The 72089-nt window shown below is 36.8% G+C and overlaps 2 protein-coding genes and 1 non-coding gene across 3 annotated transcripts in view; all 3 read right to left on the bottom strand.

Annotated features, from left to right (window-relative positions):
- Nucleotides 1-316, bottom strand: part of LOC113701297 (uncharacterized) — a 1514-nt gene extending 1198 nt beyond the window's left edge. The window contains exon 1 of the mRNA XM_072060140.1: nucleotides 77-316. Within this exon, the coding sequence (XP_071916241.1) occupies nucleotides 77-316 (240 nt within the window). The remainder of the gene's footprint in view (nucleotides 1-76) is intronic.
- An 815-nt stretch (nucleotides 317-1131) lies between these two features.
- LOC113700821 (uncharacterized) lies at nucleotides 1132-4388 on the bottom strand. The gene is made up of 3 exons (XM_072060139.1): nucleotides 4103-4388; nucleotides 2374-3908; nucleotides 1132-1557 (listed from the first exon to the last, which is right to left on the bottom strand). The coding sequence occupies exons 1-3, from the start codon at nucleotides 4386-4388 to the stop codon at nucleotides 1132-1134; spliced, it is 2247 nt and encodes a 748-aa protein (XP_071916240.1).
- Nucleotides 4389-47751: 43363 nt separating this feature from the next.
- On the bottom strand, nucleotides 47752-47858 carry LOC140012364 (small nucleolar RNA R71). Its single transcript, XR_011819546.1, has one exon. It is a non-coding gene; the product is annotated as a small nucleolar RNA R71 (small nucleolar RNA).
- Between the last annotated feature and the right edge of the window lie 24231 nt (nucleotides 47859-72089).

Genomic DNA, 72089 nt, shown 5'->3' with positions numbered 1-72089 from the left:
TCTCCAAAAATATTCCATCCAAAATTCATATAGAAAAACAACGTGGCTTAATGATTGGATATAGAAAAGTTCGTACCTGTTGATACTGAGGGAGGGAGTACACGGTAGGGACTGTAGCGGGAGCAGGATAAACGTGGGGAACCGCAGGAGGAGGAGCAGGAAATTGCAGAATTGAAGCGGCAGCGGCAGCAGCCACATAGGTTTGCGGCTGTTGTAGGTGAAACGGAGTCAGAAAGTACGTGCCGGTAGTGTAGGTGAATTGAGACGACGCCGTTGAGGATGAAGAAGAAGCTGCAGCAGCCGATGTTGACGACATAGCGAAACCGCGAGATTTGAGAAGCGGGACCAAAAATTAGGGCTTTGTTGTTTTTGGAGAATTCGAACTCGTCCTTTTCAATGTCATGTTGTTCCATTTTCTGGTTTTGACGAACCTAAACCTGATGATGAGAGGGAAAGAGTAGGGGCGACGGGACGGCAGAGGTAGGGAGCAGAGGAGAGGAAAGTGGCCGAGAGAGGCAGAGGGCAAAAATTTAGGCAACCGAGAGAAATCAATTTAGGGCAAAAATTTATCATGGAATTACATCCCTTCAATGGGAAAGCAAGGGTAGTTTGATTGCGGAGAGATTCAACAGGAAAAACTTTGTGGGAAAGCAAAATTTTGGCCAAGAGTTTTGAGAGACAGTTTGCCGAGAGAGAGACTTTGTGCGAGAGATAAAGAAGAAGCAAAATTTCACTGGGAGGCAAAATGAAGTTTTGAGATTTCACTAAGTGTTTTGGCAAAGGAATCTTCCGCCAAAATCCAACAACGTCGTTTTGTGTTTTAATTTTTTTTGGTGTATCTCACATTTTCGTAAGTGTCATAATAGGGAGTCTAAAGGTACATTATTATTTTTATATCAAATAAAATAAAAAAAATTAGAGTATATATTATTGAGTTGATAACTAGTGTCATGATAGAAGTTTTATAATGGCATAAACCAGCAAGTGTCCTTATAGATATGTCAGGAAAGACCATTTTTGTTGTAGTGTCGGGGCAAAATTTCCTTAACGAAAGTGATCCCAAACGTATCAAAGCAAAGCAATCTTGAGTGCATTTTCCTAACAGTTTTGCAGCTCACGTATGATATTTATCTAGAAATTTGGGCAAATTGAACCAGTATTAATAGCTGGAGCTGCGTAACCAATTGATCCCCTTATGCCAATGGAACTGGAAGTATTGTTAGCTTTTTCTTGGAGAAGCCTTGCCAATCCAAAATCAGCGACACAACCGATTAAGTTTTCATCTAGAAGGACATTAGACGGCTTTAGATCACAGTGGACGATTGGAGTTTCAGCTTCATTATGAACATAATTTAGTGCAGAAGCCACATCAATTGCAACATTTAACCTTTGAAGCAAATTCAAAGTGTTATCTGATCTGTTATGCAACCACGTATCCAGATCCCCATTCGACATAAATTCATAGATCAGAGATTTAAATTCCCTTCCTTGATAATCCTGGCTTGAACAGCAAGTTACTACTCTGACCAATTTCGATGTCTCATGTTTCTTAATGCTCTGCACTCAGCCACAAAACTCTTAGAAGCTCCATTGTCAAAGACCTTAATTGCAAATGATCTTTGTTCTTGTGAGTTTAATATTCCTTTGTATACTGATCCAAAAGTCCTGAACCAATCAGGTTCTCATGGGAATACCCTTCTGTTGCGTTGTGGAGTTCACGGTAAGACATCATAATCATTGAGAAATTTTCTATCAGTATCATGGATGAATTCCTTGTCTTTCTTCTGTAATATACCATGTGAGGATGGTCAAATCGGCTCGGGTATCCCGAAGGCCCACACACCCCGCGGGTCAGATCCCTGATAGTTCCACCTCGGACATCTTTGTGACCGACGTGGACTTCGACTCTTGTTCTCACCTCGGTAGGAACTGTAGCTCACACCGCCGAGGTGATGCCTAAAGGTTGGACAATTGGGAAAGTATTGGATGTGACCTCTGACGCACGCTGACGTATGACTGGCAGCTACTCTGACACACTGCCCTTCGCAGGGTCCGGTAAAATCGTTGTGATACGCTATCCACATCAAATTTCTAGGGACCTACATCTGCAGTCTCTCTCTCTCTCTATTGTCTTGTATAAATAGCAGGAGCTTCCACTGAGAAGGGGGATGCAAATTCTCTGGTAAAAAAGGCTACTATTAATCTCCCCACATTATTCCTATATTTACTAACTTAAGCTTCGGAGCTACACCGGGGAATTCCCCCCCCCCCTTCTTGTAACTCGAACAGGTGATTCCATTGTGGTGACCTCTTCAGCCAAGTAGACTTTCTGACCTCCAGTCCACCTCGTCGAATCAAAAATCACCTCCTCACCATGCAAAAAGAGACCAAAGCTACAAAGATAATTCCAAGAGCAACAATTAAGGATATGAATCTGATCGGAAGAGGCTTTCTTCTTTTCCTTGATTCATCAGGGCATGATGGTAACTGCAGTTCAGGTATACCACCACAAAGTCCAGGAGGATTTCCAGCCAATGATATTAAGCTTGCATTCTCAAAGATTCCACCGATTGGTACCTTGCCTTCAAGGTTATTAAAGGACAAATTTACAAATTGCACATTCAATAGTGCCTCGAGATCTTTGGGTATTTGGCCAGTGAAGTTGTTTCTTGACATGTCCAGTATTTGGATATCTTTCAAAGAAGCCAATTTTGCAGGGACTGTCCCATGGAAAAAATTGTCTTGCATACTAATGTATTCCAGGTCTGAACTTTGTCCAATTGCATCTGGAACTTCTCCAGAGAATTTGTTGTGGGAAATATCGAACTTGTAGATATTGCTCATTTTAGATATTTCACCCGGAAGGGAACCAGAAAAAAGGTTGTTTGACAGATTCAGGTATAGCAAGGAGGACAGCAAACTGAATAGCTCTGTAAATATGATGCCATTGAGCTTATTGTTCGACATGTCTAGGTAACGTAAATGCTGAGAATTCCCAATAATTGGAGGTATACTGCCTTGCAATTCATTTGAAGACAAGTAGAGACCGTACAAAGTGCTGATATTAAACAAAGATGATGGTATCTGACCAGAAAAATGATTTTTGGCTAGATGCAACTCCTGCAACATTTGAAATTTACCCAAAAATTTTGGTATAGGACCTGAGAAAAAATTATTATCCATGGCCAGATAATATAAGTTATTTAGACCTCTGAGCCACAATGGAACTTCTCCCAAAATCTGATTCAATCCAAGATCAAGTTGGTCCAGCATGTTAGAGGAGTTCCATTTGAAAGCAGGCAACTTACCCCCAAAGTTGTTTCCTCTAAATAAAAGAGATTGTAGATTGCTGCAGTTCGATAAAGATGCAATAAAGTCCAAGTCTCCTGCAGAGTTGCATCCCAGAATATTGCCTCCAATACCTAGCCACTGAAGATTGTGAAGATTTCCAAAATTAGTTGGAACCTGTCCTTTCAACATGTTGTCACTAAGCTCAAGTTGTTCAAGCAAAAAAGCATTGGCAAGGGAAACTGGAATAGTTCCCTCGATTTGGTTGCCTCCCAAAAGAAAATCTTGAATATTAGGCAGTGTGAGGCCCATATTTGCTGGCAGATTCCCCTGACGTATATTGCTTGATGCAGAAATGCAAGCCAGAGTTGATATATTGTAGATAGAGGATGGAAGCGTACCTGATAAATAATTGGCATCAACACCAATGGAATATAAGCTTGTCAATTGGCCTAATTCTTGTGGTATAGGACCCTTCAAATTATTGTAGGACAAATAGATTTGTCTCAGAGATGTAAGATTCCCAAAGGACCGAGGAATCTCTCCTGTCAAATTGTTTTTACCAAAAGAAAGTCCTTCAAGATTCTTTAGTGAATCAAGCTCAAATGGGATTCCTCCGACTATAGTCGATTCAGTAATGCATCAATGACCTTCAGCTGTATGCAATGGCTAAGGTTTACTGGAATTCCTCCTCCAAATGAATTATTTGTGAGATTAAGATATCTTAACCGTGTTAATTGTCCAACTTCTTCGGGAATTTCACCATAAAATCTATTGTGCCTAAGGTTAATGAACTTCAGGAAGGTTAAGTTACCTATATGCGAAGATACATATCCAAACAAGTCCTGTCCGAGTAGATTCAAGCCTGAAACTCTTTGGTGTTTGCCATCACAAGTGACTCCTTGCCATTGACAATGGTGCTGGGAATTATTCCATGACCTCAGGACTCCATTTGGATCTTGTGAAATTTTATCCTTGAAGTCCAGAAGTGCAAGGAGATCAGTCTCGTTTCCTAAATGTCTTGCCGCTGAGGTGCCTTGTGACTGGTTGAACGCAAGTATCAGAATCATGAAACAGAGACTTGATGACCGAAATCCCATTGAACTTCTGCTTTGATCACTCGTCGTTAGTTTTTTCTTGAACTAGCTTGTTTGTACAGTTCAGAGAGGATTGGCCTATTCCTGAATAAACTGCTACTGCAGCATTATTTGTGCAGGTCCTACTATATTTTCAGGTATATCTTTGGTACACAATGGATTTCAATCAATGAATCACAGCTGAGATAGATTTGGGATTTTGTTCTTCATGTTCATGTTTGATCTACAGTAGGTAACTAGTGTTGTTAATGTGAAACTGCTTCAGTCGTAACCTGTATGACTAATTGATTTTTTTTTTTTTTTTTTTTTTTTTTTGGGTTTTGCCCAACACTTTTTTTCCAGTCAATGGTACGCAAGTTTGTTAAGAAGATTGATAATGTGCTTTAATACTTTTTTTAGCATTTACACTAATGGCGTATTAAAAAAATTGTTCTTAATTTTAAGCTACCGTTTACCTAATAAATAATTTTAAATAGTGAATCCAACTAAAAATGGCTCAGCTTTGGGTACTCATACCATGGGAGGCAGAGAAAGAGGAAGCAAAATCAAAAGAAATGACGGCCAAAAAGTCAACACAAGACTTCACATATTCTTTTTGGGTAAAATAGTCAATTTCATACCTAAACTTTGTTACTAGTGCCGATTTAATCCCTAATTTTAATTTCTAACCAATTTCATAGTTGAACTTATTTCACAGTTCCAATTAAGGACCTCCGTATTGAAATCACTATTTAAACTAATCTGGTTTCTAATTTAATAACTAAACAGGAATATTATGGGAATGTTATTCACAGAACTGTAATAAAAAGTAAATCGTGTAAAAAACAACCAGATAAAACTTTGAAATCGTATAAAAATCACTAGATAAAACTTTTTTAAAGTTTAATATTGTGATTTTTTACACAATTTACTTAATTTATTGCAGTCTCATGAGTGACATTTTCAAAATACTCCTATTTAATTAACCAATTAGGAGTTAGATCGATGTAAATGGTGGCGCCGCCATAGAATTCTTTAATTGGAATCGCAAAATAAGTTTTGCTATCAAATTGGTTTAGAATAAAAGTTAGGGGCTGAATTGGCACTAGTGAAAAAGTTTTGCTATGGAATCGGTGATTTTCCCACTCTTTTTGTCATTTCAAGACTACGTGAAGTAAAACTTGTAGCATTGCACATTTGCACGTCCTTTCAGCCGGCCGTCGAGGTCGAAAATGTGAGTTTGAAAGCCATTGCTGTTTTACGTGTAAACTTTGCCATCCACGCAATAATAGAGCGGCAGAGAATGATCAGGAGAATGTATTGACCAGAAAACAAACGCTAGTGTTATTTTCAAATATTTTCCTGTCCGAACCAATTAAGGGATGATCAAGAGAATGTCTTTGACCAAAATATAAGGTCAGTGTTATTGTCGAAGCTATTATTTTCTCGTCAGAGCAAATTTACTCTAAGGACCAAATTGCCCTTTATGGTGAAAATCCTTCCCTTGTGATTATATTGCATTGGCTCTCATCTTTCTTTCATATAGTGGTTTGAGTTTGTTGTGTTGCTGAAATAATGGTGGCTGTGATTTTTGGGTTTTAATGGCTTTGCTGGAGTTTTTGATTTGAGAACTGGTGCTGAAATTATGGTGGCTTCTGATTTCTGGATTTGAATAACTTCATTGGAGTTTTTGATTTGAGAGATGATTGATCTAAAACTTTTTCGTTTGGTTTGCACCAAAGCTACCAAATGTACAGATTCGTTGTGCAAGTGATTTGCTTGTTGACTGGATTTCCGCCTTGGAGATCTAACTTTACTTTTCAATCTAAAAGTAATGAATGTGCAAATTATAGCAGAGGATTTGGAAATATTGCATCATCATCGGATTTAGAAGGCGATAACCACCTCGTTGGAGAGGATGACTGCAATTGTTTAGTGCGACACTAAGTAAGTAAAAGGATGGAGAAAATGAACTGTCTTGTGGATCCAATAATTTATGTGACGTTGTGTTGTTTAACATTTAAAAACAAGATTAAAACCAAAAATTGGTCCAATTGAGTGGACGCTAAAGGAAAAGATTGCAAGTAAAACATACAGAATTCAAAACCTCCTATTTATAAAACAAAAAAAAGTAACATCATACAAAATTGAATTCCAACTTTCCAACTTTTTAATCTGTATCTTGTTTATCATGGAGTAGATTGCATATTAGATTAATAGAATTACTAAACCAGGCAAGTAAAGGTTGTGAGAAAAGATGTGACTTATCAAATAGAGGGTATAAAACTAAAAAAAAAAAAAAAAAAAAAAAGAGGCCATCCTAATGACCTAAACAATGACGACAGCATGACATGCACTCCGAATTTAGCAATAGTCTTAGTGGAACCAACGTCCTAGTTCTCTGCAGTTGGCCTATTCAAAGTTGGTTTAAGATTGATGTACTATAGGACGAAAAGTTACTTTTTCAAGTGTTAAAGTTGAAAATAAAGAAATGTTGTGTTAATATTTCTCAAGATGGACGTTCTAAAAATCACTGGAATTGGTGAAATGGTCAGAATAGAGATTTAAGAGTTTTCTCCGTTATTAAATCAAAAGTTTGAATTTTAAATTTGACAATTGAGGATCGGAAAAGTGTGAAAAGGAATAGAAGGGTTTAAAAAAAAAGATTACAAAAAAAGTGGACATCCTAAAAGTAAAAATATGATATTAATAATAGGATGAAGGGAAAAAAAATCTTATTTATCAAGTCTGGAATGCAAAGTAACAACATTGCTAAAACAAGACAACTAAAGATTGCAAAATCTCTTTATAACATACTAGAATTCTGAGATTCATTATTGTTATGAAAAAAAAAAATAAGAGAATAAGGACTGGAACCATTATCTTTTGTTGTCTATTGACACTTTAATAGAACTAGTAATGGAGCACATACTTTGCACGTCAACATGATACATTTAGATTTTTTTTTCTTTAAAATTTTCAGAAAATTAATTATTTTGAAGGAATAAATGTAATTGAGACAAACAAATGTGATATTTAATATTTATATTATTTTATATTTTTTCTGAACTTAGTTTGCCCTAACCGATACAAATGCACAAGTAATAAATCATTCTTTGTTCCAAGAGCACTTTTATTTTGTAATAGTATTAATATTTTTGTCTTTTGGCTAAATTTAGATGACCTAAATGTTCTTTTTTATGCCATTCGAGTTTAAATTTTTTATTTTTTGAATAATTTGTTGCTCCCCTTTAAGTCATTCTATGAATTATTTACTAGTTTTAGTGAGATTTTCTAATTATTATTATTATTTTTGTTGACGGTGGATTGTAAAATGATCTGTAGTGCTATTGCAATTATAATAGTATCTAAATATATTGATATTTCATTGTTTGAATTTAAATAGCTTAATTTTGAAGAGAAATGTTTGATTTGGTGAAACTTATTTGTATTTCTCACTGATGACATGCTTAATGATTATAGAGTTATATGATTAAAAATTGTAAAACGTTAAAATTATTCATTGTATAATAGTCAAGCTGACTTGCATATATTTTTATTCACCTTTGAAGTACTCCTTGAAATTGATACTCAAAGGGATGTTTCACCTTTGTAATTATTATTATGATTGGCATTGATGAATATAATATTCATTAGTTTAATATTGTTACTTATTACAAAAATATGATTGATAATGTTCATTAAATTTAATCTTTTTTGCAATTTAAATAAATAAATTCCCAACATAAAACTCTTTGCCTACCTGGGTACTCCATTTCCTATTATATTTTGTATTAAAGTTTTTTTTTACTCAATACTAACATATGCATATTAAAAAGGTGCCCTCAAGGTTTAATTTACTTGTGTCCAAAGCATAAAAAGACTCGTGGTATTTTTGAAGAGATTTATAGTACCAATTTATTATGTTTTGTTTCATGTTTGAAATACTCTCTAAACTTGGATTTTGTAAATAAAATTTATTTTTCTTTCTTTTGGTAAATTAAAAAAAAAGAATCTCTCATTTTTCTAAATGCTATCATGTTTGATATTATTTATTAATAATGAAATGCAATGCAATTTGCCCATTTATTAGAGAGGAGTATAATTTTGGCATCACTAAAACTAATATCATTTTTTGCTTCCACTATTAACCACTAAGATTCACCATATTTTTTATGATTTATAAATGAAATTTGTTCTTATTTTTTGATTTAATTCACTATAACTCAAGGAATGTTTTTCATTCTTGTAATTATTGGCATAATTGATATTAATTATTGATGAAGTGTAATGAATTGGTTGTTCTTTTTTGGTTTAATTCACTAGAATCACTACAATTCAAGGAATATTTCTTTGAAATTGTTAGCATAATTCTTATTAATTATTAAGGAAATGCAATGTAATCTGTCCATTAATGAGTGTCAACTGTCAAGGGCAATATTAATACCACAAAAATTAAGATTATTAATTTTCACTTACAGTCACACTAAAGACTCATTATGCTTTCTAAGACTAATTTATTCTTTAGACTTGCTAATGACACAAATGACGATGACAGCAAGGCAGGCATCTCATATTCAGCTCAGCTGTGTAAAAAAATCACCGTTTCATAGCAAGATTCCCAGTGGAAAAGGACACCCTAGTGCTTTACAGCTTGGTCAGCTGCTTCTTTCGTAATTAATTAATAGTTTTGTATGCTATCAACGACTATTTCAAAGTCTATGGTACATAAATTTGATGTCCAAGTTGAAGGTTTAAACCTTCTAGAAAACTTAAACTAGTGAATAATATATACTATAGATATAGATATAGATTGAATGAGGAGAAAAAACTCTCCCATGGGAGAGAGATCAGATTTTTCTGATCTTTTTCTATAGGAGGGGCCCTCTCTATAATTTCTTTTCATTTGTTTGAATAAAATCTCTCCTAGAATTTTTTAGTGAGAGCTTCTTCTCTACTTAGGATTGTCTAGTGAAAATTTTCTTCTCTCTTAAATTTTTTAGTGAGAGTTTATTCTCTCATAGGGATTTCTAGTAAGAGTTTTTGATAATTTTTTCATTTTTCATTTATTAGATTTGAGTTTTTTCAGATTTTGATTATTAGATATGGAATTTCTTGGATCTATTCAGTATATTTCACCATAATATCTGGATTTGAAATAACTAATCAGCAGATCTGACGATTAAAAGCATGTACAAATGTCCGTGGAGTTTTATCTGAAGTATCCTTTCTTCATATCTAATTTTTGATATTTGTGTATGCTTGATGATGTAATGTTTGCTATTAGTGCATATTTTACTGAAATTATGATATTTATAAAAAATAAAAAATAAAAGTTGAAGGTTTAACATCAATAAACGATAAGCTGCTGGCTAGCATAACTAAAATTTCCCATCAGAAAGGTCAATCTTAGAGGAAAAGACAAGTGATCAGGTTATTTGGTTAAATGGGACTTTTGTCACTAATGGTTTCCTTCTTGCTTCTGATACAAATGTTTGGCAGCAATGTTTAGAAGCATTCCATGACTTCAAGATTCCATTTGGATAATCAGAAATCTGATTCTTGAAATCCAAGAGCGCAAGCAAATCACTTTCATTGCCAGAAATACTTGCCGCAGCAATCATAAGATTATGGTTTGGAGTCAATTGCGATGGACAAGATCAGAGAATTATTGGCTTGAATCTATTTGGACAGAGCTTGGTCGGATCAATATCTCCTCATGTAGGAAACCTTACCTTCCTGAACTTCATTGACCTCAGAAACAACAGATTTTACGGTGAAATTCCCCAAGAAATAGGTCGCCTGTTTTGGCTAGCGTATGTCAATCTCACAAATAATTCGGTTGGAGGAGAAATACCTGTCATTCTCAGCAACTGCTTACAGCTGAAGATGATAGATATATTGAGGAACAGACATTGAACTTGGCTCTCTGAAGGAGCTTGAAAGAACAGACTAGTTGGTTTAAGATTGAGGTACTATACGAGGAAAAGTTACTTTTTCAAATGTCAAAGCTAAAAAATAAAGAAATACTGTGTTAATTTTTCTCAAGATGGACATCCCAAAAGTAAAAATATGATATCAATAATGGGACAAAGGGAATGAAAATCTTGTTTACCTAGCGTGGAATGTAGACTAACCGTATTGCGCAATATGGTAACTGAAGATTGCATAATCTCTTTATAACATACTAGAATTCTGAGATTCATTATTGTTATGAAAAAGATAAGAGAATAAATATTGGAAACATTATCTTGTGTTGCCTATTGACACTTTAATAGAATAATCATAGCCAAATAGTTCATCATTTTTTTCTAAAGCTAATTTGTCCTTCAGACTTGCTAATGACGCGAAGGACGAAGACAGCAAGACAGGAATCTCATATTCAGCTCAGCTGTGTAAAAAAATCACAATTGATAGCTAGACTCCCAGTGGAACAGAACATCCTAGTTCTTTTCAGTTTGGTCAGCTGCTTCTTTCGTAATTAATTAATAGTTTTGGATGTCATCATGGACTATTTCAAAGTCTATAAGATTCCACACTCACTTTGTATCAAGAGTGTTCACAAAAAAAACTAAAAAGAGAAAACTCTAAAATTTTATTCACCAAAGTCTAACTCTCTAACAATTACAACTAATAATAGTGCCTATTTCTAAGCCACAAGTCCTAAACTTATGCAATTCGAATTGTACCGGAATTATTTCACTAAACTAACCAAATTCGAATTGAAGTTGGATTTCATCTAAACTACTAAACTAATGGAACAATTAGCTGATATAGCTGGCCATTTATCGACTAAAATCAACTAAACAAATGGCTAAACAAAAACGAAGAAAAACTAAGCAAAATAGAACAAAATGGAAACGCTGGCTAGAGCGCATTTATGGGGGTCGCGTTCCTTTACTTCGTCTTTTGGAAGTTTTCTGACTTGAACAAGTGAAAGGATCACCTTTTGAATGGATTCCTTCATTCCCCTTTAACTTTGGACGCCCTTTGAAGCACGCTAGAAGATCCACATGAATAGATAAAAAGAACTTTGATCTCCATACTCATAGGAATGTGAAGATAGGCCACCGAAAAGGCCACCAAATTCGTATCATTCCCTTTCCTTTGAAAGCGATTTATTCTCAAATCAAGACATTGCTTACAACGAAGCAACTCAGGGAATGTCTTGATAAATGCAAGCCATGAAGCATGACATCTACTCAATTAAATCACGGATAAGTACCCAAGGACACCACGCTCCCTAGCATTATAACTTTCATTAGCATCATTTGCACTATTTGCACCATTCCCCCTCTCTTGAAAATGAGCACTCCACAAATCTATACCATGTGTGTTTGATTCAATAAACCATGGATCAACAATACCTATGTGTGGATTGATCTCAATAATTTCGTGGTCATATACAAATTTTAGCAGCTTAGGTGACTCCTCAACCTACAAAATATCAACAAACATGCTAGGCCAAATAACATAAGGATGGTTAGTCAAAAGTACAAGATGTTTTCCCTCACTGATTAAAACTAATTCATTCTCACTTATTTTAACACCCAACTCAATTGCTTTCACTTTCTCACTCAATTCTCTAGTGGAATTAATGTCTAATTCACTAAACTCTTGAATTTTCACCCTCTTTTTCTTGAACACTTCTCTCGAATGTTACCTAATGTTCATTCTCAAGTTTTATATCATTGAGCTCACTCTCACATGGCTTTGCAAATAGTTCCTCAACTAAGTCTTGATTTTTAACCAATGTAGGTTGAACTTTATAAGCATCAGCTCAATAGAATTCTGCATAAGAGATTCCTGAGTATTGCAATTGATTTGGTCCTTCATTTGCTTTTGTTGTAGAAGGCTTTGGTAGATATCCAGTGCTGTCTCCTCCTTAGATGGCTCAACTCCAGGCATAGACTTGAAAAAAAACTAATGGAATCTTCTTCCTCCTTCTAAGTTGATTTTCTTCCTTTTGTTCACCAAGTGCAGCTTAAGCTCCAAAACTTCGAGATGTCTTAAGCTTCAAAACTCGATTGAAGTCATGACATTTCCCAAGTGAAGCTCCTTTGATTGAGGATGAACTCTTCTTAGATGTTTGATGCGACCATCTATGGTTCTTCTCGAACTCCTCACAAGTGCTTTTATATCTTTGCTATACTCCTTTTGTACAAGCACAACCCATCCCTTTCTTGAGTGTACGAAACTCATGCTTTGGCTACTGATACACTCGTTTGACTGTGGAGCTCATGAGTTGGCTATTCAGTCTAGTCTTTTTTGGAGCAACTTAACTTCATTGTCCCAAGTTTGCCAACATTCATTCAACATGCTTCCGTCATAAGATTAAGGTCAAAAGGAACCGCTTGACATCTTAACCTACAAAAAATGGTCAGCAAAACAAAAGGAAAGATTTCCTCACCAAACATAAGTTCACATGCATCCACTGACTCTCATGTTTACACTCAAGTAGAAATACACTCTAATAATCTCACCATTCTTTCAAACTCCTTGACGAACTAGATTTTCTCACAATTGCTCACAATTGATCACTGAGACAAACTAAATTTGATCACAATTGCTCAAGAAGATCTAACAATCAATACGGTTTAGTTGGGTGGCAACAGCTGGAAATTGACGAACTAGAGGCAATTCAAGGCTGAAAATTATGGACATAGGATGGAAATTCAGGATTCAATCCTAGAGGCTTGATGAATTGGACACAATGACTCGACTCAAAGAAATTAACTCAAAAAAGGAAACTTGGACATGTTTGGACAAGAAAACGGAAATCCTAGACAAACTAGAAAAAGAAACACATAAACCAAACTTAAGACTTAGCGGCTGGAAAAAAATTTGGAAAAAAATAGAACAAGATTATTCGAATAATAACCCTTTTTTCCACTAGAATTAGGATTTGTTAACCCCTTTTTTAACAAAATCCAATCCTCGATAGGAAAAGATGTGAACACAAGGCTGACTTTGTGAGGAGCCAAAAATTATTTTATATTTTATATTTTATCTTATTTCTTTGAATACGTTTTCCTTTACTTTACTTTATTTGCCTTAATTTCTTAGATACTTTTATAAGTGAGTCAAGATTTTTATCGTTTTCCTTCTGTAAGTTGGTACATCTTAAGTTCGTAGTGCATTATGGAAGTGGGATCCACTAGTGAGGTAAGTGCGATAAATTTTGAAGATTAGGAGGAGTTTTGTGCAAAGGAATATTATTTTATAAGGTGTTAAGAGATAATTAGAGGTTGGCTAAATATTTTAGTGCTTGGAAGACAATTAGATGAGGACTAGCTCTTGGATTACCATTTATCAAAAAGCCATGGAACCTTGGCTTTGACCAAGACTATTCTTAGTCTTTATCTTGAAAAATATTGACAAAAAATCTCTCACTTTTCTTCCTTCTTGGCCGAACCATTGAAAGAGAAAGGAGAGGAGAAAAACTTCAATTTCCAACTTTATCTCTTGCTTAATTCCTTGAGAAATTCACCATAAAACCCTAATCCAATCCAAAGGAAGTTGTATCAAGAAAGGAGGGAAAGCTTGTGTGGAGTGATTTGGGGAAAAGAGAGCTCTTGGTTGCATTTCTCCTTAGGTTTTGAAGGTATTTATGTCAAGAAACTACCTTTTCTCTTTTATCTTGCACTTGAATGGATTTATGACTTGATTAGGGTAGTTTTCATGGAAAATTTCCTAGTTTTGTGTAGTAGTTCGAAATTTCCAGCTTTGATTGAGAAATTCCAGCTTTGAAATGCTAATTCTAGCTTTGCTATGCCCTTTTAGTCTTGCCATGAAGATTTTTCAGCTTTTGTATGCACTTTTGGCTTCAGTATAGGAATTTTTAGCTTTTGGTTGTAAATTTCAGCTTAAGGTTCAATTTTCCAACTTTGTTATGGTTGTATATGAGCTAAATATATGTCCAAATTGGTTAGTTTTGTGGCCTAGAACAAGTACTCCTTATGTCTTATAACTTGTGGTCTTGATTAAGGTTGATTTGCCATGAAGTTAAGTTTTGAATTTGGAGGAGAAACTTAGGGAAATTAAGGGAAATGCTGGCCGAATGGGAATCATCTTGGTTTCCTTTAATTTTGAGGTGATTTTGTGGTAAATTTGCCTAAGATACTTAGTAAACCCTTAAGCTTTACTTGTGTGCCGAATTTTAGTTGAAATAAAGAAGTGTCATTGGTGTTTCCCTCTAATTTTGTTGGCTGCGAGTTGCTTGTTGGCTGAACTGTTGGTGATGCATTTCACTTTGTTTTTCAACTTGTTCATGTTGAGTTTTGGCCAAATCTTGTTCCAAACACTTGTTAAGACTCTTGTGGGTTGAACTTGAGTGAAAACCATGAGTTTTGGAAGGTGAAAACTTCATATTCCACTTGTTTCTTTTTAAAAATTCTAGTAGCCTTGCTATTTTTAGCGTTAAAGTCCTTTCATTTGATGGTCTTTTGGATTCAATCTTGTTCATATCAGTTGCTAAAACCTTGAGTTACAATGGTCTGTTGAATTGGAGTGAATCTAATAGCTTAAAAAGGTGAACCACCTTGGTTTCTTCACTGTTTTGCTGCGGGAAATTTCCAGCAATAAATTCAAATGTGGAACTCTTTGGTTGCTCACGTTCTTGGATCCAAATGCTTTCCTTTCGCTCCAAAACCATACTTGAATCATTACCCTAATATGTACTTAGATTTTCCTTGATTTACACTTTCAAATTTGTCTTTGAACCTTAGTGATTTTGAGAGGCCAACTTGGATAGGTGTATGGCTCATTGTTGAGTCTCAAATGTGAATTTCATTCACCTAAGTTTTGGATGGTTGAACCATAATATTTTTATCTTGATTGCTCTTAGAGTTTGACGGTGAATACTAGAATAACCCGAAGATGAACATTTAATGTTGTTCTGCTTTGAATTGGTGAGTGTACCATTTTCATGACTTGTTGCTTAAGTGAGCTATTATGTGATTGAAATTTATGAATGTATGACTATGATTTTGGTTTACTCTGGGTTGGACGGGTGTGTACTTTATCACACTCGGTCCCACTTGATTGTTTGACTATTCTACTGTTTGCTTGAAATATGTTATTTGTGCTTGAATTGAAGGTCGTTTAGAACATACTATCCAACGACTACACTGTAAACTTGGGCCCAAACCCCATCGGTTAGTTAGTCGAATCAAGCCAACAAGGGCTTGGTCGAGATACATTGACAGGCCATGGGGAAACTATTATTTGAATTACTGAATACTGTTTATTCTGAAATTTTGGCATATTCGAGTATTACCTTCACTGTTTGGTGTTCGGACCCAGTAAGAGGAATGAATGATGGACAAGAATTGGTGTAAAGCGGTGATCTACGGACAATGTTTCTACTTCTCTAAACGTTGACGGAGTGTCAACGGGTTTGGATCAAACTGCTGCGATTGGGAATGTAGCTCCAGAGAGCTAATTGTATCCTTTTACCTGAATCACTCTGTGTTAGTTGTGGTGTTGTTCGTTTCTTGAATTGGTACTCATGTTTGATTACTTAATGACTGATCTATGTGATTTTGTTTTCTTGTTTTATTTCTGACTGCATGTGTATGTGGTACCTCATTGGGCGAAAGCTCATTCTAGTATCTTTGTTTTTCCTTACAGGGGGCGAAGACTTGGGCTGGTGATTTTGGGAAGAGTTGAGCTAGTTTTAAACCTTAGGTGTTTTGTTTAAACTCCTCTGTATTAGTAAACCTCATATATATTTGTATAAGATTGAATACTTTGACTTGTACTCTAAACTTGAATCACTAATGACTCCATTGTATATAGCATTGGGTTGTTGTGTTTTGAAGTTATGTTCTCCGTTTTTGTGCCTACTGGAAATTTTGGATTAATGAGTCCTGGCGAGAGTTGGGTAGGCAGTCCGCTAACCCTTGGGAAGGTGGGGTATGCCCTAAGGGAAGGTGGGGCTGTCACAGACTTACTCAAATTCCTTTTGGATTAGGAAACGAAAACAAGGTGTGGTTGGCAATTTTCCAAGAAATGGCTGCTTCCATTTTTTTTTGTTCCTGTTTTTGTTTTAAGAAGTGAGCTTGTTTCAAGAATCAAAGCTGCTTGTTCTTTTCATTTCTTTTCACTTCAATTCAAGATCAGCCAAGAAACACAAGATCAGTTACAAGAATTTTCAAGAAACAAATTAGGGTTTGTTCAAGATTTTCAAGAACTTCAAGATTCCCAAGAAACCCTAGAATGGATTCAAGAAATTCACAAATATCAAGAAACTTCAAGATAGTTCAGGAAATAGGTTTGGACAACAAAGAACAGCTTCAAAATAGCTACAAATCAAGGACAAAACAATGACCAGAATTTTTTTTTTGGATGAATAGCAACTATGGATGAACAGTAATGATGAATAGTATGTGAATAGTAGTGACGAATATTGATGTGAATAGTAACGATGAACTGTGATTTGAACAAAACGATAAAATAGTAACCAATTTTTTTTGTTTAGACTCAACTAGGGCACAAAAAAACTATGACTTAAACTCACGGATAAGAGAATTGCAGCAACAACAACTCAACAAAAAGCAAGAATCGAACCACAAACAAACAACAAATATGTGAAGTTTCAAACCCTAGAGAAAGTGGACAGACTTTTTTCTTTCTTTTTTTTAAATAGGAAATGATTAGTGTTAGGTAGAAAAACAAGGGGGAAAACATGAAAAGAAAAGAAAAAGAGATATTAACTTGGATCAAGAGTCGAAACTCTGATATCAATTGATACGAACCCAAATCTCCAAACTCCCACTCTTGAAGAATTGATTCAATCAAACAGTAAAATGATCTATTTTGACTAGTTTATGGAATAGACTAGATGGGAAAAAAATCTCAACCTGATAATCCTCTGAAGTTGCAAATCTATTGATACTATCACAACTTAACACCTTCAAAAAAATGTGAACCTTGGTATTGGTAGAAAGGTACCACAACCAATTGTAGTTGTTGATTGATAAGCCAAAACCTAGAGACAAAAGAGACACTCACTTTGTATCAAAGGTGTTCACAAAAGAACAAGAAAGAGAAAACTCTCAAATTTTATTCACCAAAATCTAATTCTCTAACCATTACAATTGATAATAGTGCCTGTTTATCGGCCACAAGTCCTAAACTAACCAAAATTGAATTGGACCAGGATTATTTCACTAAATTAGCCGAATTAAGTTGGATTTTGATTAGCATTTATTTTACCTATTTTTAGTTAGGTTTTAAGGCAAATTTTTGATGTGTTATAAATTAAAATGAAAGAATTGAGTTCCTTTATAAGGTACTTTTCATACAAGTAGTGTTTATTAACCAAAACATGCAAAAGTGTGGGTTAATGTGCAAATTTGTGTTGTTTTTGTAGGTTTTGGCAGCTTATGAATTAATTCAAATCAAGAGGAGTTTGACAGCTTTGACACACTTTGGTGTTTTCGCTATATCTTGAGTTACAAGTATCATATTGAGATGATTCTTAAGCCATTTTGAACCTAAGACATATCTATGTAATTTTTGTGAAGAATCAAAATCCAGTTCATTGATCTTGTGACGACCCCACCTCCCCCTAAGGCGTACCAAAGGGTTCGGCGGACCGCCTGCCCAGCTCTCGCCAGGACTCACTCACTAGTATCACGTGCATACATCCATAGATAATAAATAACATTGCAATTCACACTTATAATTTACATCAATGCACAATCAATATACAAAGCCTCTATATACCCAAACAGGTTCAAAGTGTATACAATCCAAGTACAATCATCCTAATCGAGTAAAAGCGCGAGTACAAGTCAAAAGTCAAAACAACTAGGCTACGCTAGTCTTTACACATCTCACGCCTCGCTCGTACCCCTGTAAGGAAAACAAAACTAACGGAGTGAGCCAAAACTCAGTGAAGTTCCAAATATCAAATTGGACATCAAATAAAGTAATAACAGTGTGATAGTGAAATAGCGAGCAAACAAGTCGAATCAGAGAAATAGCACTTCAGATAATCAACAAATATCTGGTTCACATTCACATGTAAGGATACAGTAGCTCATCTCTCGGCTCCATCCCAGCTTGATCAATTGGTAGTTGACACTCCGTCAACTTTCAAGTAATGATCTAGTCCAGAAAAAGGTCTCCATTCCCCGATCAACCCCCTTACCGGGCCCGTACGCCACACAAAACACGGGTGGTAATACTCGAGTATACCACTCGAGCCGAGGAGATAACACTCCACTTGACATCACTAATTACCCAGGGTTTGTTATCTAATCGACTAGTCCCTTGCCGGCTCGACTCGATTAACTAGCCACAGGGTTTCTGGAATTCCATGCAAGATATAATTCACACGCATGTAGACCAAGACAATTGAAATCGATAAGCAAGAACAAGTCTTATTAGGGCAAGTGCGATAAAGTACACCATTACCTTATCAAATCACTTATATATCATGTAATCACATTGGTCAAAGATAAATCCCAAATATTAAGTTCAATCAGATATTTGGAAGCACTCACCAAAAGTAGTGCCTCTAGTGATCGCGTCTGGGTTGTACTCCGGGTTTGGAGTCCAAATCTGCGATAAAACTTGACTTAAGAACTTTGAAAATCGACTAAGGTTCGAAACTTAGACGTTTCGTTCAATAAGAATCAAGAAATTGAAATTCACTTGGAGAATAGTCGTGAAACACCTGCTCGCTTTTCAAACTAAAAAATTTTGTAACATGTATACTTGGAAATAACTTTTGAGTCGAAAGTGCAAGGAAAACAGGTTTATAGTGATTATTACTATTTTTCCTAAGGGTACAAGTTCGGCTAGGTTCTAACGTATAACCCTCGATAACAAAGTAGCAAATGTCCTAGATGGTTCAAGTGATATTCCTTTACCAACTTTACCCAAGTCACAAGTATATTTCCCTAGTCCTCAAGCGTAAATTTGGGCAGCATGCCCTTTGTATTTACCTAATTTTCCAGCCATTTACGGCTTCATTATTTTCCCTCAACCAATCCCAAGGTCATACACAATATAAATTCATCACAATAGCCGTTCAATAGGCTCAAGGTAATACGGGTACAAAAATCAAGCTAACGACATGTGCGGAAATGAAGTTTAACAAAAGACAGATTTGACGTGTTTTTACGTAATGGACACAACCGAGGCTACGCTTATTGGATTGAGGTACAACTTATACCGTTTCGAAGCTAAGGCAGAGAGCTACAACTTTAGTGAAGACCACCTAGTCTAATTTCTAGTGTAACCCAGTCAAATTCCCAATTCACAGAACCAAATTCCTACTAATAGACCAGTTAACCGCACTACCTTTAAATGCCCATATCTCAAGCTACCAAAGTCCTTTTAAGGTGTTCTTAGAGGCGTTGAAAAGCTAAGACAAAGTACTAAAACTTTCATGTTTTGGAAAATGGCTAAATCAGCATGGATCATGGTGAATAGACACGGTCAATTGGATGAACTGTCTAAAACTGATCACTGGATGCATCCTAGGGCAGTTAGGGTATTTTGGTCTTTTCACAGGATACGTTGCTCCGATTGGGCTGAAATTTTGTACGAAACTATAAAACATCATTCTATACAACTTTGATGTTTTATACCAAGCCTAATTCAGCCTCTAACATCACGAACTGGAACCGGACAGAACTGAGCTACAGTTTTCCAGAAATCTGAAATTTTACGGTTTCAGAGGAAACTTTCTTCATTTCTTACTTCAATCACTACCACAACCTCTTATATAAGCTTAGATACAACATATACTATCCATACAGCAAGTATAGGCAGAAAATCATTCAAACCCTAACTCATGTAACTCAAGAACATACACTATATCCATCCAAATCATTATAATAGCTATCATCCACCACAAATTTAAGGTGCTATGCCAAGTTAAGCAAGATTAAGAGTAAGAAATGGTAAATTAGCATTATTACCTTACTAAAGTTACTTCCAAGGGCAGCCCTAGCTTTTCCTTCCAAACTTTCACCAACATACCACTAGCTAAAGACTCAAAAAAGTTTTAATCGGATTAGTTTCTTGTTTCCTCACTTAAGTGACTCAAACTCAAGATGGATTGGTGTATCTCTCCCTTGGTTTTTCTCTCCTTCTCTTTCGGCCAAAGAAAGCAGAAAATGATGAAGAAAGGAAGCTAAATGGTGATAAGAAGGCAAGACAATTTGGTCTTGGTCAAGGCCCTAGATGGCCAACAAGTGGCATCACCAATTTCCACTCATTTTTTTTTTCTTTTCCTTGCAAATTTGGTCAACATTTTCGGCCAAAGCTAGCTGAGAATGAGGGGATATTTTGCACAAATATTAATGAGCTTATATGGTAAAAAAGTGGTGATCAAGTGGTGTGTTCAATCGATAGTGCACGGTACACGTCGGTTATCACCGTTTTTCCTTAAATCACACGTACTAGGGTTTTTATTTCCTATTCACTAACTTTTTATCATTGCTTCTAATCACATATTATTTCTCACCTAAAAGTCACTCTTAAGCACCAAATTTGATCCTTACTCCGTACCGGATAATTACACTACGGATACACGAAAAATCCTATTTCACTTCGAATTGAAAACGGAAAGGAAAACCCTAATTTCCTATGATCATTGGCACTTTTCTAGGGTGATTAAGTAGTAGGATAGTATAGAATAATAATTGCCAAATAATTTTCAAACAAAAGGAAATTTTCAAGAAATATATAAGGAATTTACAAGTCCTCACAGATCTTCAATGTCAAAAAACCAAAATATAGTCAGGAAAAATTTCAATCGAAAGTTAAAATAGAGCATTGACTAGTCAGGGGTATCTTTAGGCCTGTCAACGGGTCGAGTTCGGGCCAAAATTAATAAATCTGGACCTGGACCCGTTATACTAAATTAGTTTCGGACCCGACCCAAATACCCGACGAGTCTCCTAATATTTCTACCAGACCCGCACCCGACGGGTCCCAGATCCGGATCGGGCCTACCCAGAAAAAAGACCCGAGAAAACCTGTTTTTGCTGATATTCACATTGTTGTTTAACTTCTATTCCATACCGGTGGCCAAGAAATAGTTTCCATTTTGAGATAAATAGCTTCACTGGCAAATCAAATGTTGTTTTCCTCTATCTTTACTTAGTCATCAAGCTTATCCATGTTCTAAAGCATTTGGCAGTTGGTACCAAACCAAACAGAACAAATAAAGGAGTTTTGTCTCGTGGGGTCTCTCAATCCAATACCAGACAAAGAGCAAAATAGCTGCCTGAGAGGACTCATCATGTATGATAAAAACATGTGAATGTGAGTGCTATGTTGTGCTGTTGCTGTTGTCTGTACAACACATGGATTCTCATTTTGGTTACAAATTATGCAAAAGCTCCAATTTTTTCAGCTTGCCAACAGTGAAATTTTCCCTCAACAGCTGGAAGAGTTGGGCTTCTTTGGAGCTACAACCGTCAGGCGTCAGAGATGGAGAGAGCTCGCCGGCGTCAAAGATGAAGAGAGCAAAAGAGAAGAGAGTGAGATTGGACCGGGTTGGGCGTCTTTGGAGCTGGCCAGACTCAACGGAGATGGAGATGGAGAGATGGAGCTAGAGAATGGAGATGGAAGAGCGGACTGGTTAGTGGTCACTGGCAGAGGCGGAGGCGGGAGGCAGAGCAAAAGAGAAAAGAGAGTGAGGGGGAAAAGGGATGTGCGGCGGTGAGTAGGGTTCCTGAAAGTAGTATTGATAATTTGATATGAATAATTGATATAGATAGGTATATATTTTTTTAATTATTAATTAATAAAAACGGGTTCGGGTCGCATACGGGTCAGAATGGTATATTCCGTATCCGACCCGTAAATTTATTAGATAAAATAGGTCCGGGTCCGGGTCCAGACCCAGACCGTTGACAGCCCTAGGTATCTTGATCATTTCTCAGTTCACAGAGATCCAAATGAGATTATGCTTTGAAAAGTTAAATCAAAGAGCTATCATTTTATGTTTTGTACAAGAGCTAATTCGATTTTCATCATCAAGAAAATAGCAGTTGAATTTGGTGTAAAAATAGAGCAAAGTTGAATTTTGAATAAGTGCAAAACTATATCACATGAAGAACCGTGAGATAGATCCGCGAGGTATACCTGAGAAGCAACTGCAAGCTGATTCTACAACTTGCATTTGTTCACACTAATGTGGACTAATTTTCTGATAGAATCCGAATGGATCCAGCTAAACTTGAATTGAAAAAGTGAAAAACAACTTTGTGACCACATTATGAGCACATTTGCTCATCCAAAAATATTTATAAATACCCCTTATATCTCATTGATTTGAACTTCTTGTATCATACTGTAACATCTTCTAGAAAGAAGTATAGTAGAGGTAGAAGTGGTTTTAACTCTAATTTCATATTGTGAGTTTCAAAATTAGTTTAAGAATTTTGAGAGGAAGGTGAAAACACTCTTGTACCAAACTTATTTGAGAGATCAACTTGTGAAGGAACTCAAAAATTTAACCTTCAAGATATTGAATAAGAATTCTTGTTTCTAAAATTTGTCACTTATTCTTATTTGTCATGCTTTGTTTCATGTTTATATGATCTTAGTATGATGTCTAACTAAATATTTTTCACACCCTAGGATGAAGATTAACCTATTGGAGTTTAATTTAAAGTAGTTAGGGAATGATTATACTTTTTCATGATTTTTTAGTTTAAGAACTTGTGCTTATACTTTATAGTTGTTTGGCCATCAACTATGAATGATTTGATAATTGTTGGGCAATGAAAGTTGCCTTCAAATGGATCTAAACTCTTAAACATTAGCCTTATTCTCACAAAAGTAGTGAATAATGGTTAGTTAGATTCATATAATAATTTCATTGAACTTATTTAACTTGTTTCTTACCTTTTCTCTATGAACATAGGTGAAGGATGATTCAAGAAGTTAAAAAATTGGTGAAAACAATTTCTAGAGTAATTAGCCAAGGAGGTTTCTCTTAAAGAATGTCCATTGGCAAAAGTAAGGACATACATTTGGAAATTATTCCTTGATAATTCATGGAAGTATAAGTATAATCACCTTAACTAACTTCTAATCTTGACATAACAAAGGATTCTAATCCCTAGGATCCTCTCACTTAATCTTTAAACAATTCTAATCTAATTTGTCTTTACTTTTATTTACTTTCTTGCAACATACTGCCTATATGATTGGTTTTACCACCTAATTGTAAATTTTATGTTTATTGCTTATGTCTTATGGTCGATTGTACCACCTAAACTAACATTTTTCATGGCGGATTTTACGGCCTAATTAACTTTTTTTTTGTTTTTACTTTCTTAACTTTGATTGTCTATATAATAAATCAAGTAATTAAACTCAATTGATTCCTACATTCTAAATCCCTGTGGATGACACCGATTTTCTGGATATTTAATAAACAAATCGTGCACTTGCAGAAATAGGGTAATAAGGATTTAAAATTTATAGTGAGTGAAAAGACCCTATGTGAGGAGTCGAAAATTATTTTGTTTATCTCAGTCCGTAGCTTTTGATGATTACAAAACAAATGGATGTTACTAATGTTCTCTCAATAGACCCTTTTAGAAATGGAGCAAAACAGGTTCAAAGATTAAGCACAAAGGATGCTGAAGCTGCTGTCGGACGCATAAGAAGACTGGATCGGACGCCCGACAACCTTTGCGTAACTTCGGACGCATGAAGAACTTCACCCTCGGACGTCCGAAAATATTGAGTCATTCTCTCTAAACTCACTGACCTCGATCGGACGCACATCATCAGAGCACCGGACATCCGACAAGCATTGCGACACTTCGGACGCAAAGCCTTGGAGGCACCGGACGTCCGAAAAGAATTGAAAAAGAATTCTCAGTTTCATCTCCTACCTTCAGACGCATATATTGAAGGTACCGGATGTCCGAAATAATTCAAGAAAATTTCTTGAGCTCACTGCCTACGTTCGGACGCAAGAAGTTGGTCTACCAGACGTCTGACACTACCAACGGCTAGTTGACTCTTCAACTGCCTTCTATCCGTTGGAAGCATTAATTGAGAAATTTTTTGGCCCCATATAAATAGAACAAAGTCAACCACTTCAAAAAAACTTTGCACATTGAGATTACATGAGATCTAGAGTGATTTTAGTATGAAAATACTCTTCAAAAAAGATTTGTACTCTTAGTTGTGCAATTTTTTATAAGCCTTTCTAGTGTGATTCAATTATTTCAATAGTGTAGTTTTGTAAGGGTTATCCGAGTGATAGTGTGACAGCCCCACCTCACCCTAAGGCGAACCAAAGGGTTCGGCGGACCGCCTGCCCAGCTCTCGCCAGGTCTACGGAATCAAATCACTTAAAACCCTACAACCGCGCACAGAAACCCAAAGAAAACAAACAATTGGAGACCACCGAGCCAAAATAAAACTTACCAAACCATACGGATACCAGAAGTGTTCACCAAGCCAAGTAAAAGTACCATCTCAACAAGTACACTTAATTTACATGGCTAATCTCTTTAAGATATACAAATGCTGAAAGGTTTAAAAGTTTAACAAGCATTACAAGTCGGAATATTCACGAGGGATCAAAGTACAATTAGGGTTTCAATTACAGAGGTGCTATACAAAAGAATAACTAGAGCTCACTCTACTTCTTTCTTCAAAATCATGGTTCAAAAGTATTGTTCCCTGTAAGGAAAATAAAAGGTAATGGGAAGGGGGTGAGTTTACGCTCAATAAGGTACCAAAAGAATAGTAGTTTAAAACATGGTATTTCATATTCAATTAGTCACATATGCATATCAAATAAGGAAATGAACAAACATTTTAAATAGAAAGGATACGGGTGGCTCTCAGGAGGCAAATTTCCCCATTTGCAGTACTTGATCCCAACTCGTTGACTCTCCGTCAACGCTCGAAGAAACAAACATGACCGTAGACCCCGCTTACGCCAAATCCCGTTCACCAAGCATACCCCTTACCGGGCCCGAACGCCAAACAGGAAACAGAAATGGTAATACTCAAGTATACCAGAATCAAGAGTCTCAATACCCAAAGATTCCAAGAAACAGACTACCGTGGTTCGTTATCTAATCGACCTGGCCCTTGCCAGTTCGACTCGAGTAACTAGCCACAGGTGTTGAGCTCAGAGGTCGCAGACTTATACAGAGAACAGATACAGATAACAGATACAGAGAGCAAATACAGACTTATACAGTATGCAGGAAAGAAATAAAATAGACGAGAGAAATGAGAGTGATAAAGTACACCCTCATTTCATACAGAGTATACAGAAGTCACGGATAGCAAAATAAGCAACAAATTAGGGAAGTGGTACACTCACCAGTTCAAGTACAGATACTTCAAAAGTTTTCACCCAAAGTGACTTAATCGCCAAGAAACCCTAAAAAAAACCAAAGTAAAACAATTGAAGTTTCTACATCCAAAACGGAGTAAAACAGAATGCACAAGTGAGGCTCGACTACTAGTCGTATGCCCATGCAAATGAACCATTAATGCAAAGCAAAGAGATGGATTTGGAGTGAAAAGGTAACGGTTGGTTCTAAAGGCAGGAACAACCTCAAAACCCTACCTACAATGCTTTACTAACTCCAAATTTAAAGTAGAAAATGAAAGTAAGATCAAGGTTAAGATAACAGAATTTTCCAGTTTTACGCAACACTATAAGAAAAATCATATCTCAAGTTTCTTAAGTCCAAAATTGATAAAATTTATACCTTGGAAAATACATTCAAAGGGCTACAACTTCCCAGAAGACACCATTGTAAGATTCAGAACACAAGTCAGTCAAATTCGAACCTCAAATTGTTGTTTTATCCAGTAAAAGACAGAACGGTTACAATATTTCAGTCAACTTTGAAAAATCACCATAAATCGTACCGACAGAACCAGGATCTGAAATTTTTACGGTTTGTAGTTATATGAATCTAGTTTCAAACGCAATAAACGGAACTCAATTCCGACATTTCTACATCAAGTTATAACAGATTTTCCGAGACTACTCAGGAGTTCTTGCGGAAATTTTGACAGCACCTCCCTTTGTTTTTCTTTACTTTTCCATCCAAACATTAACACCAATCACTTCTCAATTTCAACCACAAGTATACCCACAAATCACAAGCTATCAAACACCCTTAATATACAACCAATTTGTAGATCCAAAAGTAACTCTAATCATGTCCAAATTAGAAACCCTAAACCTGAAATTTATGCATCAAAGCTGAAATTTCTTTAAGCAAAGTGAAATAACACATAAACACTAGATTTTGCACATGTCAAAGCTAGGAAATCCTATCTAACCTTCAAGCTTCATATTTGGACAGAAAATTCATGATAAAATTGAAAATTTCCATAATATCACTTCTAACCATGAAATTTTGCATAAAACTACCAAAGTTGCCTCCATAAGACACTAATTTGCAATTATCTGAAATAGAGAATGATTCTTAGTATAAATACCTTAAACCTTAGGCAAAGAGGCTATCCACACCTTTCTCTTCCCAAATCATTCCATAGGAACCCTCAAGCTTCCTTAGAGAACAATTTCTATGGAGTATTTTGCAAGACCATCGGTGAAATCTCAAAGTTTAGGCAAGAAATTGAAGTGGAAGATGAAGCTATCTTTCTCTCTTTTGCTCTCCAAATTTTCGGCCAAGAGAGGGCAAGAATGAAGAAGGTTTGGGTCAATTTTGATTTTGGTAAAGTTAAATAAGAGTTGGTCAAGTCCAACTTCCAATGGATTCGCGACACGTGGCACCTTAGATGTCTCAAGCTTATCTTCTTTCTCTCAAAGGTTAATATATCTAGCTAACCTCTAATAATCTCCTAACACCTTGTAAAATAATATCCCTTAACACAACTTCAACTAGGGGTCAAAATTTTATCGCACTAACCGCACTAGCGGGTCCCACGTCCAAGATACACTACTAATGTCACATAAACTAACTTACACTAGAAAAATTATTTTAAAACTATACTTACTTATAAAATCTCTGGAAAAAATTCATTTAATAGGTATAATGAAGAAAATGCATGTGAAAGAATAATATAAAATACGAAAAATTTACGGGTCCTCACAGATAGTAAAACTTTCTTACTTAACCAAGTGTGGCTTGGAGTAAGGAGGAAGTGATCCTTCCTTTATACATAAAAGATTAGTTGTAAGTTGATCAACTTGAAGAAACTTGCTCTATAAAATGATATTCAAACTCAAGAGGAGTTCGGTACTTAGTTTGATACTCTATCTCTTTTACTTACTGTCTTGATATATAAACTGCTCATCTCTTTTACTCAGAAGTACTTGTGCTTTCTCATCAATTGCTTCATTGTGTGGTCTTTTAGAAAAAGAGGGTAAGCACAAAAAAAGTGACTCACAACTTGGCCAGTTTTTAAACTACCTAATCCACCCCCCCTCTTAGGTTGTTTTCGATCATTACAATTGGTATCAGAGCTTGGTCTCCTAGAGTTAAGCTCAATCGGCTTTGGAGTAAAAATGACAACCAACAATGGCATTTTTTTGAAGGACAATCCATTACTACACCCCGAATGTTTAATGGATCAAATTATGTGAGTTCGAAGGAAATGATGATTATTTTCTTACAATCTATTGATATCGAGTTATAGTTTATTGTCGATGAAGGTCCATATGATACCTCTATTGTTGATGAAGTCGCTCATAGACCAAGACCAAAAACTAGAAATGAGTTGACTGGTGATGATAGAACCCACCTCACTTTGAATGCCAAGACTATAAATGTGTTATACAGTGCTCTAGATTCAAATGAGTCTATTAGAGTCAAAAGCTGTAGATCTGTAAAAGAGATTTGGATAAATTTAGAGAAATCTATGAAGGGAATGAGAATGTGAGAGACAAAAGAATTCTATTCTGATCACTAAGTATGAATTTTTTAAGATGAAAACTCATGAAAACATTGATAAGATGTATTGCAGATTCAATGATCTCATTAAGGACTTAGAAGTGCTGGAAAAGGAATATTCTCTATGCGAGAAAAATAGAAAAATTCTGAATGCTTTATCCAAGGATTGGGAGAGTAAAGTGACTGCCATTGAAGAAACTAGAGATCTAAATTTCATGCCTATTAAATCATTTATTAATTCTCTAACTTCTTATGAGCTGAAACTCAAGTCCAAGGTGCAGGAAGAAGAAGATGCAAAGATAAGGAAGAATATTGCTCTAAAAGCCTCGCAAGATGAAGATGACTCAGCTTCCTTGGATGGAGATGATGTGGAAGTTGATGACAGTGATATTGCACTCATCACAAGAAGGTTCAAGAGAATTCTCAACAAGAGAAGATTCAGAAAAGGAGGACCTAGCAATTCATTCCAAAATCAGTTCAACAACTCAAGAAACAAAGGGAAGCAAGAGTTCAATAAAAAGCAAACTGACAAATGCTTCGAGTGCGGCCAACCTGGACACTATGCGAGCAAGTGTCCAATGAAAAAAAGAAAGAAGGAAAAATTGAACGAAAACCAAAGCTTAATAACTTCCAGATCACTTAGAATGACTGCAACTCAGAAGGTGAAGTCGAAAAAGAAGAGAAATCTGGCCAAATGGCTTTCATGACCATTGGTGATGAGAGGTAACTGCTTGTAACTCTCAAACTAATAGTGATGATGAATCTGATGATGATGTTAATTTTTTTATGAAAAGAATGCATAATAGTTTGAAAGAATCCTATGTTAAAAACAAGGAACTAAAACAAAAGATCAATTTTCTGATTCAAGACAATGCAAACCTTTTTCGACAAAACAAGCATCTAAAAAATGAAAATGAAAATCTGAAAAGGATTGAAAATAATTTACATGCTGAACTCGATAGAAAAACAAACTTCTATGACATGCTCAAAAATGAACAAGGGAGTTTGAAAAGAAGAATGGATGATCTTAATCAGTTGCTTCAACATAAGAAACAAAACTGCTTTCAAAGGAATGATACAAAATCTCATTTTGACATTCATGAGAAAAGGTTGAATTCTAGTGCAAACGAATTTACCATTTATAAGAGAAGGCAAATCAGATTTGTTAAACCAGTCCATGTGAGTAACTCACTGACCATGTGCAGCTTTTGTTGTCAAATTGGTCACATGAAGAGTAATTGTTATGTGAGGAAGAATATGAGAAATGATATGAAATGCATGTAGATAGTTAGGCATAATGCTAATTCTCAAGGACCTAAAAAGTAAAATGTACCAAATATTATCTTGTGAATTTTTGTGTAAGTAAACTTGGTGAATATTATCAAGGAATCAAAATGGTTCATAGATAGTGAATGCTCAAGACATATGACTGGTAATCCATCACAATTCATCAAGTTCAAGCCAAAAGCAAGTGGAAAAGTAACTTTTGGAGACGATAACAAAGCCAAAACTATTGGAATTGGTGATGTTAGTAAGAATGGTCAAACCTTTGTTCACAATATTCTTTTAGTTGACAATCTGAGTTATAACTTGTTAAGTATTAGTCAACTATGTGATAGAAATCTGTTTGTGTTAATTAAAAAACATGAATGTCTTGTTCTTGACTCAAAGTTCAACACTATCTTCAAAGGAAAAAGAGTTAATGACATTTATGTAGTTATTCTGGAAAATGTCGATTCTTCTAGTCTTAAATGTATTAAAGCTACAAATGAAGACCCTTGGTTGTGGCATAGAAGGGTTTGTCATTTCAACATGGATTTGTTAAAAGAGATTTCCAAAAAGGAACTTGTTAGAGGGTTGCCAAAAATCAAATTTGAAAAGGATAAAATCTGTGATGCTTGTTAATTTGGAAAACAAGTCAAAGTTTCTTTTAAATCCAAGAAATGTGATTCTACCACAAAACCTTTGGAACTTTTACATCTTAATTTATTTGGTCCTACACAAACTACTAGTTTAGGTGGTAGAAGATATTGTCTTGTTGTTGTTGATGATTATTCTAGGTGATGTTTCTTGCACACAAAGATGATACTTTCAAAAACTTTGTTTCATTATTTGCAAAGGTTCAAAATCTGATTGGGCTGGAAATCATCAAAATCAGAAGTGGCAATGGCTCAGAATTTCATTTTTTTTGGCTTTTCAAAATTTGTGATAACAATGGAATTACACATAAATTTCAATTGCAAGAGTTTTCCAACAAAATGGGGTTGTTGAAAGAAAAAATAGAACATTTCAAGAGGCTGTTAGAACCATGTTAAGTGAGTGCAATTTGCCAAAATATTTTTGGGTTGAAACCATAAATACAGCTTGCTATACTATGAATAGAATTCTATTAAGACCAATCTTGAACAAAACCTCTTACGAGTTGATGTTTGATAAAATGCTTGTTGTTGAATACTTCAAAGTTTTTGGTTGTAAATGTTTTATTTTAAACATCAAGGAATATCTTGGTAAGTTTGATTAAAAATCCGATGAAGGAAATTTCTTGGAGTATTGTGAGAATAAGAGAGGTTTTAGAGTTTACAATCGAAGGACTCTGGTTATAGAGGAAACTATACATATTACTTTTGATGAATTTAATGGTGATATTTTCAAAAGTTGTGGTGAAAATGATGATGTAGGTGTTCAAGAAGAACTAAAAAAACTCACAATCAATAACCAAGATACTGCTTCACCAGAAAATGACTCAAAGGAAGATGATTCTCAAGACAGTCCAACACTAGAAGACAATGACATAGATATTAGTACACCTAACGATCTTCCAAGAGCTTGAAAATTTGTTCAAAACCATCCTAAGGAGCTCATCATTGGTGATCCATCCGAGAAGGTCCGAACTCGTTCCTCCTCTAAACAATTGATGGATAATTTTGCATTAGTCTCACATTTTGAACCCAAAAATGTTGTTGATGTCTTGAAAGATGAGAACTGGATTTTAGCTATGAAAAAGGAGCTAAATCAATTTGAAAGGAACAAGTTTGGACATTAGTTAAAAGACCACAAGATCATCCTATCTGTGACGCCCCGAAAAAAAATGAGTTTGAGAACCCGGAAATTTTCTAATTTTCTAGGGTTTATTTTTTTAAACGCCCGCATTTTCTACATTTTCTTGATTAGAAAAATTCCCCAGATAAAGTTATGAGCAAAGATAGTTTTAAAATGATTTTTCTAGTATCGGTTAGTTTTTGAGAAATTAAAAGCGTATTTTGGACGTGGGACCCGCAAGTGCGGTAAATGCATTATATTTTTGACAACTTGTTGGAATTTTGTATTAAGTGATATTATTTTACAATGTGTTAAGATATTTGTATTGGAGAGACAAAAAGATAAGATTAAAACCCTAAAGGACCATTTGTCACAAAACCATTGGACCTTGACTTTTGACCAAGACTTTTCTAACTTTACTAAAACCAATTTGGACCCAATTTCTCTCCATTTTAGCTTGTCTTGGACGAAATTTTGAGAGAAAAAGAGAGAGAAAATCCATCATCTTGCACTTCAATTTATTGTCCAAATCTTGAGTTCCAACCGATTAAATTGCAAATCACTCCATAAAACTTGCTAGCTAAGGAAGATTGAAGCTCTTGGTGGAGTTGTTTTGGAAGAAAAATCCCTAAGTCATCACCTTTCTTGATATTTGAAGGTATCATGTCTAGCCATCCTTTCTTTGTTCTTGATTATGCTAAATTAGAGACTTGTGATGGCTAAAGAGATGGTTTCATGGATTATATTTTGAGTTGTGGTTGGATGGATGAACTTTAATTATTTTTGGGGATTTTTCAGTTTTAATATGAGTATGATTATGTGGTTATGTATGATGATTGGAAATGATGTTTAATGATTCTAGAAGGTGGAAAAAGTGGAAGATTGCAAGTAAATTCTGTTTTAAAAGAAATCTGGAAAATTGGGGTTCTTGGTTCTTCATTCTGTCCGAAATTTTAGGTCCTAGATAGAGGCCGAATTGGCCTTTGATTAAAACATAAAAGTTGTAGGGAATGACATTTTAAAGGTGCCTACAAAATTTCAGGTCAATCAGAGTAGCGTAGAGTGAGAAATGTCGAAATTACTATTGCTGTTCTGGTTTACCCGAAATTGGGATTTGCGACTGTAATTGGTTGTTTTGGCTGGAATTTCTTCCGAATTGGTTGTTGAGGTCTTCTGATGAAATGTATCCCTGTTTCTTAGCTTTTATCTGGTTTTGGAATTTCTGGATTTGGACTTGGAGAGCCTGAGTTATGATGTTTCCGCTGGAATGCGTTCTGTGAATCTATTTTTGTGATTCTGGTATAGTTTCTTGCATTTTTGACCTGGTTACACTCGAAACTGGGTTGAGTGACCTTCTGCAATATTGTACCCCTATCTCTTAGCTTCGAAACGGTGGATCTTTCACCTTCATCCGACAATCGTAGTACCTTTGGTGCCATTACCGCAAAATGACGTCAAAACTATTTTTCTGGTTTTGAGCTAAACTTTCATTTCCGGACTTTTCCCTAGCTTGACTTGTACTAGTACTACTTGGAGCTTGCTGAATGGCTATTGGATGAACTTGTTGTTGTGTGTGTACCTTTGGGACTGGCTGAGGATATAATGAAGCCATGATGGCTGGAAAAGTAAGCAAATTCAGGGGAAGTGCTGTCCGAACTTTGAAAGGACTTGATTGCATTGAGTTTGTGATCTAAGACTTGGATTTGAGCAAGGCAATGTTATATGATGGATGATTTCTGAGCCATTGAGGTGAGTGACCCTCAAACTATTTTTGAAGTTATTTATGAACCGTTTCCTGCATTATTTACTTTTGAGCTGTTTCCAAAGTTACTTTTGTACTGTTTTCTTGCATTATTTACCTTTAAACTGTTTCCAAAGTTACTTTTGAACTGTTTTCTTGCATATCATGCGTGCTTGCATGTGAGTGTTCCTTATTTGCTATATTTTCTTGACTTCATGACTTGTATTATTGATTGATAACGTGTTAAGTGCTTTGAATGATTTCCAAAACGAGCTTTCTAGGCGAGTGTGTACTTTATCGCACTCGACCTAAATAACTTTGCAATTTTCAAGGATTTAATTATTGAAATGCTAGTTGCGCATGAATGTAAGCCGTTTGGCTGAATTGACCACTGCCCTTTGTTACCGATCGACTCGAGCCAGAAGCGGACTCGGTCGGGCGATATGGTGACCCTGGGTGAATTTGGTATACTCGAGTATTACCTTGTAGTCCGGCTACGTCCGGATGGGTGGAGTTCGGCCAACGTCCGGAAAAAAAAAAGATGAACGAATAAAAAGATGAATGAGGGATTATTTATAAAAAATGAACGTATCCTTTTCATGAATGTTACTATCGCTTTCCATTGTACATGTTTCTTGAATTATTGATACTCCATATTTAATGTTTTGTAAATGCTGTAATTGTTTCTGGACTTATCATGTGATTTATGACATCATTGAAAAGAAATATTGTTAAACCGATTGGATTACTGATTTTCTGGTTACTTGCTGAGCTTCTAGCTCACCCCAAAAATATTTTATTCCCCTCCACAGGGCTCAAGGCGAAGGCAGGACTTGTTGTGCTTGTTCACGTGAATGGATGGCCTTTATATTGTACAATTTGGATTTGGAATCATTTTATGTATAGTTGGGAATTGTTTCCGCTGCAATTGTGACATGTAATTATTGGAGACTTGGATGTATATTTGTGGACCATGTGCTGTATCTTTGAGGTTTATTCTTGTAATTCATTTGAGGACTTTAGTGAACGACTGAGTCCCGGCGAGAGCCGGGCAGGCGGCCCGCCGAACCCTCTGGTTCGCCTTAGGGGGAGGTGGGGTCGTCACACTATCATTGGCACAAAATGGGTTTTTAGAAACAAAATGAATGATAAAAGTAAAGTAGTAAGGAATAAGGCCAAACTTGTAGCTAAGGGACATGCTCAAGAAAAAGAAATAGATTTTGATGAAACATTTACACCCGTAGCCAGGTTAGAATCAATTAATATATTTTTGGCCTTTGCATGTTTGAAGAATTTTAAATTATTTCAAATGGATGTTAAAAGTGCTTTCTTAAATAGCTTTATTGATCAAAAAGTATATGTTGATCAACCTCCTGATTTTGAAAATGAGATTTATCCTAATCATGTGTTTAAACTCTCAAAAACTTTGTATAGATTAAAACAGGCTCCAAGGGCATGGTATGAACGCTTAAGTGATTTTTTGATTGAAAATGGTTTTAAAAGAGGCACTCTTTTCACTAAACAAAGTTCATGTGATCTTTTAATTGTGCAAATATATGTGAATGATATTATATTTGGTGCTACTAATAAGAGCCTGTTCAAGGATTTTTTCACAATTATACAAAAAGAGTTTGAGATGAGCATGATGGGAGAATTAAATTTCTTCCTTGGACTCCAAGTGATTCAAACCCGAGAAGGAACGTTCATTAATCAAGCAAAATACACCAAGGAGCGGCTTAAAAGGTTTGGAATGGAAGAGTCAAAGCAAGTTGGAACACCTATGTGCACATCTACCAAGTTTGACAAGGATGAAAAAGGTACAAAAGTTGATGAAAAGAAATATAGAGATATGATTGGTAGATTACTTTACTTAACTGCTAGTAGACCTGATATCATGTTTGTTATATGTTTGTGTGCTCGTTTTCAGTCTTGTCCAAAGGAATCTCACTTGAATGCGGTAAAAAAAATTCTTAGATACCTAAAAGAAATCTTGAATTTTGGCCTATGGTATCCTAAGTGTCATGAATTTCCTTTATGTGGATTCTCGGATGCTAATTTTGGTGGTTGTAGGATAGATAGCAAGAGTACAATAGGTATATGTAACTTTCTTGAAAATTGTCTAGTATCTTGGTTTAGCAAGAAACAAAAATGATATTTCGTTGTCTACAACCGAAGCGGAATATATTGCCGCCGGAGCTTGTTGTGCTCAATTATTGTGGACGAAAAACACATTGAATGATTTTGGATTAATGTATGATTGTGTGCCTATGTATTGTGATAACACTAGTGTCATAAATTTGACAAAGAATTCCATTCAACATTCTAGAACAAAGCACATAGACATAAAGCATCATTTCATTCGTGATCTCATCCATAAGGGTGAAATTTGTGTTCAATATGTCTGTTCAAAAGATCAAATTGCTGATATTCTCATAAAAGCCTTACCACTAGATCAATTTGTGTCCTTGAGAACAAAATTGGGCATTTCAGAAAAAAATATTCTAAAAATTCTCTAGTCACTCTTTATCGCTCGTCCGATGTGTTAAAACGGACGTCCGACAGTGTTCTTGATCTGTTTTCCACAAAGTTCTAGTTCGGACGGTCGTGTCGGACGCTTCATTTCGTTCGCCCATCCGACACTCAAACACTGTGTCTTATAAGACAGTTCCTTTCTTCTTTCTGTTCATAATTCTTATCGTTGTCTTGGACGCAACTCTTCGTCTTCTCCCATTTTCAAAATTCAAATTCGTCTCTCTTCTGAACAAGTTTCAAGAAATTGATTTGTCCAACACCATCATATTTTTATTGCCCCTTCATTACCCCTCGTAACTCCTTCCAACTGCCAACTACTCCATAAATCCTAATTCTCATTGTTGACCTTGGTTGATCAGTCCTTGGTTTTGATGATTAACAAACCAAAATGTAGATTTGGGCTAATGTTTTTATGTGAGCAATTTGTTAGAACAGATTCTTGTGGCACAAAAGAAGAAGCAAAAACAGGGCACTCATGTGGGACGTCCGAAAGGAAGCTATCGGACGTCCGAAAGGATGAAAAACCACGCATCGGACGCACATCGATCGCATCGGACGTCCGAGAAATTTCGCAAAGATTTGATGACTCTCTGACGACGTTCGGACGCATGGTTCGGATGTCCGACAGGTGGTTTGGACGCAGGGTTCGGACGTTCGACAGGTGGTTCGGACGTCCGACAGGCCAACGGCTAGTTTTGACAGCATTTAATATTTGACCGTTGGAGAGCCTTTTGGAGCCATTTCTCACCTTCTATAAACACCCCAAAGCACAAGAAGACACAAGACTTTTGCCAACACAAAATACAAGCTTACAAGTGAGATTTTTGAGTAGAAAGATTCTTTGTTGGTTGTATAAGGGGTTGGGGAAGTTGGGTTGTGAGGTTGCTCAAGTGAAGGTTTCTCTCTAGGAGAAGTAAAACCTTGGTGAAGGTGAACCTATCACTTGAAGTGGTAAAACCTTGGTGAAGGTTGCCTCATTTGTATAAAATAGTTCTTATTTGGGTGAGTGATCTTTCAAGTGTAGGTTGTTGAGGGTTAACTAGAATAGTTGTAAAACTCCTTGGCTCAACCAAAGTGTGTTTGGGGTGAGGAAGGAGTGAGCCTTCACTTGTACATCTTGGTTAGTATCGCCATCTATTGAAGAGGCTATTGGATTGATATTTGGTTTGCATTTCTTATCTTTTCTCTTTAATTAAGTTTTCTTTATTGTGCTTAAATTTGATATATCTTTGTGCATCATTGTGAAATTGTTTGTACTCATTGGGTTGCACCAGGCCTTACACTCATCCAAAATCCTAACCTCTCAAAATTCACTCTCTGTGGACGATTCAAGTATCCATTGTAGTTCATACTGCACATTTAATCAATTTGATACTTATTTGCATTACGCTCTACAACAACAATATCATCTTGCATTGCATCATGGTAAAAACTAGAGGAGGGTCTGTCAGTGCCGGACGCACCACAAGGTTCAGGTTAAGGGATGAAGACATTGAAATTATTGAACCATCCACCACTAAATCTCCAAAGAGAGGAACAAAGAAACATGGTGGAAAAGGGAAAGGTTCGGCCCAAAAGAAACATTCAGAGGAGCGACAAACTACTAAGCAAACCGAGGAACAGCCCACTGCATTGCCTCCAGTCAATGATAGTGAAGAGGAACTGGAGCAGCCCATTAATGCTGATGCATCCATCACGAAATCGCCCAGAAAAGTGACGGAATCTCTTAGTAAAAAGGAAAAAATGTCCGCCAAAAGGAAAGGGACTGCTCAAACTAAGGAAAAGGAAACTGCTGATTCTTCTACTGAGCAAAATGCTGAAAAATCAGCAAGCCCCTGAGTCTTCCACCAGAAAGTCACCAAAAACAAGATCTGGTGGACAGATTGATGAACCTATTGCTCAACGTAGTGCAAAGACGAAACGAGTTGCCAGGGAGCAACCTGAGGCTCAAACTACAGAGGAACCTATCCCCTTACCCAAGTTCATTGATGATGATGCCAGGGAGAGATTCGAATGGATCTCGCAGAAAGGTTTCATCACTCAGAGGACTATCATCTCATACGAATTTGATAAGTTTGACGTTGAACCAGTTCTTAAGTTTTTTGAATTCAAAAAATGGATTCATCTTCTGACTATTCCAAACACATACTATCCTGACATGCTTCATCAATTCTTTGCCAACTTTGGGAAGGGTAGATCACACATTGATCTAGTTTCACGTGTCAATTCTGTTAACATAGAGTTGAATCCTGACATTGTCAACACTGTTCTGAAAATCAAAATTAAAGATGATTTTAAAGGAAAAATTACAAACTTCTTTTCATATGAAGAATTTCTTTCTGCATATCATCATTTTCATGTTGTTAAATTGATGACTTATTTTCAAATTCATTTTAATACTCCTGCTGAGGCAAGATTGGAGGATCTCAGTCCTCAAAACTTGATCATCTTTTCCATAATTTCGAATCTGTTGGTCCCTACTGATGGTCATAGGACTGATGCCAACAAAATGAAGTTTTACCTGTTCTATTACTTTCTTGAAAAAATCAGAATTGATTTTGGCTTTGTTATGTGCAAATTCTTGCTCAAAATCAGCACTGATAGCCGTAGGAAACTTTCCTATGAAAAATTTCTGACTCCTATCTTTGCTCATCATGAAATTTCCTTTGCTGGAAAATCACCAAAAGAAAGTGCATCAACAGTTTTCTCCAAGACTTATTTTGAAAGAAAAAATCTGAAATTTTTTTAGAGTCATTGGTGTTACAAGGAAACTGTTTCGGAGTCTAGGAGAAAGAATTTTTATAAAACTCCTGTTACCCCTAGGACTCCTCGAGATCAGTCCATGTTTGTCTCACCCTTTACTGTCCATTCTAGAAAGTCAGCCATTAAGTTCTCTTCATCCAACTCTGAGGTCATTTCTTTGTTTGAGAATTTCAAACAACACATCCTACTCCTTGAAGATGGTCTGATAATGACCATGTCATTCGAACAACAAGCCACCTTCATTGACAAAAGGAATCTACTTGTGTCTCCCATTACTCAAGATAATGAGAATGCACACCAAAAGAAATCTAGAACTGAGCCAACTACTGAAACTACTCCAGAATACCGTGCCTCCAGTTCTCAGCCACAGGACAAGGGAAAGGCTACAACAACTGAAGAAGAAACTGAAGAGGATGATGATGAGGACACTGAAGAGGATGATGATGAGGACACTGAAGAGGAAGAAGTGGATCCTGCTCAGTTTCGCCTAGCAAGAAGGAGGACTGGATCGTCCAAGATTACCATTTAGGCACTTCTAGGCAAATGTACTTCATGACTAAGATGGTAGTTTATAATAGGCTTTTGGCATCTCTTGCATTTTAAACATTTAGCGTGTTCTGTATTAAGAATTCTATTTCCCTTCCTCTGCTGGTCTGTAAAACTATTTGGTTATCTTTTATGTTTCGAATGAATGTTGCTTTTGTGGATTATCCCTGATTTGTGGATGAATGTTGCTTAATTCAGTCTGACCTCTAATTTCTGATATTGACTGGATGAATGATTGATGTTGACAAGTGCCAATATTGATGATGTTGTGTTTTGGCTTCTGGTTTTGCTGATAAGTGTGATAGTATTTCTGATAATTGTTGATAGTTTTGGCTTCTAATATTGCTGGAAATATTAATGATGTGTATCGGATACTGGATTCTGGTTGATTCAATGATGACAAAAAGGGAGAGAAATGGATATGTAATCTATATGTGAGGGGGAGTCATTCTAAGGGGAAGTGTCCACTCAGGGGGAGTGTCCAGTAATCTATATGTGAGAGGACATTATTAGTATTCACTCCTTGGATGCATCAAGTACGGGGGAGTTGTGCCCCAATTATTTTCCTCGATCCATTGATTTGTCATCATAAAAAAAGGAGAGATTGTTTATCTCAATCCGTAGCTTTTGATGATTACAAAACAAATGGATGTTACTAATATTCTCTCAATAGACCCTTTCAGAAATGGAGCAAAATAGGTTCAAAGATTAAACACAAAGGATGCTGAAGCTGCTGTCGGAAGCACAAGAAGACTGGATCGGACGTCCGACAACCTTTGCGCAACTTCAGACGCATGAAAAACTTCACCCTCGGACGTCCGAAGATATTGAGTCATTCCCTCTAAACTCACTAACCTCGATCGGATGCACATCATCAGAGCACCGGACGTCTGACAAGCGTTGCGACACTTCGGACGCAAAGGCTTGGAGGCACCGGACGTCCGAAAAGAATTGAAAAAGAATTCTCAGTTTCACCTCCTACCTTCGGACGCATACATTGAAGGTACCGGATGTCCGAAATAATTCAAGAAAATTTCTTGAGCTCACTGCCTACGTTCGGACCCAAGAAGTTGGTCTACCAGACGTCCGACACTACCAACGGCTAGTTGACTCTTCAACTGCCTTCTATCCGTTGGAAGCATTAATTGAGGAACTTTTTGGTCCCATATAAATAGAACAAAGTCAACCACTTCAAAAAAAAAACTTTGTACATTGAGACTACATGAGATCTAGAGTGATTTTAGTGTGAAAATATTCTTCAAAGAAGATTTATACTCTTAGTTGTGCAATTTTCGATAAGTCTTTCTAGTGTGATTCAATTACTTTAATAATGTAGTTTTGTGAGAATTACCCAAATGATAGTAAAACTTCCTTACTTGACCAAGTGTGGCTTGGGATAAGGAGGAAGTGATCCTTCCTTTGTACACAAAAGATTGGTTATAAGTTGATCAACTTGAAAAAATTTGCTCTATAAAGTGATATTCAAACTCAAGAGAAGTTTGCGACTTGGTTTGATACTCTACCTCTTTTACTTACTGTCTTGATATATAAATTGTTCATCTCTTCTATTCACAAGCACTTGTGCTTTCTCATCAATTGTTCCATTGTGTGGTCTTTTAGAAAAAGAGGGCAAGCACTCAAAAAGTGACTCACAACTTGGTCAGTTTTTAAACTACCTAATTCACCCCCCTCTTAGCTTGTCTTCGATCCTTACATATTTTATATTTTCTCTTATTTTTGATTAAGTTAATCTGTATTTTCTTTTATACCATATTTTATAATCTAATTTTTATTGTTTTGAGGGGTAGCTATTAATGATAATAATAGTTTGTATGGTGCTATTTTAGATTTTCTTTTTCCAGTTTAATACTGCTATTTCAGTTATAAAGGTGTCAAATTTTTTTATATATTGAAATTCTATTGGGTTCATCATGAAAAATTCTTCATATTGGTAAAAATTACATAATTGTGAAATTTGCCCATGATATTTATATGAAGATATACAGATTAATAAGGGCTCTCTTCTCCTTGTATGTTTCTCTTTGTTCAAGAGAGTATATATTTTTTGACATGGATTTTTTTTTTTACAATCTCAACTAATAATTAATGAAAAATTTTTCATGTTCGATTAAGAAATTTTGATACATATAATAATTGGAGATGGACTCCAAGGGTAAAAATAGTTTTTAATGAGCATTTTTAATTTTTGAGATGTAATCAATTGGAGTGTTTTACTTCTTTTAATTAGTGCCACATTGAAATACAATAATTCTAATTAAAAAAATGAAGGTAATTTAGAGATAATAAAAACTAAGATTAAAAAAGTGCTTACACTACCTAATACCAAAATTCATACTTTTTCTATAGTAATGATACTGATAATGATAATGATAACTTGGTAGGAAAAAACAACCTTTTACTACTGTCATCTTTGTGGTTATACCTATAGGTGGCAAACCAACCCACTTAACTAAATTTACCCATACCCGCCCATGAATAGATGGGTATGGGTATCTTAAATTTTTGTATATGGGTATAAATGGGTTACCCAATAATATCCATTTATTAAATGGGTATTATTGGGTAATCCATCAAACCCAATTAACCCATTTAGAATTCTCTTCCCCCAAATCTCTTCTCTTCCCCCACCCATTTTTTTTTTCAAAATTTTCATTTTGTCATGATGTTAACTACTTTTGTTTCATTATTATTATTATTTGTTGGTTTTATCTTATTATTTTATTTTATCTTAGTTTGTTAACTTGCTCATTTTTCAGCATTACCAATTTATGATAAATTTTAGGCTCTTTTCTTATCTTTCTAAAATGAAATTTTAAATTTATATATGAAAATAATGTTAAGGATTCAAAATTTTTGGTTTAAGTTTTATATTAACTTTTATAGCACTTAGTTCAAATTTTTATATTCTTATTATTCAATTATTAAATAATATGTAATTTTGCTTCATAAAGTATAAATGAAAAAAAATTGGTAATTAGGCTTATTGAGCATTATAAGTAAATATTTAAAACTAATGATGGATACAAAGAACGGTATAAATTGATAACTTAGTTTGCAAAAATGAATTTAAATGAGTTTACAAAAAATTAAAATAAATGGGTTATAAATGGGTAATTGGGTTACCCAATTCATTTTTTGACTTACCCATTTATACCCATCTAATTAGATGGGTATAAATGGGTTGACTCACTTATACCCATTACCCATTTTACCCAATCCAAACCCGCCCAAGTCACCCATTTGGACACCTCTAGTTATACCTTTCCCCGCCTATTGAACTTCAGGTATTGTTAGGCCCGAAATGGGAGCCTTAAAATATCAGGCATTGTGCGGGTGAATACTCAATTGAAAGTGTACACTTTTTAATGAGGGTAGATAAATAGTTTTTAATAAGTATGTTTTAATTATAATTGCCAATACTATTGAGATGTAATCAAGAGGAGTGTTTTATTTCTTTTAATTAGTGTGACATTGAAATGCAATAATTCTAATTAAAAGACAAGAGAGCAATTTAGGGATAACAAAAACTAAGATAAAAATAGTGCTTACATTGAAAAGAACTTACACTCCTTAGTGCCAAGATTAACACTATTTATATAGTAATGGTTTAAACTATAATAAAATGAGTAACCAATCCCGCCCACCAGAAGTGATTGGCAGTTTTTTTCTTTCAAAAACAAAAACTTAATATTGGGTCATCAGTATCTTTTAAAATAGCTTGATTACATGATTAAACCTGATATAGCTGATACAGGTTATAGTTTGTGAGTAAGTTTTGAGTTATGGAGACAAAATTCGAGAGATCCTCGTGAATGAAATTGGCAGTTAGCATTCAAGCATCAATCAATTTTATTGTAACAACTTCATAGACAAGAATTGATACAAACTCCGTGAATGAAACCCGCAGTTCAACAAGTCACAGGATCTAGACGAACAACACTCAAGGATTGGAGACCCAAATAATTCTAGTAGTCACGAACGTGTTGATATAATCTTAACCCTTGAATAACTCAAATTAAAGAACCGAAATTGAAGTTAGAAGGCACCACAATTCAAACGTATTCTTTGAATTGATAAGCTAGTTTGAACACCCAAAACTCATTCTAAGGTATTCAACGAGATGCTTACAAGAAGCCAAAGAGAAAACTCTCAATTGTTTACTGAAAAATTCTTCAAAATTGTTCCCCTTTTACAAAGAAAGTTTCAGCCTTTATATAGGCATCTTACCAATAAAATCCAAACCAAATTAGGATTCTACTTAACCTAACTAATGGTCCAACAACATGCTTGCTGGCCGAATTTAATCCTAACAAATAGGCAACTTAAAAGACTAAAACAAAGCTAAATCAAACGTATGTCCAAAAGTCAAGAAAAGCAAACGACTAAGACTAAGCTGGACAAACGATTCAAAATAGCAACTTTTGATCCACACCTTAATATTCATGAACTATGAATGGTAGGTCCAACACCAATTATCTTTTAATGCCTTGATTTGAAGCTTCATTTGAAAGACCATCAACATTGAAACCCTAGGAATTCGGATCACATTTGGATGGTTTCTATGCTCACATCAGGAACAAAAGAATCTAGATCAACATACAAAAAGCAACGCATATGCTGATTCATTTATCAACAGTGAAAAATAACAAATGAAAAAATTAAAGAATGAAAAATGAGTTAAAAGTAAATCTAGCTGTTAGTTTTACGTTTTAAATCGTTTATGAGAGGGAGGAAGTTGTGGCATGAAACTAATGAACCCACTGTTACAGTACATATTACTCTCTAGGCCACACATAAGTGCCATTCTATGAGACTGTCTTAACATCAATGGATCACAGTATTGCCTCCACCGATTGGTTCATACTCAACATTGATCACTGATGGAGCATCCGCAATATGACAGCATGAAAAGGTGGTGTTCTTTGCAATCAACCTAGAAATTGGCTGATAAGCTTTGAGACAAATATGGGAAATCATTCTAATGTTATGGCTGAGGTGTGCGTTAAGAGCTGATCTTTTAATGGCTATTAGATCATAGTATACACAATTTAATGATTCATTCGGACTCGTAGATCTCTATGGATTATTTAGAGAGGGATCTACCAGCAAGTTGTAAAAAATCTAACCTCACACGCGACTGCCAGCAAATGATGGGGATCTTTCAAAGCAATAAACTGGAATTCAGACAGTGTAATTTTCTTACTGATGCATCCTCTAAGCACATGCCTTTAGCAGATCTTTTAATGATGGATGTTTGTATTTTGCCCACCTAAGTTACGTTTCGCCTTTGCCAACTTACGATATTTTCCCCACCAAACGAATTTTTTTTCCTTCACTTTTAAAATGTAAATTTTACGTCCCTTACATATTCAAACTAGCAAAATTTGGTCCCAATCTGAATTTTTGACCAACTTTTAGTTTGAAATCATCACATGACCTATATGTATTTACTTTTTAAGTACCTAAAAATCAAATCCCACCCTTTTAGTGGTAAAAACGGGTATGAATTGGATTAGATTCTACTTTTTTTTTGAAAAAAAATATAGAGTAAATCTTATATATACTGATAATGTATACACTATCACATTTGAATCCAACACACATGCAAAAGTTGGATTTCAAATTTAAAGTTTGCATAGTTGTCATTCATTCAAAATTGACAGTATATACATTGTCAGTGTAGAAAAGATTAATCTAAAAATATATATAGTCTGAGTTAAATCCTATTTTTTTTAAGAACAACAATGAATAAAGATCCGGTCATTTATTCAACTACATTGAAATCTAATCTTTTGTTCCTAAAAAATGATTGTGTGCAAGTTATATAATAATTCAAGACAAAAAATGGTCAAAAATCTCGATTGCAACCAAAATTTACTAATTTAATTTTGTAAGGGATGTAAAATTACCATTTTAAGAGTAAAGAATGAAAAAAATTATTTAACGAAATATGAGGAATATTTTGAATGATTTTCCCTTTTGTAACAACAAAACCCTCCAATTGTATCATTTACTTATTATAATTATGTAGTATACTTTTTGGTCCTTTGTTACTGCACCCAAAAAAAATCATGGCCTGAAAAGTTCAGAATTGAAAGGAAAAGATGAAAAGTAGAAGACAAATTAGTTTAAATGCCAGACTGGTGTTATATAGAAATGAAATAGTTGAACTTAGGGCAGAGTCCAACTAATTTAGGGCACACAAACACTTTTTTTTTCTAACCCCATACACGGGGATAGACGCCACCCCACATTTTATTTATGTGAAAAAAACAAAGTTACAAGAGGGGGACTAAACCTTACCTCAGGTATCAACATGAAAATGACCAAAAACACATCCTAGATGATCTTTATCTTCCTAACAGAAGGCATTCCTAATCTATCCAGTCTGATTTCCCCTCGATCCAACTTTAGAAACATGTGTAGATGCTCATAAATTCTGATATGATGTTAGGGATGAGAGACACCCACATTGGACAATATGTCAGCAACTTTTTTAGCTTCCCTGAAACAATGAGAGAATCAAGAAGAGTCCCCAACCAATTGCCATATCTGCCATACTTCTCTACGAATATGCCAAGGACACTGCAAACACCGCTAAAGGATCCTAATTAAGACCAACAAGTCTGATTGCACACAAATGATAATGGTTAGATTTGTGATTTTTTTACTGTGTTTCATATTGTTTTTGACCCAATTTGTAAGATTAATTGGTATAAATTGTCCATTTTATATCACTAGTTTGCACTTTAAGTTGATAAATGAATTAGTTGTGATTTTTGTCATTTTACATGCAAAATCTCTTTATTTTTGTAGGCAAAATGATCAAACTTAATTGGAAATGAAATGAACGAGGATGAGAAGCTTGAGGAGTCACAACAATGGCCAAATGAAGCGGTGCAAGGAAAGGATGAAGCTAAAAAAAAAAAGAGAGAGAAACCCTCGAGGAATCCGCCCGCGGTTTGTGGCCAGTGAGCCATTTCGCAGCAAATCCATTGTCCTGCACAATCCCTGGGAGAATCCCGGATTCATCTGAGGGATTCATAGTGGCTACAAGTTGTCAACTTGCATGGCTTTTCTTTCTTTCTTTATCTTGGATAGGGTACAAAAGAACAATTCATACCAATTTTTGGAGGATCTAGGAGCTCAAAAACAAGAAAGAAACACATTACTGAAGAGAGAGATTAGCTCTTGATGCAAGAGAAGCACTTTTCTTTCTTTTCTCTCTAGCTTAGCTTAGTGATAGTTTTCAATCTAGTTTTCATTTCTCTTGAAGAACTTGAAGAACTCTTGATGTAACAATATATTTTTTATGGCAATGAAGATGATGAATCTTGAAGATCCAGTTTCTTCACTTGAATAAGCATTTCTTTCTCTTTACTCTCTTTATTGTTTCATTAATACTTAGTTACATTGAAGACATGAACTTTGTTGTTAAATCTACTATGTCTAGCTAAACCTTCTTGTTTTAGGAATAGATGAAGCTATTTGTGCCTTAATTATGGTTGGATAATGTTGATTATCGCTATATCTTGTACTTGCTAGTTCATTTATTCTTACTTTAACACTTGTGAATGCTTGATCAACATTTATAAGCCATGCTAGTTCTGTTAATCTATGAGAATAGTTAACAATGATCGAAATGGAATAGATGGAACCTAAGGAGTAGGCACACGAAAATAGTGGTACACTTAGGTGGATGTTTTTAGTATTCTTTAATCTAAATTAAGCCTTCACTTTAGATTTCACCATGAGATTAGGGAAACTATTGTGTTGGCTAAGTTCAATTCATTGGCGAGAGCGATTTCCGATGGCTTGAGTGAAATGCATTCTTATCAAGACAAGAAGATTAGTGATAAATGACCATTTCATCCATAATTAGGTATATTTAGTGGATTCTATACCATAGAACACTTGTGTTTAGTTCAGTTTCTTCAAGTCGTTAATTTGCCTTGCATTAGTTTTAGCATTGTGGTAGTTTTACTTAGTTAGAATACTTCATTAGTTTAGATAATAGATTGAGTTAGAAACCTTAGTAGCTGAAAGTAATCCTCATAGAATCAATCCTAACTCCCTAATACTATGAGCCACGACCTGTATACTTGCAGTGAAAGAGAGAATTACGTTAAAATTTAGAGCGTAGGTTTAAACCTCATCAAGTTTTCAGTGTCGTTGTCGGGGATTATGACAATATTAAGGCTAAGTGAGCTTTATTAGTCTAAACATTGTGTTATATTGTGAATATATTTAGACTTATTAGATAGTGTAGCCTAAAGTAATTTAGTATTTAGTTTTGGTTTTGGTTTTGGTTTTGGTAATCTATGATTGTGGTTTCTTGTGGTGTATGCAGAGAGGTCTAAGAGTCACTGTTTCATTGGATCTCGAAATTGAAAGACTTTAAGGAGGCAAGCACTACGAGAAGCTGTGGAGACTCAATGTGAAGGAAAAATAACAATTGAACTTCTACAAATCGAACCTATGGTAGAGGAGGCAAATAGAAGAGCAGTACAGGACTTTGCATTGCCCGGAGGTGATGGTTTACAAACAAGCATGGTGAGACCTACGGTAAATGCTACAATTTTGAGATTAAACCATTTCTTATACAAATGGTGCAACAATCTCAATTTGGAGGCCATGCAACCAAAGACTCAAATTCTCATTTATCTATATGTTTAGAAATTTGTGATACAATTAAACTTAATGGTGTTAGTGATGATACCATTAGGCTTAGATTGTTCTCATTCTCATTAAGAGACAAGGCCAAGTTTTGGTTACAATCTCATTCTCCTAATACCTTTACTATTTAAGCCGATCAAAAGCTTTTCTTAATAAATTCTTTCTACTGGGCAAAACTGCTAAATTTCGCATGGATATAGCTAGTTTTTGTCAACAAGAAGAAGAGACATTGTACGAGACTTGGGAGAGTTATTGGAAGCTACAACGAAGATGCCCTCATCATGGTCTACTCGATTGGCTCATAGTCCAAACATTCTACAATGGAATCACCTATCTGATAAAGACTCATATAGATGCAGCAGCAGGAGGAGCTTTAATGGGAAAGTCAGCCGAGGAATGCTAACAACTAATTGAGGAAATGGCTACTAATAATTACCAATGGGCCAATGAGCGAGGTAATATAAGGAGACCCACAGGTATGCTTGAAATTGATAGCTTGACTTCTTTGAATGTCAAGGATAACGTAATCAAAATGTGAGGAATCGAAAAATTATTTTCATAATTTGTATTTTTGAAAAATTATTCTATATTTTCTCTTATTTTTGAAAAAAATTAAGTTACATTTTCTTTATTTTACTTTACTTGCCTATTTACTTGTCTTAATTTTATGGTGATTTTCATGGTTGAATTAAGATTTTTATCTTTTCCCTTTTATAATTTGGTGTATGTTAAGTTTCGTAGTACATTAAGGTAGTGTGACCGATTAATGAGGTGTGCGCATTATATTTGGTGAACGAGAATGGGTGTGGTACTAGAGGGATTATGTGATTAGAAATGTTAAGAGTGAATTAGAAGAACACAAGATGGAATAGATATTGGAAACACAAGAGAGACAAAGAGATAAGAATGAAACCATAAGTCGCCACTTGTCAACCATCAAGCCAATCTTTGACCAAGACTATTCTTAGTCTTTATCTTGCAAAATTGAACCCAAAATCTCTCATTTTTTATTGCTCTTGGCCGAACCATAGAGAGAGAGAAAGGAGAGGAGAAAAACTTCAAAGTTCAACTTAATTCTTGCTAGATTGAGAGAGAAATTGACATGAAACCCTAATCCACTCCGATAAATCTTGAGTTAAGCTTGGAGGGAAGACCTTGGTGGAGTTTTTAGAGGAAAAAAACTCTTGTTTGCTTGGGAGTTTTGAGGTAAAGTTTCTAGAAAACATCTGTTTGACTTGTCTCTCGAGATTCATTCAAAATATGTCATGATTGAAGTTAAAGGAAACATGTTTATGAAAGATTTCATGGTTTTGCTAGGGTAGCTTGTAATTTCCAGATTTAATGTTCAATTTTCAGCCTTGATATGCATTTTCTAGCCTTGAAATGAACTTGATAACTTAGATATGAGATGGTTTAGCTTTGATGTGAACTTTTAAGCTTTGGTATATGGTTTTCCAGCTTTGGTTGAAATTTCCAGTTTTAGGGTTAAAATTCCAGCTTTGATGTTATTTACTTGAAGTTTTATATATGTCAGAGTATGATAGCATTTGTTGCTTTAGGGTGAAAAAGGCATGACTTTTACAGAAATTTTCATGGTTTTCAAGCTTATATTGGAATTTTCAGGTTTGGTATAGAAAGGACATTGCCTGGTTTCAAGTTGATCTTTGTGTGATTTGGATGGTTTTCTTGCCAAGCATATATACCACATGATACATGATTTGCTAGCCATGTTCTAGTGAGTTTTTACATAAGAATAAGGTGGAAATTGACTAGGTCATGCTGGAAATTTTGTTGAAATTTTGGCTCAAACTTGGGATAAAAGTGGGAGAGACTTTTCAGCTTTTACCTTGAGATTTGCGTATATAATCCATGGCTATAATTCTTGGGCGGATTGAATTTTCTGTACAGACATACTTCACTGTTTTGCCATAACGTGATGTAGCAAACTCGGATTTAGGTGCCGTTCGTTGCGTTGGAAACTAGATTCAGAGGAATTTAATTTTGTACAAATATCTCGCCCTGTTTCTATTTTTCTGAAAGTTAATGACCCATTAAAATCAACCCTTATGTCTCACCTTGATGAGGAAATGATCTTTTGTTAGGAATTAGTGGTTAAGTGTAGTATTAGGCTCCTTTCTATGATAATTTGGAGTAGTGTGACATCTTTAACATTGTAATTGAATATGTTATTATTATGGCCAGGTGAGAAAGGTAGCCATTATTCCGATTACTTGAACTAGCATGGGAGTTTCTGGCTTTGAACCTTGAGATTCTTGTCCCGCTTTCTTCACAAATCTTGGCTATCATTGACATGTTTTTGCTTCATATGATACTTGACATATTGATTTATCATGCATGAGGTTTCACCTCTAGATTTGAATAAGAAAACTTTGCACTTTTGATAGCTATATGGGAGTTAAAACATGTGAATTGCTTTATTGGTTAAGTGAAGTTTTAAAATTCATAGTTTGCATTTATATTGGTATGAATTGGCAAGACTCTTGATGTATGATATGACCACAGGACCCGAGAGTGACCATGAGAAAGAACCATGGTTTGAAGTAAAAATATTGTGATCGATTGGTAGTGTTCCAAAGTATGTTAGGACCATGTGATGTATTTGATTGATATTGCCATATATCTTGAACTACAAATGAATAGGCGAGTTTGTACTTTATTGTATTCGACCTAATTTGACTGATCTTTTGTTATACTGTTATAAGTGAAATGTTTTCAAGTGAATTGTTACAAGTGAAATATTTACAAGTGAATTGTATTCATGTGCATGACTTGAAAGTAACGGCCTGGATCCCAATCCCCATCGGCTAATTAGTCGAATCGAGCTAGCAAAGGCTTGGTTGAGGAGATTGATGAATCATGGGTACTGTTTACTATTTATTCCACTGTTTAATCCATTGGATGTGTCCTTTGGATTCGGTATACTCAAGTATTACCACCCAGTGTTCTAGTGTTTTTGGATTTCGGACCTAGTAGGGGGTTGATCGATGGACGGAGATTGGAGTTAAGTGGTGCTCTACTGGACTTGTTATAATTCCATGGTTGACGAAGTGTCAAAAGATCCTGGACAAGCTGCTACGGAACTTGCTCCTAAGAATAGGCTGTATCCTTTTATGTGAATGTGTTATTTACTGTATATTGTTAAATGAGTTATCTGGATATTACTTGCTTCATGGAAAATGTGATCATGTCATCATGTGATGTTATAATGCCTGATTGTTTGTTGTTTTTTGAAACCTCACTGGACTTCTAGCTCATCCCTTTATTTGTTTTCCTTAACAGGGTGCGGGGATAAGAGAGACAAGCATAGTACCAGTTTGTAATAGGAAATCTTAAACTTGTATTTGACCAGTACTGTATTATGGTAGTAGTTGTTCAAGTTCTTATCTTTTGGCTTGTACTTTGGTTTGTATATTTGGACGATTTGTAGTATGTAAATGTTATATTGAAGAATTTTAGTGTTATTGATTTGGCATCCACAAAATAGTGAGTTTGAAAGTTGTAGTTCTCATTTTAAATAATTGTCATCCTATTTATACTTTGTAAATTGATTGAACTACTTGTATTTCGATCTAGTTAGTTGTGCACATAAGTATGGATGTTTTGAAAAGTTGGATGGTTTATAATATTTATTGGGGAGTTCATACTTACTTTGGAGTTAATATTATCTTCGAAGTTAATGTTAGTGAGTGAGTCCTGCCGAGAGCTGAGCAAGCGGTCCGCTAATCTCTGGGGTACGCCCTAGGGAGGGTGGGGTCGTTACACAAAATGCTTAATAGGCAAGTTGGTTCAAATTTGGCTTCCAATTTGAACACAGTAATTGCTTGTTATGCCCTATATGGAGGTGATCATGATGAATCTATGTGTGCTAATGTTGAACAGGTACAATATCTCAACAATTACAATTGTCAACCCCAAAATAACCCATATTCTATTACCTACAATACGGGGTGGCGAAACCATCCTAATTTTGGATGGAAAGAGCAATGAAATCAACGAAGGCTGACAAATCCACCCAGTTTCCAACCAAAGCAATCAGCTCAGGAGACCAAACCTTCTTGGGAAGTAATTGAGAGACTAGCTAATGCGATAAATGATAGAATGGATAAGTTAGCTAATGCTACTACACAAAGAATGGAAAGTATTGAGGAGAGGATGGATCAATTTACAAGCATGTATAAAAATGTTGAAGTCCAAATTGGGCAAATAGCTAATGCTGTAAATAATAGGGGTCAAGGGGAATTACCTAGTAAAAGTGAGGTTAATCCATGAGAGCATGTTAAGGCTATTACCCTACGTAGTGGTAAGCAACTGAGTGAATCTCAGGTTGTTAGGGAAGAAAAATAAAAAAAAAGGTGAGAAAAAAAGAAAAGGAGATGAGTGAGGTGGTAGTAAGGGATGAAGAGGATAGATATAAAGGAAAAGAAATTGTGAGTGAACCTTCACATTTCAAAACTATTCCTATTCCACAACCAGTACCATTTCCGGATAGACTGAAACACTCAAGGGCTGATAAAGAATTTGAAAAGTTTGTTAAGATTTTTAAATACCTGCATATTAACATTCCCTTCATTGATGCAATTTTGCAGATCCCTTCTTATGCAAAGTTTTTAAAGGATATAATGATCAAGAAGAGGAAGTTGGAGGACTATAAGACAATTTCATTCACGAAGAAGTGCAGTGCTATTATCCAGAACAAATTGCCACCTAAATTGAAGGATCTGAGAAGCTTCTCCATCCCTTGCACCATTAGTAAGGTTGAATTTTCTAAGGCTTTATGTGATTTGGGGCTAATGTATCTTTAATTCCTTTGATAGCGGCTAGAGTTGAGTGAGTTGAAACACACTAACATTTCATTGCAGTTAGCCGATTGTTTTATTAGGTATCCAATGGACATTCTAGAAAATGTACTTATCAAAATACAAAAATTTATCTTCCCGATTGATTTTGTTGTATTAGACATGGAAGCGAATGTTAGCATGCCTATTATTTTGGGTAGAATATTTTTGGCAATTGTAGGTACAATCATTGATGTTAAGTGAGATAAGCTAAAATTATAAGTTGGTGACGAGGAGGTAAATATTGACTTGAGTCGAATGGAAAAATATCCTTCTTGTACTGACCATATTTATTCCATTGGCATTATTTAAAAGATAACCAAAGAGATGAGTCGAGTGAACCTAGACTATGATTCTCTTGAATTTTGTTTAAATGATGTAGGAATGCCAGAGAAAGAGGTGGAAGAGATGGCAAAGGTACCTAGATGTTCAAGTACCTTACAAGAGAGGCAATTCATATGAGAGTCTAGGAGTTAGCAAAGGACTTCCACCACCATCGAAGGAACAAGCACCAAAGTTGGAACTCAAGCCGCTTCCAAAACACCTTAAGTATGCCTTCCTTGGAGAGAATGAGACATTGCCCGTAATTGTGAATGCTGAGTTAGATATGGAGCAACTTAAGAAGTTTCTTGTATTTTTGAGGAAACATTTACAGGTTATAGGGTGGATCATCTCCGATATTAAGGGTATTAGCCCCATAATCTGCATGCATCGGATCTTGATAAAAGAAAATTGTAAACCAGTGATTAAGAGTCAAAAACGGCTAAATCCAAATATGAAGGAGGTGGTAGGATTAGAAATTCTCAAATGGTTGGACGCAAGTATAATTTTTCCTATTTTTCATAGTGTCTAGGTAAGTCCTATACATGTTGTGCCAAAAAAGGGTGGATTCACTATAATTTGTGGTTAAAATAATGAATTGATTCCTTCAAGACTTGTGATGGGGTGGAGAATGCATGTAGATTGTAGAAATCTCAATTCTACTATTAGAAAAGATTACTTTCCACTACCTTTTCGATCAAATTTTGGAAAAGATAGCTGATTATGAATTTTATTGCTTTCTCGATGGCTTCTCATGTTATAATCAGATAGCTATTGCTCCTAAAGATTAAGAAAAGATCACATTCACTTGTCCCTATGGCACATTTGCATTTAGGAGGATGCATTTTGGGTTGTGCAATACCCATGCTACATTTCAACATTGCATGATGGCTATTTCCTCAAATTATATCGAGAAAATTATGAAAATTTTTATGGATGATTTCTTTGTCTTTGGATCTATTTTTGATAATTGTCTTAATAATTTGGATCTAATTTTATAGAAATGTGAAGAAATAAATCTTGTTCTCAATCGGGAGAAGTGTCATTTCATGGTTAGAAAAGGAATTGTTTTAGGATACAAAATTTGTCCCAAAGGTATTGAGTTAGACAAGGCTAAGGTCGAGATGATTGAGAAAATGCCCCCACCTAGCAACGTTAAAGGAATCCCGAACTTTCTTGGAGATGTAGGGCTCTATAGATGATTCATTAAGGATTTCTACAAAATAGTTAAGTCTTTATGTGATTTACTTAGCAAGAATGTTTCTTTCAATTTCACTGATGAATGTTTGTTGGCATTTAATAAATTGAAGAAGGAACTAATATCTGCAATAATTATAACATCACCTAATTGGAGTTTGCTATTCGAGTTGATTTGTGATGCTAGTGACTTTGCCGTAGGAGCATGTCTTGGACTAAAGCGAGAAGGGAGATTGCATGTTATCTATTATGCAAGAAGACTACTCTATGAAGTGCAACTCAATTATGCGACTACAGAATAAGAGATCTTGGTAGTTATTTTTACATTAGATAAACTTAGATCCTATCTAGTGGGATCTAAAGTTATCATTTATACAGATCATGTAACTTTGAAATATTTAATGAGCAAGGAAGATGCAAAACCAAGGCAATTCGTTGGATTTTATTATTGCAGGAATTTGACTTGGAGATCAAGGATAAGAAAGGATCGGAGAATCTAGTGGCAGATCATCTTTCTCGTCTTGAATATGTTTCACAGAAAGATCAAACTCCCATCAAAGAGGAGTTTCCAGATGAATTCTTGCTAGCAGTCAAAAAGTCACCTTGGTATGCCGATTTTGTTAACTATGTAGTTAGTGGAATAATACTGAGGGAATTGAGCTATCACCAAATGAAGAAATTCCTTCATGATGATAAGCATTACTTCTAGGAGGAGCCATTCTTTTACGGATATTGTGCCGGTGGGATGATAAGAAGGTGTATTCCAGAGGAAGAGGTACATGGTGTTTTATTGTATTGTCATAGCCTTGAAACTGGAGGATACTTTAGCATATCTAAAATGGTGGTAAAGGTGTGGCAATGTGGATTTTATTGGCCTACTATGTATCAAGATGCTAGAAATTTTGTCAAAAGTTGTGATGAATGTCAAAGAACTGGCAATATTTCTAGAAAAAAATAAAATGCCTTTGACTATCTCCATGGAAGTGGAAATATTTGATGTTTGGGGTATAAACTTTATAAGACCCTTTCCTATCTCTTATAATTATAAGTACATACTTGTAGCAGTGGATTATGTGTCCAAATAGGTAGAAGCTATTGCATCGCCTACTAATAATGCTAAAGTTGTACTTAAATTCCTTAAAAAGAACATATTTTATAGTTTTGGAGTTTCAAAGGCCATTATAAGCGACAAAGGTAAGGATTTTTATAACAAATATTTGACACTTTGTTGCTTAAATATGGTTGTAGGAATAAAACTTCACTTGCTTACCACCCTCAAGCAAATGGCCAAGTGGAGTTGGCCAACCCTGAGCTTAAACTTATCTTAGAGAAAATAGTGAATAAGTCAAGGAAGGAATGGATGAGAAAATTAGGTGATACATTATGGGCTTATAGGATGACTTTTAAGACTCTATTGGGAATGTCACCGTATCGGTTAATTTTTGAAAAAGCATGCCACTTACCTGTTGAGATCGAGTATAAGTTATATTGGGTTATTAAGGCCATTAATCTAGATTTTTGTCTTGCAGGTAAGAAGAGATTACTTGAATTGAGTGAATTGGAAGAACTTTGTTTAACTTCATGTGAGAATGCGAAGATATACAAAGGAAAAGGTGAAGTTTTGGAATGACAAGCACATCCTTCATAAACAATTTGAGCTTGGACAAAAGGTGCTATGGCATAATTCACGCCTTAGATTGTTTCCGGGCAAACTTAAATCTAGGTGGTCCGATCCATTTGAGGTCACTAGAGTTTTCCTTATAAAGCAATAGAAATTTCAAATGGTATAAGTGAACTATTTGAGATGAATGGGAAGTGCTTGAAAGCTTATTTGGTAGGTGAAAAAGTCCCAAAAAAGGGTAGCATACTCCTTTTGGGACTCTCCTATTCATGTTATATGAATAGTGAAAAATTGAGCTTACCGACTGTAAACAAAGCGAGGCAACCCAACAATTTAGTATTTTTCTTGTGTTTTATGTGTTTATCATGTTTATATAGTGTAATTTGTGTTTTATCTATTTTGTAGGTCACAGTGTCAAGAAGAGTCGCAAACATGGCCAACATTGTATTTGTGCTCTTGGATGAAACATTGAGGGAGTTTCATGTTTATACTATGTATTTTAGGCATTGTATGCATTATGATGCATTTGATGTTAATTCTAGTTTATAATGCACGTATATGTGTTTTGAACTCAAAATATGGTGAATGAAGTGTGTTTGTATTGTTAAGTGTTAAAATGATCTTATTTGAATAAGAGGAAGTTGATTTGGAGGATATTTTTTCTAAGTGATGAACACAAAAAATGATTTTGGGCCACTACCCACAATCCTTTAGAGAAACCCTCGAGGGATTCTTTCAGGTTTCAGCAGGGCAACAAAAAAAAAAATCTTCTCCAAAAGCACTGCCCACAAACCGTGGAAGTAACTGTAGGAAAATCGCGGACAATTTGGCAGGGCAACAGAAAATTTTTTTTTTTAGCTACTGGGCAGAAATCATGGCAATAATTGTAGAATATCCGCCCGCGGGTTTCTAGTGGCGCAGTAGTTTTAAGAAGCGAAAATGCAGTTTTTCCTTCATTTTTCTCTTCCTTCTTCACAAACAAGTTCTGCTACTCAAACCCACTTCTTCTAATCTTTAGTTTCCACCGTTTAAACTCCTCAAATTCATCACACAATCACTCAAAAACACCTTGTGAACAACATTCTAGCATCATCAGTCATCAAAAACACCAGTTTTTAGAAAATTGAGTCAAGAAAATTAGGGTTCTAGGTTGTCATTTCTTCAATTTGGCATTGCTTGGAGCTTAATTTTTAGGAATTCTTGCACTAATTGCTTTGCATTTCAGCACTCTAAAAATCCCAAGTAAGTTTTTTATGTTATTTGGCTCATTCTAATTTCACCATGTTGAAATTTCTTGTATTTGTGGACGAATTTTGGTGAATTTTTGGTGAATCTTGTTGTTTGTTTGATGTTTAGTTGAGCTTATTTAAATTACTTGAGCATGCTAAATTGCTTATGTTGGGTGGAATTGCTGCTATGAGATGAATTAAGGACATTTTCCTATATTCTTTGATGAATATGCAAATTCCATGAGGTGTTGGGTTAGTTTTTTTGAAATTGCTTGTTGTCTTTCGATAGTATATTTACAAGGTATAAGTGGCACTTTTCTTCAATCATTGAAGCTTAGGGTGATTGTTAAAATGATATAGGGGGTGAATGCCATTACTTGGAAATTATTTGGTGATTTTCATGATTTTCAGCAATTACTTGGCAACTTTAATTTTGTACTTAAATAGTTTATAGTCTTTAACTAAGGTTGTCATGAAGTTGATGGCTAAAGGTATTACGAGTTTCCTAGGCAGGTATGGGTGATGTTAGGTGTTGTTATAAGATAATTCCCCACATATCTAGGGTCCTTGTATGCTCAACAATGATTTATTAAAAATTGATTACTAGGTACAACGGTCTGTTCTAAGAGTGTCGTTGGAAAATCAAACCCTCCTAAGCACAAAAATGTCGCTTCTGCTTCTACTTTCGGGTTGCTTGGACTAAAAAGACAGCAAGACGACAATCACCTGTTGATGAACCAACTTCATCCGAGAAAGAAGAGGAACAACAAAAAAGGACGAGGAGCAAGAGACGGGACCACCATACGCTAAGGCTAGATTCACTTCTGCTGAGAATGAAGCATGGTACAATTACCGGCTCAAGGGTAAAGTGCTAGTAGAGAAGAATATCGCACCTAATGTTAAGAATCATTATCATATTAAGGCTCAGTTCACAAGGCTTGGATGGGATGGTTGCTTCAATCTACCCAACTACTACTACAGAGAGGTTGTTCGAGAATTTTATGCGAATGTAGAAGACAAAACCAAGTTTCATTTAGTGCACCTGATACGATTCAAAGTTGGGCTCGATGCAAGACAATAATCCTTACGCGAACTGATCCTTTTGATTGGTTGAATGTGCATGATGAGGGGCCCGATTTTCAATTTAAGAAGGCATTTCAACCTTTGCAAAGTGATGAATGGAAAATTTCTGATGCACTTGCTCAGTTGCATAATGAGTATTCCACTACTTGAATGTCTTAGTGATTTTTGATTCTCACTTTATCATTTCAAGAAGAGCATCGACCTTTTCTTTACCTTTGTGGTTCTAACATTCTTCTGAAGTCAAGTGGGTTCAATAAAACTCGAGTGAGTGTTATTTATTGCTGAGATAAGATGGTCCATGGATTAGAAAATGTCCCGGGTTTGTCATTGGGGAGTATTATCATTAATCATATGTGGACAGTTGCCCGAAATAATGATTCTCAGCATGCCTTGCCGTATGCCCATTACCTCACTTTGGCATTTGAGAAGAAAAGAGTAGCTCTCACTAGTCTTCCTCGATCCTTGATGGATTCCACTAACATTTTTGGGAAGACTATTTGCTGAAAGTTAAAAATTAATACTGATTTTGGTCGAAGTTTAGTCCAGGGTAAGGGGTCTAGTGGCACTCAACATCAAGCTCAAGAGGAAATTTCTCAACAACCCTTAGCTGATTCTCACTCTACCTGACAGAAGATGTGGGATAAACTGTGAGAACCCGTTTTGCCCTAATATTTTCCTAGGGTTTATTTTCCCCTTAATTGCATGTTTTCTGCATTTTCTGGCTTAGAAATATTTTCTTAGTGGATTTTATGAGTAATTATAGTTTTTAGATGATTTTTCTAGCATTGGTGAATGTTTAGAAAAGTAAGAATCTATATTGGACGTGGGACCCACTAGTGTGAAAAGCTCGGAAAAATTCGGCCAATAAGGTTAAGTTTCGGATACTGTGAAAAATTTATCGGGTGTTAAGAGATAAGTAGTGTGTGTGAAGTGATTGATGTGAGAGAGAAAAGAATGATAAGAATGCATTTAATGAGGTGACAAGTGTCACATAAGTATTGGTTTGACCTTAAGAAATACTATTCACCTTTTGACAAATTTTTGACTTTTGACCCAACTAGTAAATATCTTCAAAAAAATTCACTAAAATTCCCTCATTTTTCTCTCCACCATAGCCGGCTCTCTCAAGCTCCAAGGAAGACACAACTCTTCAACATTCAAGCTTCTAACAAGTCCAAATCCACCAAATCAAGTGCTTAAGTTAGTTCTACTCCATAAAAACTTTCCTTCTAGTGCTAGTTAGTTGTTTGGTGAACTTTGTTTGAAGGACTAAGGTGTTCAACATCCCTCTCTCTCTTGGTCCTTGGTAAGTGAAGCTTGAAACACCCTACTACACCTAATGATGCTTATGTTGTGCTTACTAGTGATAAGAGTGTTGAAATTTCTGGTTTTATCTTGGTTGGAATTGATTTGGTGAAGTTTTCCATTTTATGATGATTTTTCTGGTTTAATTGGATTATGATGGTGTGGTTGTTTGTGATGATTGGCAATGGACTATAATGGCTCTAGTGGATGTGAAATGTGGTTAAATGCAATCAATTTTGGATTTGGTGTGAAATTGAAAAGTTAGGGTTCTTAATTCCCAAATTCTGTCCGGTTTTTGATCATAGGGTTAGAGGCCGAATTTGACTTTGCTCAAAACATAAAAGTTGTAGGTATTGATGTGATGGAGATGCCTGTAAAATTTCAGGGCATTTGGATTAGTGTGGAGTGAGTTATGACGAAATTACTGTAGCTGTTCTGCTTTGGACAGAATGCGAAAACTGCGTTAGTAATTGGCCATTTTGACTGGTTTTGGTTTGGATTTTCGAGTTGGTGTCTTCTGATGAAATGTAGCTAGATGTCTTAGCTAACATATGCCTTTGGAATTTCGGCAATTGGACTTGTATGGACTGAGATATACTGATTACCGTTTTTGGTGATTTGCAAACCTGTTTTGGTAATTCTGGTTTAGTATTTTGCACTTTTGACCTAGTTAAGCTAGGAACTGGATTGAGTGCCCTTCTACATTGTTGTAGCCCTGTTTCATAGCTTCGAAATGGTGGGTCTTACACCCCCAACCGATAACCGTAGTGAATTTGACGCCATTACCGCATTATAAGATCAAACACGGTTTTTCTATCAAGGCTTAAGTTAAGGCCATATTTTAATTTCTGGTTTGCTATCATGCCTACTTATGCATGTGAAACCCTATTGGGGTTGTGTTTAGCATTGTTTGGTGACTCGTTCTCGAGTCTCATTGTATGTGTTACATGTTCTAGGGCTTGAAGGTAGTGCTCGACGGCTTGGTGATCGTGGTACATGAAAAACCACTTACTTGCGTGGTGAGTATACTACTCACTTAATTGTTACTATGTGGCTTTGCTAAATGTATATGTGATGCCTTGAAGGCTTACTTGGATATTGGAATTGATTAAGGTGAGGGTGTACTTGACCGCCCTCACCCCTTTTGATAGTATCACTGATTGGCTACCGTTTTACTGCATTACTGAACTTGATATACTGGATACTGAATTCCATTCTTGGAAACTGATTTGGTGTCATTTGGGCGAATGTCCAATGGCTTCACTGTATTACTGAGCTCAACCCCGTTTGGTAGTCAATTGGATCGAGCCGGCGAGGGCTTGGTCGTGAAAATTGTCATGCCACGGGGACTGTACTGAGGAACCTTGTGGTAATGAGACCTTTGGTTCCGGTATACTCGAGTATTACCAAAATGACTGAATGGAGTGCGGGCCCGGTTGGGGTATGTTGGGTGGAAGGAATGGAAGTGAAGTGAGGTCTACGGTTTGGTACTTTTAACATTGACGGAGGGTCAATGAGTGTGGATCAAGAATGTAAGCGTGGAAATGGGCTCTTGAGAGCCGACCGTATCCTTTCACTGAATTGCTTACTTCGAAATTGCATACTTGAATTGAATGGTTATGCTTATGTGATCTTAACTGCTATTGTGATAGTTGCTCACTGAGCTTTAGCTCACTCTGTTCCATTTGTTTTCCTTACAGGAAAATGAATACTTTTGGAAAATGTTGTAATAGTTGAATGACAAGTTGAGCTCATGTACATGTATTTTGAATAGCTCCTTGAGGGTGAAACCCTATGTGTTTTGTTTCACCAATGTTTGGTGTGTAAATGGCTATTGTATGTGAATGAACTAAGTGGATCTCTTGGTATGCCATTTTGGCTTGACAAATGTTGGATTTCCATGTATATATGTTAAGTTGATGTTTGGATGAACTTCTGAACGTTTCGGCTTTCAAACGGCAAAAGAAAATTTTTGACGGAAAGGCACTGGACTGAATCCGGCCAGGAATCCGGCCAGAAACTGGCCGGATTGTCGGCCGGATTGCTTGGAAAATTTTGAATCCGTGAAGTTGCTCACTGGACAGTATCCGGCCAAGAATCCGGCCGCTAATCCGGCCAGATTCCGGCCGGATTTTGCTGTCCAGGTTACTATTCAGTTTTTTTCGTTTTTTTTATTTTGTTATTTTGATACTTGTGACCTGTCCGAGCGCACTTTTGCATTCCCGAAACGTATTAGAACGCGTGTAACTGCTCCGTAGTCCTGGCGAGAGCTGGGCAGACAGTCCGCTAACCCCTTTGGTTCGCCTTAGGGGAAAGTGGGGCTGTTACAATTGGTATCAGAGCCACTTCGCGTGGTCTCTGCGTGGAGTGAGACTGGGCCAAGTGGTGGTGTGGTCATAATTTCATGAATATGTCTAAGTGCTCGTTTGAGCATAAGTTATGAACCGGGCATGTGATAAGTGTACGAATCATTATCATGGGACTCGAGGAAGCTAGGTATGTATGTCGGGTAGGAATGTTTAATAAGGATGGTTTACTCTTGGGACCGGCCGGCTCGAGATGTGAATTATCTTAGACGAGATTCTCGCGCCCGGATACGAAAGATATGAAGGCCTAGGTTAGAAAGGATTAGGTGAACTAGAAAGGCGATTCTATGGAACTTCGTGTGGTTTGTTCGGGTGGTTAAGCGTGATCGACCTTGATTAAGATATAAATATTTGGACGAAACCCTAGAAGGGGAAAAGCGTTTCGTGAGTCCTTTTGTACTTGTGACCTAGGTGTCTATAGTACTTTTGGAAGACCCTATTGTTTCATGCAATGACTTCATATGTACTTGACTGACTGTTCCGTATGATTGCTTAACTTGGTTATGTGATCTATGTATACATGGTATATGTTTAAATGCTCTTCGCGGTAATTGTTTGAGTTACTTATTCTTGTTTCCTTGTTCCTGTCTGGTGCTACGGAAATGAGGGTTAGGTGCCCTTTAACAGTATATCTATTTGGTGACTTAGATTGACTTAGATTGATGGAAGGCACTCGGAGTGGTCGAGGCCGTGGACGCAGAACTAGACAACCTACACCGGTTAGGGGTGCGGGGGAAACCTCGACTGGACCTGATCCTGAACCCCAAGCCGACCCTAATGCCCAGATAGCTGCTGCTATGCAGCAAATGACAAACCTGCTTGCACAAGTAGTGCAGCAACAAGCCCAGAACCCAAACCCGAACCCTGGAAATCCCGGAAACCCTGGCCATCATATTGAGAGCGAGGATAGAGCTCTCGAACGTTTCCAAAAGTTCGCTCCGCCGAAATTTGTTGGGGGACCCGACCCTGATGTGGCTGAGAAATGGCTTGAGAAGATGGTAGACATTTTTGCAGCCTTACACTACCCTGACGAACGGCAGGTGACTTTTGCCGTGTTCCAGCTTGAAGGGGCAGCCCGTTCCTGGTGGAACGTCATTAGGCAGAAGTGGGAACGAGAACAGACACCTAGGACTTGGGTGAACTTCATCAGAGAGTTCAATGCGAAGTTTTTCCCTCCTCTAGTTCAGGAGAGGAAGGAAGATGAGTTCATTCGACTTCGCCAAGGAGCCCAAACTGTGGCGGAGTATGAGAGCCAGTTCACCCGCCTATCCAAATTTGCGCCCGAACTCATCATGACCGAGCAACGAAGAATACGGCGATTTGTCCAGGGGCTGAACGTAGAAATCCAGAAGGACCTCGCGGCAGCCCAAATTAATGCCTTCAGCGAAGCAGTGGAGAAGGCACAACGAGTAGAGAATGCTAGGCTCCAGGTGAAAACCTTTCAGGCGAAAAAGAGAGGATTTCCTGGAAATAATTCGGGACTGGAGGATGAAAGTATCCCTCCCAAATTTGGGCGGGGAACGGGAGGAGTGAGGATGCCGGAAATGTCACCAGAGAGGCCGTCAAGAGGAGGCTCAGCTTCTGCAGCACGCGGACCCTGCGGGTATTGCGGAAAATTAAACCACTCGGAGGACAATTGCTGGAGGAAAGGAGGAAAATGCTTGCTCTGTGGGAATGCCGAACATCAAATTGCTAACTGTCCAGCTCGCCTGCGCGAGAGGCAAGGGACTCTGCCACCAACCACGACCCACCCTGACCAGTCGAAGGGGGACAAGGATGGATCGAACGTGTCTTCTCGGGTGTACTCCTTAGATGTTGACTCATCAGAGGACGTGGAAGGTAAGAATTTAATGAACCTGGCCAGTGAAGGGGTACAGATCAGTATACTGCTCAATTTAATCCCGGAGTAGTCAATGATAAGGAATTTCGGGGACGAAATTCTTTTAAGGGGGAGAGAGTGTGAGAACCCGTTTTGCCCTAATATTTTCCTAGGGTTTATTTTCCCCTTAATTGCATGTTTTCTGCATTTTCTGGCTTAGAAATATTTTCTTAGTGGATTTTATGAGTAATTATAGTTTTTAGATGATTTTTCTAGCATTGGTGAATGTTTAGAAAAGTAAGAATCTATATTGGACGTGGGACCCACTAGTGTGAAAAGCTCGGAAAAATTCGGCCAATAAGGTTAAGTTTCGGATACTGTGAAAAATTTATCGGGTGTTAAGAGATAAGTAGTGTGTGTGAAGTGATTGATGTGAGAGAGAAAAGAATGATAAGAATGCATTTAATGAGGTGACAAGTGTCACATAAGTATTGGTTTGACCTTAAGAAATACTATTCACCTTTTGACAAATTTTTGACTTTTGACCCAACTAGTAAATATCTTCAAAAAAATTCACTAAAATTCCCTCATTTTTCTCTCCACCATAGCCGGCTCTCTCAAGCTCCAAGGAAGACACAACTCTTCAACATTCAAGCTTCTAACAAGTCCAAATCCACCAAATCAAGTGCTTAAGTTAGTTCTACTCCATAAAAACTTTCCTTCTAGTGCTAGTTAGTTGTTTGGTGAACTTTGTTTGAAGGACTAAGGTGTTCAACATCCCTCTCTCTCTTGGTCCTTGGTAAGTGAAGCTTGAAACACCCTACTACACCTAATGATGCTTATGTTGTGCTTACTAGTGATAAGAGTGTTGAAATTTCTGGTTTTATCTTGGTTGGAATTGATTTGGTGAAGTTTTCCATTTTATGATGATTTTTCTGGTTTAATTGGATTATGATGGTGTGGTTGTTTGTGATGATTGGCAATGGACTATAATGGCTCTAGTGGATGTGAAATGTGGTTAAATGCAATCAATTTTGGATTTGGTGTGAAATTGAAAAGTTAGGGTTCTTAATTCCCAAATTCTGTCCGGTTTTTGATCATAGGGTTAGAGGCCGAATTTGACTTTGCTCAAAACATGAAAGTTGTAGGTATTGATGTGATGGAGATGCCTGTAAAATTTCAGGGCATTTGAATTAGTGTGGAGTGAGTTATGACGAAATTACTGTAGCTGTTCTGCTTTGGACAGAATGCGAAAACTGCGTTAGTAATTGGCCATTTTGACTGGTTTTGGTTTGGATTTTCGAGTTGGTGTCTTCTGATGAAATGTAGCTAGATGTCTTAGCTAACATATGCCTTTGGAATTTCGGCAATTGGACTTGTATGGACTGAGATATACTGATTACCGTTTTTGGTGATTTGCAAACCTGTTTTGGTAATTCTGGTTTAGTATTTTGCACTTTTGACCTAGTTAAGCTAGGAACTGGATTGAGTGCCCTTCTACATTGTTGTAGCCCTGTTTCATAGCTTCGAAATGGTGGGTCTTACACCCCCAACCGATAACCGTAGTGAATTTGACGCCATTACCGCATTATAAGATCAAACACGGTTTTTCTATCAAGGCTTAAGTTAAGGCCATATTTTAATTTCTGGTTTGCTATCATGCCTACTTATGCATGTGAAACCCTATTGGGGTTGTGTTTAGCATTGTTTGGTGACTCGTTCTCGAGTCTCATTGTATGTGTTACATGTTCTAGGGCTTGAAGGTAGTGCTCGACGGCTTGGTGATCGTGGTACATGAAAAACCACTTACTTGCGTGGTGAGTATACTACTCACTTAATTGTTACTATGTGGCTTTGCTAAATGTATATGTGATGCCTTGAAGGCTTACTTGGATATTGGAATTGATTAAGGTGAGGGTGTACTTGACCGCCCTCACCCCTTTTGATAGTATCACTGATTGGCTACCGTTTTACTGCATTACTGAACTTGATATACTGGATACTGAATTCCATTCTTGGAAACTGATTTGGTGTCATTTGGGCGAATGTCCAATGGCTTCACTGTATTACTGAGCTCAACCCCGTTTGGTAGTCAATTGGATCGAGCCGGCGAGGGCTTGGTCGTGAAAATTGTCATGCCACGGGGACTGTACTGAGGAACCTTGTGGTAATGAGACCTTTGGTTCCGGTATACTCGAGTATTACCAAAATGACTGAATGGAGTGCGGGCCCGGTTGGGGTATGTTGGGTGGAAGGAATGGAAGTGAAGTGAGGTCTACGGTTTGGTACTTTTAACATTGACGGAGGGTCAATGAGTGTGGATCAAGAATGTAAGCGTGGAAATGGGCTCTTGAGAGCCGACCGTATCCTTTCACTGAATTGCTTACTTCGAAATTGCATACTTGAATTGAATGGTTATGCTTATGTGATCTTAACTGCTATTGTGATAGTTGCTCACTGAGCTTTAGCTCACTCTGTTCCATTTGTTTTCCTTACAGGAAAATGAATACTTTTGGAAAAGGTTGTAATAGTTGAATGACAAGTTGAGCTCATGTACATGTATTTTGAATAGCTCCTTGAGGGTGAAACCCTATGTGTTTTGTTTCACCAATGTTTGGTGTGTAAATGGCTATTGTATGTGAATGAACTAAGTGGATCTCTTGGTATGCCATTTTGGCTTGACAAATGTTGGATTTCCATGTATATATGTTAAGTTGATGTTTGGATGAACTTCTGAACGTTTCGGCTTTCAAACGGCAAAAGAAAATTTTTGACGGAAAGGCACTGGACTGAATCCGGCCAGGAATCCGGCCAGAAACTGGCCGGATTGTCGGCCGGATTGCTTGGAAAATTTTGAATCCGTGAAGTTGCTCACTGGACAGTATCCGGCCAAGAATCCGGCCGGATTTTGCTGTCCAGGTTACTATTCAGTTTTTTTCGTTTTTTTTATTTTGTTATTTTGATACTTGTGACCTGTCCGAGCGCACTTTTGCATTCCCGAAACGTATTAGAACGCGTGTAACTGCTCCGTAGTCCTGGCGAGAGCTGGGCAGACAGTCCGCTAACCCCTTTGGTTCGCCTTAGGGGAAAGTGGGGCTGTTACAATTGGTATCAGAGCCACTTCGCGTGGTCTCTGCGTGGAGTGAGACTGGGCCAAGTGGTGGTGTGGTCCTAATTTCATGAATATGTCTAAGTGCTCGTTTGAGCATAAGTTATGAACCGGGCATGTGATAAGTGTACGAATCATTATCATGGGACTCGAGGAAGCTAGGTATGTATGTCGGGTAGGAATGTTTAATAAGGATGGTTTACTCTTGGGACCGGCCGGCTCGAGATGTGAATTATCTTAGACGAGATTCTCGCGCCCGGATACGAAAGATATGAAGGCCTAGGTTAGAAAGGATTAGGTGAACTAGAAAGGCGATTCTATGGAACTTCGTGTGGTTTGTTCGGGTGGTTAAGCGTGATCGACCTTGATTAAGATATAAATATTTGGACGAAACCCTAGAAGGGGAAAAGCGTTTCGTGAGTCCTTTTGTACTTGTGACCTAGGTGTCTATAGTACTTTTGGAAGACCCTATTGTTTCATGCAATGACTTCATATGTACTTGACTGACTGTTCCGTATGATTGCTTAACTTGGTTATGTGATCTATGTATACATGGTATATGTTTAAATGCTCTTCGCGGTAATTGTTTGAGTTACTTATTCTTGTTTCCTTGTTCCTGTCTGGTGCTACGGAAATGAGGGTTAGGTGCCCTTTAACAGTATATCTATTTGGTGACTTAGATTGACTTAGATTGATGGAAGGCACTCGGAGTGGTCGAGGCCGTGGACGCAGAACTAGACAACCTACACCGGTTAGGGGTGCGGGGGAAACCTCGACTGGACCTGATCCTGAACCCCAAGCCGACCCTAATGCCCAGATAGCTGCTGCTATGCAGCAAATGACAAACCTGCTTGCACAAGTAGTGCAGCAACAAGCCCAGAACCCAAACCCGAACCCTGGAAATCCCGGAAACCCTGGCCATCATATTGAGAGCGAGGATAGAGCTCTCGAACGTTTCCAAAAGTTCGCTCCGCCGAAATTTGTTGGGGGACCCGACCCTGATGTGGCTGAGAAATGGCTTGAGAAGATGGTAGACATTTTTGCAGCCTTACACTACCCTGACGAACGGCAGGTGACTTTTGCCGTGTTCCAGCTTGAAGGGGCAGCCCGTTCCTGGTGGAACGTCATTAGGCAGAAGTGGGAACGAGAACAGACACCTAGGACTTGGGTGAACTTCATCAGAGAGTTCAATGCGAAGTTTTTCCCTCCTCTAGTTCAGGAGAGGAAGGAAGATGAGTTCATTCGACTTCGCCAAGGAGCCCAAACTGTGGCGGAGTATGAGAGCCAGTTCACCCGCCTATCCAAATTTGCGCCCGAACTCATCATGACCGAGCAACGAAGAATACGGCGATTTGTCCAGGGGCTGAACGTAGAAATCCAGAAGGACCTCGCGGCAGCCCAAATTAATGCCTTCAGCGAAGCAGTGGAGAAGGCACAACGAGTAGAGAATGCTAGGCTCCAGGTGAAAACCTTTCAGGCGAAAAAGAGAGGATTTCCTGGAAATAATTCGGGACTGGAGGATGAAAGTATCCCTCCCAAATTTGGGCGGGGAACGGGAGGAGTGAGGATGCCGGAAATGTCACCAGAGAGGCCGTCAAGAGGAGGCTCAGCTTCTGCAGCACGCGGACCCTGCGGGTATTGCGGAAAATTAAACCACTCGGAGGACAATTGCTGGAGGAAAGGAGGAAAATGCTTGCTCTGTGGGAATGCCGAACATCAAATTGCTAACTGTCCAGCTCGCCTGCGCGAGAGGCAAGGGACTCTGCCACCAACCACGACCCACCCTGACCAGTCGAAGGGGGACAAGGATGGATCGAACGTGTCTTCTCGGGTGTACTCCTTAGATGTTGACTCATCAGAGGACGTGGAAGGTAAGAATTTAATGAACCTGGCCAGTGAAGGGGTACAGATCAGTATACTGCTCAATTTAATCCCGGAGTAGTCAATGATAAGGAATTTCGGGGACGAAATTCTTTTAAGGGGGAGAGAGTGTGAGAACCCGTTTTGCCCTAATATTTTCCTAGGGTTTATTTTCCCCTTAATTGCATGTTTTCTGCATTTTCTGGCTTAGAAATATTTTCTTAGTGGATTTTATGAGTAATTATAGTTTTTAGATGATTTTTCTAGCATTGGTGAATGTTTAGAAAAGTAAGAATCTATATTGGACGTGGGACCCACTAGTGTGAAAAGCTCGGAAAAATTCGGCCAATAAGGTTAAGTTTCGGATACTGTGAAAAATTTATCGGGTGTTAAGAGATAAGTAGTGTGTGTGAAGTGATTGATGTGAGAGAGAAAAGAATGATAAGAATGCATTTAATGAGGTGACAAGTGTCACATAAGTATTGGTTTGACCTTAAGAAATACTATTCACCTTTTGACAAATTTTTGACTTTTGACCCAACTAGTAAATATCTTCAAAAAAATTCACTAAAATTCCCTCATTTTTCTCTCCACCATAGCCGGCTCTCTCAAGCTCCAAGGAAGACACAACTCTTCAACATTCAAGCTTCTAACAAGTCCAAATCCACCAAATCAAGTGCTTAAGTTAGTTCTACTCCATAAAAACTTTCCTTCTAGTGCTAGTTAGTTGTTTGGTGAACTTTGTTTGAAGGACTAAGGTGTTCAACATCCCTCTCTCTCTTGGTCCTTGGTAAGTGAAGCTTGAAACACCCTACTACACCTAATGATGCTTATGTTGTGCTTACTAGTGATAAGAGTGTTGAAATTTCTGGTTTTATCTTGGTTGGAATTGATTTGGTGAAGTTTTCCATTTTATGATGATTTTTCTGGTTTAATTGGATTATGATGGTGTGGTTGTTTGTGATGATTGGCAATGGACTATAATGGCTCTAGTGGATGTGAAATGTGGTTAAATGCAATCAATTTTGGATTTGGTGTGAAATTGAAAAGTTAGGGTTCTTAATTCCCAAATTCTGTCCGGTTTTTGATCATAGGGTTAGAGGCCGAATTTGACTTTGCTCAAAACATGAAAGTTGTAGGTATTGATGTGATGGAGATGCCTGTAAAATTTCAGGGCATTTGGATTAGTGTGGAGTGAGTTATGACGAAATTACTGTAGCTGTTCTGCTTTGGACAGAATGCGAAAACTGCGTTAGTAATTGGCCATTTTGACTGGTTTTGGTTTGGATTTTCGAGTTGGTGTCTTCTGATGAAATGTAGCTAGATGTCTTAGCTAACATATGCCTTTGGAATTTCGGCAATTGGACTTGTATGGACTGAGATATACTGATTACCGTTTTTGGTGATTTGCAAACCTGTTTTGGTAATTCTGGTTTAGTATTTTGCACTTTTGACCTAGTTAAGCTAGGAACTGGATTGAGTGCCCTTCTACATTGTTGTAGCCCTGTTTCATAGCTTCGAAATGGTGGGTCTTACACCCCCAACCGATAACCGTAGTGAATTTGACGCCATTACCGCATTATAAGATCAAACACGGTTTTTCTATCAAGGCTTAAGTTAAGGCCATATTTTAATTTCTGGTTTGCTATCATGCCTACTTATGCATGTGAAACCCTATTGGGGTTGTGTTTAGCATTGTTTGGTGACTCGTTCTCGAGTCTCATTGTATGTGTTACATGTTCTAGGGCTTGAAGGTAGTGCTCGACGGCTTGGTGATCGTGGTACATGAAAAACCACTTACTTGCGTGGTGAGTATACTACTCACTTAATTGTTACTATGTGGCTTTGCTAAATGTATATGTGATGCCTTGAAGGCTTACTTGGATATTGGAATTGATTAAGGTGAGGGTGTACTTGACCGCCCTCACCCCTTTTGATAGTATCACTGATTGGCTACCGTTTTACTGCATTACTGAACTTGATATACTGGATACTGAATTCCATTCTTGGAAACTGATTTGGTGTCATTTGGGCGAATGTCCAATGGCTTCACTGTATTACTGAGCTCAACCCCGTTTGGTAGTCAATTGGATCGAGCCGGCGAGGGCTTGGTCGTGAAAATTGTCATGCCACGGGGACTGTACTGAGGAACCTTGTGGTAATGAGACCTTTGGTTCCGGTATACTCGAGTATTACCAAAATGACTGAATGGAGTGCGGGCCCGGTTGGGGTATGTTGGGTGGAAGGAATGGAAGTGAAGTGAGGTCTACGGTTTGGTACTTTTAACATTGACGGAGGGTCAATGAGTGTGGATCAAGAATGTAAGCGTGGAAATGGGCTCTTGAGAGCCGACCGTATCCTTTCACTGAATTGCTTACTTCGAAATTGCATACTTGAATTGAATGGTTATGCTTATGTGATCTTAACTGCTATTGTGATAGTTGCTCACTGAGCTTTAGCTCACTCTGTTCCATTTGTTTTCCTTACAGGAAAATGAATACTTTTGGAAAAGGTTGTAATAGTTGAATGACAAGTTGAGCTCATGTACATGTATTTTGAATAGCTCCTTGAGGGTGAAACCCTATGTGTTTTGTTTCACCAATGTTTGGTGTGTAAATGGCTATTGTATGTGAATGAACTAAGTGGATCTCTTGGTATGCCATTTTGGCTTGACAAATGTTGGATTTCCATGTATATATGTTAAGTTGATGTTTGGATGAACTTCTGAACGTTTCGGCTTTCAAACGGCAAAAGAAAATTTTTGACGGAAAGGCACTGGACTGAATCCGGCCAGGAATCCGGCCAGAAACTGGCCGGATTGTCGGCCGGATTGCTTGGAAAATTTTGAATCCGTGAAGTTGCTCACTGGACAGTATCCGGCCAAGAATCCGGCCGGATTTTGCTGTCCAGGTTACTATTCAGTTTTTTTCGTTTTTTTTATTTTGTTATTTTGATACTTGTGACCTGTCCGAGCGCACTTTTGCATTCCCGAAACGTATTAGAACGCGTGTAACTGCTCCGTAGTCCTGGCGAGAGCTGGGCAGACAGTCCGCTAACCCCTTTGGTTCGCCTTAGGGGAAAGTGGGGCTGTTACAATTGGTATCAGAGCCACTTCGCGTGGTCTCTGCGTGGAGTGAGACTGGGCCAAGTGGTGGTGTGGTCCTAATTTCATGAATATGTCTAAGTGCTCGTTTGAGCATAAGTTATGAACCGGGCATGTGATAAGTGTACGAATCATTATCATGGGACTCGAGGAAGCTAGGTATGTATGTCGGGTAGGAATGTTTAATAAGGATGGTTTACTCTTGGGACCGGCCGGCTCGAGATGTGAATTATCTTAGACGAGATTCTCGCGCCCGGATACGAAAGATATGAAGGCCTAGGTTAGAAAGGATTAGGTGAACTAGAAAGGCGATTCTATGGAACTTCGTGTGGTTTGTTCGGGTGGTTAAGCGTGATCGACCTTGATTAAGATATAAATATTTGGACGAAACCCTAGAAGGGGAAAAGCGTTTCGTGAGTCCTTTTGTACTTGTGACCTAGGTGTCTATAGTACTTTTGGAAGACCCTATTGTTTCATGCAATGACTTCATATGTACTTGACTGACTGTTCCGTATGATTGCTTAACTTGGTTATGTGATCTATGTATACATGGTATATGTTTAAATGCTCTTCGCGGTAATTGTTTGAGTTACTTATTCTTGTTTCCTTGTTCCTGTCTGGTGCTACGGAAATGAGGGTTAGGTGCCCTT

The sequence above is a fragment of the Coffea arabica genome, chromosome 7e, assembly GCF_036785885.1.
Source record: "Coffea arabica cultivar ET-39 chromosome 7e, Coffea Arabica ET-39 HiFi, whole genome shotgun sequence".
Lineage (NCBI taxonomy): Eukaryota > Viridiplantae > Streptophyta > Magnoliopsida > Gentianales > Rubiaceae > Coffea > Coffea arabica.
This window is presented reverse-complemented; position numbering and strand designations above follow the sequence as displayed.

Excerpts from the sequence above, each read along its gene's own strand:
- LOC113700821 (XM_072060139.1), bottom strand. The coding sequence starts at position 4,388 with ATGGGATTTCGGTCATCAAGTCTCTGTTTCATGATTCTGATACTTGCG. Across the intron at positions 3,909-4,102 it reads ATATGTATCTTCGCATATAG|TCGGAGGAATCCCATTTGAG; the intron begins GTAACTTAACCT and ends AATCGACTATAG. Across the intron at positions 1,558-2,373 it reads CTTTGGTCTCTTTTTGCATG|AGCATTAAGAAACATGAGAC; the intron begins GTGAGGAGGTGA and ends GGCTGAGTGCAG.